The sequence below is a fragment of the Ambystoma mexicanum genome, chromosome 11, assembly GCF_040938575.1.
Source record: "Ambystoma mexicanum isolate Mex_15411 chromosome 11, UKY_AmexF1_1, whole genome shotgun sequence".
Taxonomy (NCBI): Eukaryota; Metazoa; Chordata; class Amphibia; order Caudata; family Ambystomatidae; genus Ambystoma; species Ambystoma mexicanum.
The window spans coordinates 74123715-74195803 of NC_090934.1; the positions used below are offsets into that span (position 1 = coordinate 74123715).

The 72089-nt window shown below is 49.8% G+C and overlaps 1 pseudogene; it reads right to left on the minus strand.

Moving 5' to 3' along the window:
• Nucleotides 1–32641: 32641 nt before the first annotated feature.
• On the minus strand, nt 32642–32729 carry LOC138505358 (U6 spliceosomal RNA; annotated as a pseudogene).
• Between the last annotated feature and the right edge of the window lie 39360 nt (nt 32730–72089).

The window sequence follows — 72089 nt, forward strand, 5'->3', positions numbered from 1 at the left end:
GTCCGTCTTCACTTGCAGAGGGATTCCGTATGCTGCGAAAATCCTTTCTTACATGGGGATGACGTGACGAGCCAATGTGGAGGCTACTAGTTATTCTTGGGAAATCAGGAATACTCGTCCATGATCGTGAGCACATTTTTTGCACCCTCAACAGGCCCAAAGAAGTCAGCCGCTACCACCTCCCAGAACACTCTTAGACGTTCTGACATCTTCAAGGGCTCAGGGTGCTGGTTAGGGGTGATCAAAAAGGATGTGGGACACTTGCATAAGAACTCCTCCACCATGGTGTGAAGAACAGGGAACCACACCTTTTGTCTCAGCATCCTCTTGGTAGAGACAACCCCTCGATGTCCCTCGTGTGCTATGTCGAAGACCTTCTTTCACAGTTGAGCACGTACAACCAGTTTGAGTCCTTTGAGCAGTAAGTTCTCTTCTGACAGGGCTAGTTCCTCTCTGGCCTGTAGCAAACCTTTCACATCTTTCCGCACTTCCTCCGTTTCCAGGCATGCTCTTTCCTTTGCACTAACAATGATAGGATTACCCCATTTGTGGTGCATCTATGGTGGGGGTTCAATAACAGTGCATGACAAGTATTTCCAAGAGCTGAAAATAAACAAGTGACTGTAAACTTAGTTAAATCTTAATTCTGCTGCTGATGGTATCCCTTAACTGGATATCCGAACATAAATTACCCTATTCTCAAATTCATTGAGAGTCCAAATGTTGACCTAAAAGGTGAAGGAATGAGCAAGCGTTTCTAATAAAGAGAATGTGTCTGTTGAACATAAGTATTTTATTATTCTCTACAGATATGCGTGTGAGTGCTATGAAGCACATGAGACATCATTTTACATTACAAAGAACACATGTTTACATATCAGAAAACAAATAAAAAAACATACACAATAATGGTTTTTTATAGGTCTGCCAAACACATGGAAATACACACAGACAAGTTTTTACGTATATAAAAAAAAATCAATTAAAAAATATAGAAACTGATTGTTTCAGGTCTGCCTACGCATAAGAAAAAGCATCAAAAAAATCTGAAAAGTTTTATTTGGCTAGGCATGTTCAAGACAATGTATTAAATAACTTCCAACTTAGAACATCCTAAAGCGTTTCGGCAAGCCACCTCTAGGGCTTGGAGTAGAATGCCTTCCTCAGGGCAAAAAAGGAACCCCTAGTGAAGCAGACAAAAGCATGGGAATTAAAACCAAAGAAATTAAAAGAAATCCGTACATGTACATACATTTGGACTGGGCTTGCCTTGTCACTTTGCGTAGTTAAAAACTTTTGACTGAACTTAATTTGGATGCGTCCGCAATAAGACTTACCCCTGTATAATGGTGACATGAAAAGGTCTTCAAAGCCAGCAATGCACTTCAAAGAGATGTGGCCAGCGTTCCTCACAGGGCGGGCGATACCAAAAAGGTCTGTTTGTGTCACCTGTGAGCAGAAGATATTATAATTGCTCAATTGTGTGAACTAATCTTGCTCAAAAAAGGCTATTTGAAAACTGTATTTGATTGTGAGAAATTGGATGGCAGAGAACCAATGCGTGGAAATAAGGTAAATACCTAATGACAAGAGAGCTTAATGAAGTCATCGGATGTTTCTGGATGAGCAAATGCCCCTGGGTTGGTTTTCCTGGCTTCGTGTCAGCCATCGACACCCGGGATAAGGTGCACCCTGATTTTGAGACAGACCAAGGAACAGAGAAAGCAAAGAAGAAATCAACCTATTTAGGAAATGCTAGCTGAGGGTAATAGAGTTGACATTAGTCGACTATACCCTCAATTTCTCCTCTTACCTGGTAATTGATAGGCGGTCAGAGAATTATTAACTGGTATTTGCCAATTGTAGTCCCATTCAGTTGGGTATTGTGTTAGTTGTCCTTAAAAAAAGGGGGGAAAGGTGCGGGTTGAGGGCAATGATTGCCAAAAGCACATTGAATATTAAAAATGTATTGTATATACACTTTGGGAAGAGGCATAGATTCTTGCTTTCTTCAAAGCTTAAGCTTAAAAACATTGAGGTACGTTAATATCAGACATGATGGTGAAAATAGAGGTTTTTTGTTTCACAAGGCGCGTGGGTTGTTGCCGTGATTGTCAAAAGGCAGCAAGGAATGGCTAGCACAGCTGTTGTACCCGTCGATGCGCTTAAAGAGCCGTATTCCGTAAGCGGTAATCAAAGAAGTGACTTTGGCTATTTTTCTTCTGCTGCCATGGATGGCTTGTCTCGGAGCTCCTTGCTTCAGATGCAGCGCTTTAAAAGAATGTCGTGGTGGGTATATGTCTTCCTGGTTCCCCGATGAGGAAGACAGTCTATTGGTTAAGAGAAGACGAGCCTCTAGCGCGTCCAGGCCTGGTGTTCTCATTCGATTGGTTGGAACGAACAGGGCCTGGTCACCTGACCTCGAGTTGTCGTGGCAACCCGTTTGTGAGTGGTAAGCTAGGCTGAGTGAGTGTCATGGAGTCTAGCTTGCATCTTGAGTAGACTCAGCGGGTTGATGCCCAAGAATTGACATACACTTGAAGCCATGAGCACGGAAAGGCGCGTAGCACCATAAAGAGTTTCATGACTCATTTTAATGAAACATGCGCAGTGTGAAACGAAAAACTGATCAAATTGCCCGTATATTGTGAGCTGTGAGCAGCATCAGACCCGCATGTGTAATTAGAAGCTAGTGTAGTCCTTATGAGGAGAATAAATCATTACTGTATATATTGGCGTGCATGATATTTGGTGCGTGAAATGATGCAAAGTATATTATCATGTACCATATGTTTATTGGTACAGCGCGTTAGTGGTTGACTCATCATATTTCGTCCGATTTTAATTTACTGTGATGCGCACATAGTGTAATGTTGATCTGGGACACTGTGCATATGTTCTGATTGCATACATTCTGATTGCATATGTTCTAAATGCATACAATAGGACATTGCCAGGCAAGCTGGCTTATTCTTACTGCATGAACACTATTCGGCACAGGAGCAGTTACATAGTCGCTCTACCTGCCTCAGAGTATGGTGTTTGTGTGCACTGTAAGTCTTAACCAATAGTAAAACATTTTTTTCTACAACGGGGGGCTGAATTCCTCATTCAGCCCTTTAATAGGTGTCTCCATTCTGTAGATCCATCTGGCTTCTTTTTGACAGAAACATCTAGATGTATTGGCAGAGGCTTTTACAACATCAAGAACCCACCAGGAGATTTCATCCGCAGAGTGTTGTGTTTCCATGTAATGGCTTACCAGTGGTGCGGTAATGGTTTTGCATCGGATTTTTGACCGATGCTCTGAGATTCTTATGTGTTCAGCTCTTGTGGTTTGCCCAACATAGCGTAATCCACAGGGGCATTCAACGCAGTACACTACTTGCTTAGTCTTGCAATTGGTTAGATTAAATAGAACCCATGTGTGTGTTCCAATTAAAAAGTCCTTCATTTTCTTGGTGAATTTGCACACTGTGTAAGAACCAAATGATCTTTGATAGATCTCAGATCCCAGAGTCCAGTTTTTGATGGTTGTTTGTGAAAGTTAGAATGGACCCGTTTTTCATGTAAATTTTGTGATCTTTTTAAAGCAAATCTGGGCAGGGGCTCATCTGGTAAACTTAGTTTAGCGATAGCCCAATGTTTGCAAATCACTTTTATTATTTGAAAAGTCATTCGGTCGTTTTCAGATGTGACAGCTTTGGGTGTAAGAAGGGCTTCTCGATCAGTAAAGCGGGCACGTTTCCTTGATTGACTAATGAGTTTTTTGGGGTATCCTCGGTCCCGAAGTCTGCTATCCAACTCATCAGCCTGTTTATAGAAATTGGCTAGGTCGTACAGTTCCTCTTTTTACAGAGATATTGGCCATAAGGAAGATTATCCTGCAAGTGTTAGGTCTATATGGATGGTCACTTGTGTAGTGCAGTAAAGTATTCCTTTCACTTTCTTTCCTGTATAGCCAACATCTCAGCCTACCCTCAGCTTGTTTTATCTTCAGGTCCAAAAAATAGATGCATTTGTTAGTGTTCCATTGTGAAGTGAATGTTGTTGTCAATTCGGTTGATCCATATGTGGAATTGCAACAGTTCTGCTTCATCTCCATCCCATATGAAAATGATATAATCGATATAGCGCTTCTACTTCGAGATATTTTTGAAGAATGGATTGGTAACCATAGAATATTGTTGATCTCAAATTTTGACATAAACAAGATTGCCAGACTTCGGTCAAAAGCTGCCCCCATAGCAGTGCCTTTTGTTTGAAGAAAGAAGTCCCCATTGAATTCAAAGTGCTTTTTACAGGAGGCTATGCCCATCAACTCTATAATGAAGTTGTGTGGCACACGTTGTTGGAGATTGAATGAGGTGTTCACGCATGCACTCCATAGCTTGTTCTTGAGGAATACTGGTATAAAGTGATGATATGTCCATTGTAACCAGTCCTTGCTTTGTGTTATCAAAGGTCAGATGTTCAGACTCCTGAATGGTGTTGATTGTATCCCTTAAGTATGCAGAAGTTCTTGTACTCATGGGTTTAAGAAAAGTATCTATGAACGTGCATAATGGCTCTAGTATGGAGCCACACCCAGAGACAATGGGCCTACCTGAGGGGTGCTCAGAATGTTTGTGAATCTTGGGTAAAGCATATAACGTGGGGGTACACCATTGGCTTGTGGTCAAAAGTTCAGACTCATTCGTGCTAATCCAGGTCCGGTCATACCCATACTATACGGCTTGTTCAATATCTAATTTAATTTCATTGGTTGGATACTTCTTCAATTTCTTATATCTGTCAGTGTCCTGTAGCAGTTGATTCACCATTGCAAGATATCACACGGCTTGTTCAATCTCTAATTTAATTTCATTGGGCATCACAACTATCCCACCTCCCTTATCTGCGGGCTTGATGACTAATTTCTTGTTCCCTGAAAGCTCATTCAGGGCTTTGTGTTCATCCTTTGACAAATTGTGTTTGGAGAGATGTCTTGCTTCTTTCTTCTTTACTTTAAAAGGTTAATGTCCTTCAGGATGCATTTTTCAAAGGTAAGGTTTTCTTTAGGACCTTGGTTCTCCTGTGGTGTAAATGAAGAGGCGACCCGTAGACCAGAAACAGGTTCTGGTGTACTACAGGGTGAATCCAGGAAGAATGTTTTAAGTCTTACAGTTCGCAAAATCTCTGAATGTCCATTTCAGTAGTGTACCAATTGGTTTGTGTTGTTGGGACAAATGATAGACCTTTGGAGAGGATCGAAATTTGAGATCTATTCAAATCAAAGCCTGCGATATTGAAGATGGGTATTAGTGGGTCTGAGTTATTAATCTCTTCTGGCGTCTCCTGCCCCATGGTCATCTCATGGGAGCATATGGGAGGAACCAGGGAGGTCCCCATTGTTGCCCACCTCTGCCAAAAAAGGCGGCGGCTGTTGGAAGTTGGTGAATCCTTGTTGTTGGTTCAGTCTAGTTTGATCATCAGAGTCACTACTACTTGAGTTTGAGAAGGATACCCATAGTTTTTTCTTCTGCCCACTTTGCCCTGAAGGTTGTGTATTCATGGCTGCTACATATTCATCCATTGTGTAAGGAAATACTTTATCTAACTTGAACTCACGGATATCCTTTGCAAGTTTTATTTTTGTTTTTATAGGAATAGTGATATTCCTGAACTCATCAAAAAGCTTATTAGTTGCTTCTAATTGTTCTCTGGCATTTGTGATTACGGTGTTTGTTAGGAATTTGGCTTTTGCCAAGATATTTTTGGATATCTGAACTGATCCTCTGGGCTGTTGTTATCGTTAAGACCAATAAGCCGCGGCTGCATTTAATGGCTATTTGACCGAACGTGGTGGTATATAGTTTATCTGTTAGGAAGCGACAGGGTTCATTTTGAATGATAAGTCCTTCTGAAATGGTGTTGGCTTTCAAATATTCAAGTAACAAATGACCATGCAATTCCGTCCTGAATTTGTTCTTTTTTAATTGCAGGATCAAAAATTGAGGGATCACTCATAGCTTCTGATATTTGTTCATCAGAATAACTAAAGGTTTGGTTGTCTGCCATTTTCAAAGAGGAGAGTAGCAAGGTTGCAGAATGGGCATGTGTATCACGCTGAGTCACATCTATCTGGAGCCACTTATATTTTATTAACGGCTGCAGTCAAAGAGAGGTAGTTATTAGAAAAAGGGGAATATATAGAATTAATCTATCCCTAATTTCTAAATACACCACACCTAAGCAAAAAGGTTGCAATTAAACACTAACAATGATAGGATTACCCCATTTGTGGTGCAGCTATGGTGGGGTTCAATAGCAATGCATAACAAGTATTTCCAAGAGCTACAAATAAACAAGTGACTGTAAACGTTTCCTCTTTCCTTTGCCCTCTTCCATCGTCCTGACAGCAATCCTTCAATGACTGTCTGACATGCTGGGTCAGTATCTATCGCCTGAGAGAATATGGTGGGGTCAATACCTTGGGAAATGGTCTGCTGAAATAGGTATCTTATATATCTGCCATCGAAGGCTCTGGCGTGTCTCTTGCTCTTGCATGTCTTGACAAGAAGTCGGCTGGATTCTAGTCATTCCCTGGTCAGTGCACAGTTTCAAATACATAGGGCCTCATTACACGGATGGCGGTAAGGGTTTACCGGTACCGGTATTTTACCAGTACCGCTAAATCCTTACCGCCTTACTACGAGGTCCCTTTGCGGGTTGGGGAATTTAACGCCTGCTTTTTGCAGGCGTTAAAAACGAACCCGCAAAGGGACCCAGGGAGCTAATTACGGTACTGCAATTTGCAGTACCGTAATTAGCGCCTTCCCCATTCCCATTTTGCCCTATGGGGCAAAAATGGGAATGGGGAAGGGCAATGGAGGAAGGGGGAATTACTGCCCCGCCAACCTTGGAAAGGGGCGGTAATTCCCCTTTCCGCCAAGGCAGTGCCGGTATTTTACCGGCATGAACCATGGCGCTAATAGCGCCATGGTTCTCTGCCATCCGTGTAATGAGGCCCATAGTCCTGTAACTCCAGGCCCCAGCTGGCAATCTTTGACTGCATATTCCCATACATGAACAGCTGAGCCAGGTGGTCGGTGATGATTTTGAAGGGCTTGGCGTATAGAAATAAAGGAAAATGTTTGCAAGCCCAGAGGACTGCCAGGCTCTCCTTCTCCACCTGCGAGCAGGCCTGCTCTGTCTTCGTCAAACTCCTGCTTGCATAGGAGACAATGGGCCTCATTACGACTTTGGAGGTAGCCATGCCCTTGTTGCCTCCAAAATCGTGCCCGGGCTCCCTGAATGGGGAAATACCGGGCCATTCCGAGTATGGAGGGCCCGGTATTTCCTCCTTCAGGGAACCCAGGCCCAGTCCTTCCCCATTCCCATTAGAGCCCCCCAGATGAGCTCACCTCCGTCTCCGATGGGAACTATTCCACGAGGTACCGGATATGTCGCATCGAGCAACGCTCTGAATGTGTGGAGTCCCCTTGATATCTCTGTCTCTCTCTTCGCTCTCTTCTTGGTCTCTCATCCTCTGATTCCATGTCCCGTCTCCCTTCCTCATTGTTCCTGCCATGTATCGGGGCTGCAATCGGCAATGTTTGTGTTGCTGTTCTGTTGCCTTTTACCCTTGAGCGGACTGTTGCTCCCTTCCCCATCTCTCCTGCAAGGCGACATACAGATTTAAAATGTCCCTCTTCTCCACATGCCAAACATCTTTGATCAATTGGCAGGCACATCCTTTCATGTGGGAACTTGTAATCACATTTATAGCAGAATTGTTCATTCCGAGCCCTTGCTTCCTCTGTAATCTGTGAACCACCTCTGGATGGCTTGTGGCACTTTTGGGGCTGTTGAAACTCTCCACTTGGGAGTCCACCATCAGCTAGAGTCCTAGACATTTGCAGCAACTTGTGCCAAAATTACAGTGATTCACACCATGCAATAATCTGGGACCTCAATGCCTCAGTGTTGGAATAATTTCCAAAGTCACAGTGTTTCATTTTAATGCTTCACCTCATGACAAAAGCATCCATGGTTTCACCCTTTGACTGTTTGGTACTGTGGAACACGTGTCTTTCGTAGTCCATATTTGTGTGTGGAGTGAAATATGTGGCCAACGCCTCTTTCAGTCCTTGAATGGTGTCAATGGAGTCAGTGGGCAGTTTGTCTATGATATCCCTTGTGGATGGAACCACCATCAACTTCAGCAAGCATGGCTGTCGAGCATCCTCTAGGGGCAAGAACAGAGGCCTATCAGCTGTCACTTTGGGAGGCACAAGCACCGCTGCTGGCGTATTGTGTTTCCTCCCGTGCTCTACTCACCACGCTGCACCGAGCCACAATCGGACAAGTCCCAATGCACAGGGACCTTGTGCGCTATGCTTGCTTCGAGCACGCCAGATTCACGCCATGCACCCCATCCACTTTGGGCCAGCAACACTGCGTCGGGCGGCGGCACCTGCTCATCACCAATGTCGGGTTTGTCCCACCTTTTGAGAACCTGTAAGGCCAACGACCATGATGCTGCGTGTGGGAAAAAGGCTCCTAACTTTCCTTTCGCTTATGTCATATCCCACCCTGCTCAACTGGGACCACCCCCTTCCCAAACTACAATGCCCGACATGACAGCTAGCTTGCCAAGGAAGTGGGTGTAGAGAAATATGCCCACAAAAGACTATTTTGAGAAACGTCTAGTGAACCAATTGCTTTCATGTCGATAGAAGATGGTAGGCGAGCTCGCCATGCACAGCAATGTGCAGGCCACACAATACACCACTTCCTCTTTCTGTTTGTCTTTCATAACTGCCATGGAAGTGATGTTTGACTACGTCCTCATCACTGGAAGGATCATCATTGGTTATTTACTGATTACATACAAAAAATAGTTTTTGGTGAACATTTTTACATTTATGTAGAAAAGATGGAAATTGGCATAGGAAATGCACATTCTTCAAAACACTGGCTGTGTTCCACCTTGAGTGGGGCTAAGGGGTGCTGCCCTCTCACCTGATTGGCTGCCAGCACAGCTCACTCATGAACTTTATTTGCACAAGGGGTTGTGCCGTCTGCCTCTGAGCAGAGCGCGTGCCCAGGCTCTGCATGTTGCTTTCTTTGGTGCTGAAATGTTTCAGCACTACTGGCGCTGTTATGTGGCTAGACTGGCCTACATTCAAATGAAGGCCATTCTAGCCACATAATAACACTTATCACATTTGCTTTACCCTTCATGCCAAGTAATAGATGCCATGCCTCATTAAGAAAGTATATGCAGACTGACACTACTAGTGTTCAACATTAGTAATGTCACTAGTAATCATGTTATGAAGGAAAGCGAAACTGTGAAGAAGTCATGGACGCAATGTAGAAATCAAGAGCTGAGGCAGGGCAGGTGGGGCAAATCCCACCACTCGCTATCTGTGCATGTTATATTGACGCATATTTCTAAAGAACAAAATAGCCCTGAAAAGTCGTCTTGGCGATGAATGGAAGAAAACGCCTCTAGCATTAACTGCGGGCAATGCAATTCCACGCTAGACAAATAAGTGAGCCTTCGAGGACATCCTACAAGTGTCGCGGTCCCCAGCGGCTCTTAGGGATAAAAGTAGGGAGTTCCATAGGCTTGTGGTATGTTAACAACCAACCACCCCATCTAACTTTACGAAACCTTGATGCTGCATCAAAGAAGACTTACTGATGCATAGATTCCAATTCTGGAGAGACTCCTGGGCAGGATAGTGTGATCAAGACACTCCCGTTCAGTTTACTTATTTATGAATTTGAAAAACTGGGCATCCAGAACTCCCAACCCGATATTTTCCAATCAGTGTCATTAGAAGCAGTAATTGTGGGTTGCCCAATGAAAAGATTCTCAGCTGTGATCCGAGGTGGGAGCCAGTCTGCAGCCTACAGCCTATTCTGGTCTTTGTGTCAGGAATTACTATATCTGACCCAAATACACCGTGGAGCGGTGAGCGGACCTGTGAGCCGAGGTGGGAGCCAGTCTGCAGCAGTCCGCTGCAGATGCGAAGTAAGAGAGTGATGGAGCCTGAAGTTCGACCTCCCCCATTATTCGCTGGAAAATCTATTGAGTTTCATCCTGGCGAAAAGATGGAAGATTTCTCGCGTCAGGGCGATGAGAGGAGCGAGGCACCTCTTAAAAAGAAAATGAAAGCACCGCTGAGTAAAGAAGGCAGTGAACACACGCCACCTGCAGGTCCCGGGGATGTTGTGGACTCCCGTTCAGAACAACCTTGGGCCCCCAAACCCAAGACCCAAGCCTAGACCCAAGACAAGACTCAACCGAGACCGGTAATAACAGGGTTACCTGCTTTATGGGCTTCGGCATCAGCATTGTCATTGTCGTTGGCCGGCGAGCGCCGTGAGGCTCCACGAGGGTCCCCGATCCGATCCCCTTCCGACTCTGCAGCACCGTCGGTGGGAGAGGAAGTGGAAGTGATCCGGCGAGATCGAGGGGCTGTCACTGGAGCTGAAGCGCAGTCTGGGACGGAGACGTGAGGCGAATGTTCGCAAGATCTTTACCACCGAGGATGACCCTGTACCTGTTTCTTCCTGCTGCGCCCCTGTTGGGGTTTCGCCTACCATCTTGGAGACGAGTGGTTCTGACGCCATGGCTGTCGGAGGACGGCCAGCGTCGGGATCTCTGCGAGGCCATAGCAGTGGGGACAGCGAGGGGAGTCGTAGCTGGGAAACTGCGGATATCCGTAATGAGAAGAGGACTGAGGACACCCCCGTTAACCCGTCGCTTCAGTTGGAACCCCCTCTGGTGGTGAAGGCCACAGAACCCCTGCGGATAGGGTCGCAGGCCCTCAAAGTTCTAGCAGTGGTATTCCAACAGGAGGAGGGGTCACAAATCAGAAAGTACAAAATAAAGCTGAAGAAATAAAAGAAAATGCACCACCCCCGCCTCTGTTAAATGCAAACAACATAGAGTGTGCACAGAAGACTTTGAAAATTAAGGCGATGATTCATGCTGTAAATAAAAGTCAGACCTCAGACCCGAAAAAAAAACTCTAACAGTAGCAAAACTACACGAGTGGACATCAATCGGATAAAGGACAATAAAGTGATGGTTGAGATTGGTCCAAGTGAATTGCTCTCAGAAAAAGAGACAGATGACGTCTTCATAGCAGATTAAATACTATCAGAAGGGAATATAGCCAGTGACCAAGAGGACTCCAATAAAGAAACAAAGAGAGAGCTACTAAAGTTGGCACCGAATCATCAGAGAAAGAAAAAAATCAAAACAAAGAAGGTCCATAAACCTGTGAAGGTAAATGCGAACCAAGTAAACAAAGCATCAGCAAAGGAGCCGAAACAAAAGAGCAGGGAAGAAGTAAATGTGATCAAAAGAAGAAGCCTCACGTCTAATAATTTACCTTCGCCGCTACTATCCTGCCCCTTAAAAGCTTTCTTCACCCAACAACACAAACGGAAGTTAACAGCAGAGTCTGAGGTTTGAGATGCAGAGATGCTCGAAGTAGCACATGAAATCCTGCCGGGATTGAAATTAAGGAAAATAAACGAAAATCAAACCCCATGGTTCAAAGCAGCAGAGAAAGATTCTGAGGACCTAGGAATCGGGGAAAAAATCCACAAAGGTGACAACATAATTCTGATACCTGATAAGGGAGATGAGCAGGCGACCCCTGGTCCCATCGTCAATGACACTGCCTGGACTCCCTTAGAATCAGGAGATTCAATCTCAGAGCTTAACAAGGTAGCACAGATAACCCCTGAAACCATAAATGAAGGTGGGACAGAGGCTAGGAGAGATCGGCTTCGACCATGCCAGCCTCCAAAAGAAACCCAAAGATCGTTTGAAGTAAGGGAGGATAAAGAACATCGACTGGCATGGACAATGAAGCACTTGGCCATGGGGCTTCAAATGACGCCTCTCGCAAATCTTGGGAAAGGAGAGGCCCCACACACAAAGCAAAGACTGCCGGCTGGTCGTCTGTCGATGGAAAAAGACCTAAATACCTCAATGGATTGTGCGGCTTTAGGAATCTCGGGATTCCAAAAAAGATCAGAGAAAATACAGACCTCTCCAAAAAATCGCTGCCTAATCGATGTAGCCGCAGCAATACATAATGATTCACCAAACAAAAACTCAGACAAGATCGCTATCATGTCAGCAATGTCCATCGTATTAGCACCCTTCTGTAAACTGTACGAAGCAATAAAGGAGGAGATCCACGACAATTCAGCAATTCTTTCAAACATGATGGCAAAAATGTCACATGTAGAAAGTTATATAATGGCAGTGGAGGATCAGAAAAGTACCCAGGAAAAAATTTGGGAAAGGAAAATCGAGGCCCTTGAAAGAAAAATTGAAAGCATGGAGCGACTAACTTGTAACTTCTCAACTCTTCACGCCGTGCAGTCACACAAGCCCCTTGAACTGCAAACAAAGAACTGCAACAGTGAGACCAAACCTTTTGAGGGCTCAGTAGAGAAAAGGGAAGAGAACCAACAACAAAATAAAATAAAAGACTTAACAGCGATCATGATTCAAAAACCATTGGCGGCCCCTAAAACATCAAGAGGGCAACCTGTCCTAAAACTCAAGAAACCAGGGTCGAAGGTAGAAGAGATCCAAATCCTCGACGACCAATCCTCACCAAAGATCTTTGTTCAAAATTCGCCAAGAACGGTGGAAGAATTCTTGACGGACTCGCCGCTAATGAATATCTCACAACATTGTGATGTAAATCCATCAGAAAGAAAAGAGAGTGACCCAAAGTCCCCCATCAACCCAAAATCAACCAAGGAAACAAAAACAAAATATAGAAGAGATTCAAAGTACTCCATCGACGAGGAGGATCATTGGGAAACCGTGAAACGAAGGGCGAATCCCTCAAAAAAAGGGGACACCGATTGGAACAGTAGTGGACCTCAGAAAGAAATTAATCAACCTTCATCAAGAACAAGCCCAAGCCGTAGAGGCATTCCTGGAGACCAGTCCTCCTTAAGAGGAAAGAGGAAAAGGGACTCGAAACGATACGAGCAGATCCGCCTCTTCAAGCTGGAGCAACGGGACTCCAAAAACGAACACTTAATTCTAAATCGGCCGACCATCCTGCAAATAATGAAAAGGTCAAAATCACTCAGGTCTGTAAGGACTGAGGACCTTGAGTTGGTTGAACCATACCACAAGGACAAAACAGCCAAAGCGTACTTACATGTTAAGGCAGCGGGAATCACCCACATCGACCAGTCGGCTTATAAAGAATTAGCTCTGATGGGTTTCTGTCTGACCGAAATAAACAAGCCACAAAGAAATGAGAGAGAGCCAGAAACAACAAGATCTAGAACCCATAAACCTCACTACCACTCAAAAACAGAAGATCTCTATCGCCATACCCGATGGAACAGGCCTAGGGATGAAGAAGTAGTTCGTGGAGAGACCCAGCAATTCCAAAGAAATGGATCTCGTGAACGGGCTTGGGTCAGAACTCATGCAGTTGAAAAACCAGGTTTAAGGCGCGGTTCAGAAAAAAAAAAAAAACATCATGACCACGAAAACACTGCGATAAGAAGAAAAGAAGACAAAGACAGCCAACTGGGAAGTAATTCCACTACAAAGGGTTTGAACCTGAAGACCTCCACGAAGACACCAGAGTTGAGACATCTGAGAGGTCCGTGGGACTGGTTTACATCGACCTGGGCCAAGAAAACCACCAAATAGCAGCGACCAGGGCCGGCCCTCGAGAACGTCGCAACTACATCTTGCAGAGAGGAACAGCCCGACATGGATCACTTTACCCTAGGATCCTGGAACACCAGAGGACACTCCCATTTAACAACGCTGGGAGACGTGAACTTGGGCGCATATGACATATTATGTCTCCAAGAGACTTGGCTGTTGGAGAAACCATCGCTCGATGGATTCTCCTTGGAAATTTCCCCAACAATCAGGGACCTCCTAGGAAGGCCATTGTCAGGCCTCTTAATCTCTATCAAAAAAGGCCTGGGCCTTGAAGCTCCCAGAAAGTGGAAGAAATCATATGAAATGTTGGTGATTCTTACAACATGGTCCCCACCTACCTTGAAGAGCAAAGGTGCTCGGTTGAACCTTTTGGCAATTATCAATTGCTATTGGAATCCACAACGGATGACCACTAAAGCTTTCTGTTCACCAATGAGTTCAACCATCGATCAGCTCTACGAAGAGTTTGAAGAAATTGAAATCATGGTATGCAGAGATTTTAATGCAAACTGTAACGAAGAGCATCAGGGACCGTGGACAGACTCAACCTTGGAACGCGGAAGAGCTTGGACTAAAGTAATCAGTTCAAGAAACTTACAAAACATAGCTACACTCTTTCCAAACCAATTGAACATCCCAACCTGGGAACGGGGCCCCTCCAAAGCGACCTTAGATTATATCTTCATCTCATCCAGCCTCACATCTAACATAGTGAGTTTTAATGTCCTAAAAACGGGGAACAGTGACCAAAATGTGACCATAATTTACTCACCTGCACCTGGCGAGGATGGAGACCAAAAAAAGGAGTCTACCAGGCTGACATTGAAACAAACACCCAACAAACTCGGCTACAGTTAACTGAAGCTAACCTCCTGAAAATTAAATCATCTTGGGAGGAAAAAAACGCTTACAACCACCCAAGCATGGCTAACGAGAGACCAAACTATCTCCCTCTCCTCCTGCCTTACCAGAAACCAGCAGGAGGCAGTCGGATGGCACAAGCTCTCCCCATTCACGCATACAATAAAGAGCTGGTAGAGCAAAGGAAAGTAGGACGACAACTAAAAAGAAGGGCAAAGAAAACAAACAAGGGAGAAGATTGGTCTGCCTGGAAACGGGAAATGAAAAGATACGTGGGTTAGCTGAAACAGCGAAGAGCTGCGCAATACCAACGGGATGCGGAAGAAATGATGAGAAGTTTGATAACCAAAAAATCAAGTGATTTCTGGTCATTGATAAAAAACAGCAATCCCACAGCAAATTCACTCCTGTCAAATGCAGTGTCAGAGGAAAAATGGATTGAGTAATTCTCGAAGGAGTTCGAAGAGCCAAAGGATTCCGTCGGTGAAATAGAACAAAATATCAACCTGTCATGGGTGACCATCTCGAACCCAGAAGACATTGAAATAAAAATCAGAAACTTGAAAACATCGAGAGCTCCAGGACCAGATGGCTTGAGTAACATCATTCTCAAGCAATTCCCGAAAGAGTGGTCAGACATAGTTGGAAAGATCTTTGTAGAATGCGAAAGAACACATCAAATCCCTGAGACATGGCAGAAAGCCGTTATTGTCCCGATCTATAAGAAGGGCAGTCGGAAAGACCCTCTCAATTACAGGCCAATAGCTCTACTTGACATCATAGGCATGATCTTTTCGTCTCTCATACTGGACCACTTCAGAACATGGGAAAATTCGGCCCCCTGCCACGATATCCTGCAAACTGGTTTTCAAAAAATCGGCACCACCGCAATCAACATTCTGATACTGTATCTCCTTAAAGCAAAAGTAAAGGAAGGGGCACCAAAGATCTACCTAGCTTTTGTGGACTTATCAAAAGCTTTTGATAAGATTGACAGGAACCTGCTTTGGAAGAAACTCAAACTCTGGAATTGCCCGCAACCAGTTCTCTATCCTCTCATAGCATTGCACTCACATTCAACCATAAGAGTGAAGCTAAATCAACAGGGAACTCTATCAGAAGAGATCCAGCTGAAAAGGGGAGTTAAACAGGGTTGCCCTTTCGCACCCGCTCTCTTTGTTGCATTTCTGGGAGACTTACAATGCGCAGAAAAATCCATCAGGACTTTTCCACCAAAGATTGGAAAAACTCGCCTCTTATATGAGGACGGCGTAATCCTGGTTGACCAAACCAAAGTGGGGCTTCAGCGAAAATTAGCAAATCTGACAAAATACATTGAGGAAAATCACCTGGAAATAAATAAAAATAAAACAAAAATCATGACTTTCGACAAAAATCTGAAAAAACTTTCGAAAGTGGAGTCGTGGTACTTAAACAACACCAAAATCGAAAAAGTCAAAAACATCAGATATCTGGGCTTTGAAATAGACAACTCAAAAACGGATTTGGCAATGCAAGTTGTACTTTGGGAAAAAGCAAAAAGATTAACTGCACAAATGAGAACTTTGGACAGGAAGTTCAGTAAATTTTCCCTAAAACCGGCAATAATCTTCTACAAGACGAAAGTTGTTCCGACGCTGGCTTATGGAATGGAGGCTTCACTCTTTACCCCACAGACGTTATGGAACAAACTAGAAGGTCTGGTCTGGAAAGCCGTTTTAGGCCTCCCAAAGTCGACCTCTATGGCGGCTATCTGAAGAGAACTCGGGCTAGTCTCTTTAGCCTCAACAGTCGACTACAGTGCTATGAGACTGTACAGAAAAATAATTTTGGCAGACTTGCTTCCCGTCTACTCTCTTATCAAGGATGAACTGGAACACGGCAACTGTAAAGCTCTTAAAAAGTGGGCCAAAATTACAAAAGAAAGGTTGTCTGAAATATTATGCACAGAAGTAGATTTAAAAGAAAACCCGGACAAAATCAAACGTAAAATTGAAGAAATAGACTGGATCAACACCTTACAGATAGCAGTAGAAAACAAACTTTTATGTCACCTCCCTCCTACGTTTAACAAAGTAAAAAGCCCACTGAATTACGTCACCAAATTTCCAGAAAAAAAAAAAAAAAGACTTGTGTTTGTGAAAGCAAGATTAAATGTACTTCTGACTCGAGAAATCTAAGCAATTCGTGGTGTGGTGGGAAACCAGAGCTGTCGGCTATGCAACAACATGGAGGCGGTGGAATACCTTAAACATCTGATCCTAAACTGTCCCATCACCAAACAAAATAGATCTACTTACCTTTTGCCTTTGATCTCGAACCCATGGTTGATGCAGCAAGAAGATGTATGGAATAGACTGGTTTCGGGAGAATCCACCCGGTTGACGGTGGCCATGACAAACCTTACCGTTTTGGCTTTCAAACAGATCAACGAGGCTTCTCTCAGCACTGCTACGTCCATGCAGTGAGCTTTTTGGTCCCAACAGTCCTGGGACTCGGAGGCATTTTTCGATCTACCGCTGACGATTGGTTGATCTGTGGGAATCCTTTTCGGAAAAACCTTCAAAGGGACTTTTCGTGGTCAACAAAAAGGAACTTGATGTACTTTTGATAAAATTCCAGGTTTTGCCTGAATATATGTCAAATAAATAACAAAATAAAAAAATATTGGTCATGTCTTAGTTGGGTGAGGACATCCTGGCTTGAAATGCCCCTATAGCCCCATACACCCACTTAACTCTCATGCCACAAGGGGGAGCTCTACCGCTGCAACGTTCGCGTTAGTTAAACATGCCAGTTTTTTTGTCCTTGTATTGGAAGCCGCAGTACCCATGTTTGAAAAATAAAATATATTTTTACTTCTCAGTCTTGAAACAAGAGAGTTGTTATATATTTATTTCCTATATTTACATGTTGTAATGTATCTGGAGTGTTATTGCTGCTCTTGCAAGTTCTGAATACTCACACGACAAGGTAGGTTTGTCTTTCCTTCCTCTTCCCCCCACTACTCTTATCAATTATCGTGTTTTTTAATGTGTTGACTCCCCTGATCCCGCCGCTCGCCCTGTGGGTGCTTTGAAACGGTATTTTACTTGCTGCATAAGCGACTGACAGGCAAACAATAAAATAAATAAATATCTGACGACCTGTAGAGAGACGTGTTCAAGCATAGAATTCCAGGAAAAAGCCTGGCGGATTCCCAGGAAAAAACTAACATGAACATACACTGCTATGTTATCAAGGGCCTTCCTGCAGGTGTGCACTTTGGCTGAAGCACAGGTGGTGCTGGATACGGATATTGCCCGGTTGGGCAGATGGAGTCTATGTGCACACTGTGGAAGGAAGGTAAACAAAATAGTGGAGCTCTTGATTGAAACAAGTGCAGCTAAAACGACAGAAACTCTCTCCAGTGCATTTCAATTACAATAAAATGGACATTTAAAATTGAACCGATTCCAACAATCATCACTGCGGCTAGTACATGCCACAAGTGTTTCCAGTTACCATGGCAACCAGATATTCTGCTTCTAAACAACCCTTCCCTTCATGTTGCCTCTCCGTAGCGTTGCTTTGGTCACAAGATGGCGCTAAAGTGCCACTATGTGCTCCAAAACCAAAATAATTCCAATATCTAACATCATTATTTTGACAGAAAAATATAAAATCAAAGGAAAACACCTATTCATGTATTTGATCCAATTAGTCGGCACTCCTGAAAATTGTAAACACAGGGTTGTAATTCAACAATGTTCTGCACATTCCTGGTGCCATGATAATTCTTGTAATGTGCATTAATGGAAAGCAAACACAAAATTCCAGGCACATTTCTGTAGAACATGACCATGAAATGTAGATGATTTTAGTTGAGCTGAAACAATTGTTTAGCCCAATAAAATAAAACCTGGCAATTATGAATGTGACCTTTTGCCATGTTCTACTGGAAGTAGGCCTCTGCCTGCTGGACGTGTAACTTACTATTCATACAGCAAATAATGGCAACTTGCAGTTGGGTTGCGGTAAAACGTACCGTCATTTTTAAAAGACGTTTATGAGATGGGTGCATCAGAGAGAGCAGGGGTGCATGCAGGTGAAAGTGAGAGCACAGGTGTGTGAGAGAGTAAGAGTAGGGCTGCATGAAACTGAGAGTGAGAGCAAAGACTGTGATTCATGGAATTCTTTGCACGATTCAAAGTGACTTTGCACTGCTGAGGGGTGCCTTTGCACTGCCGACACAAACCCTGATTCATGGAACTGTGCAAAGTCAGGGCACAGTCATTTGTGCAGTACAAAATGACTCTGGGACAGAGCTGGGAGAGAGCTAGGGGGCGAGCAAGAGTGGCACCTAGAACGTGAGTGAGAGCTATGGTGTGAGTGTGAGGGCAGCAGTCTAAGAGCAAGGGTGTGGGTGAGAGCTAGTGTGCACAAATGTGAGCTTGGGTTGCGAGATGGAGAGTCAGAGAAAGGGCGTCTGGAATAGGGAGCAAAAGAGATAGGGTCCAAAAGTGGTAGAGAGCGTATGAGGGTATGAAAGAGGGAGAGAGAGAAGGTGTGTGCAAAAGTGCTAAAGGGCAGAGGGTTTGTGCACGTGTATTTCTAGGGGTGAAACAAATTCCAGTGTGTGTGAAACCCTGTAAATGCAGCAGGATAGTGTGAGAGCGAGATAGTGTGTCTTTGGGAGCAAGTGGGAGTGTGTGAGAGAGAGACTGGGGGCTGAAGGAAGAAAGTAGAGCGAAAGGATGAGTGGGAGAGTGAGGTGTGTGTGTGTGTGTGTGTGTGGAAAAGAGGGTGTGTGGGTGGGAGGGAGAGTGTGTGTGGGTAGATGGGATGTAGAAGAGAGTGAGGGGGTGTGTGAGTGAGAAGGTGGGATAGAGAGTGGGTGTGTGAGAGAGAACAAGATGCGTGGGCAGGAGATGGTGTGTATTATAAAGGGGGTGTTGGAAAGAGAGGGAGAGAGTGGGAGAGAGTGGGTGATGGACAGAGAGGGTGTGATGAAAAGATAGAGTAATGAAGTGAGCAAGGGAGGGGTGACAAAGAGAGAGAGCGTGATCGCTGGCAAGAAGGAACATGCATGGTGTTTACAGATGTTTTCTGGGGATGAGGGGTGATGTACAGCGACGGCGTCATGGCCTTTAAACGTTTTCAGTTGAAATAGACCCCATGATTCTGGGGGGAGGGGGCATGCAGCTCTCCATAAGTACCTTTTATGATACAAAAACATATTCCTTTAATTAGAATATTAAACGTGTGTAGTGCACTAAAGGCATGCCACTAAATGCTCACACCAGAAATAATACAGCCCACTAGGAAAAAAGGCCCAAGAAACTCTTGCAAGGATCACAAGTGTTTATTTCTACAAAAATAGGGGTGTCAGCAAAGAACTCTGCTGCCATAGAACATTCTGCCCAAAAAGGGTGCAAGCAGAAGCTTCAAAGGGGGCACAGCATCATAGTTCACGGGACTCATTACGACCCCGGCGCTAAACCATGGTGCTATTAGCATCATGGTCCATGCCGGGGTCCGCCATGGTGAATGGGGTCCATTCCAAGGTTGTCAGGGCGGTAATTCCCTATTCACCATGGGCCCTTCCCTATTCCCATTTTTGCCCCATAGGGCTCAATGGGAATGGGGAAGGCGCTAAGTACGGTGCCGCAAATTGCGGCACCGTGCTTAGCACCAAGGTCCCTTTGCGGCACCCTACTTTAACGCCTGCTAAAAGCAGGCGTTAAGGTCGGGTCCCGCAAAGGGAACTCGTAATCAGGCGTTAAGGGTTTAACGACACCGACACCTTTTACAGCGCCGTTAAACCCTTAACGCCAGGGTCGTAATGAGGCCCTACATTTATTATCTTAAACAAGTAATCTTCTGTAACAGTGCCACGATGCCTCAGAGCCGATGCGCGCTTTATAAGCGCAAATACATTTAAAAAAAAAAAAAACTGTATACAGTGGAAACCCGCGTGGCTGGTTGGTGTGACCCTTTACATGGTCGGCCTACTCCTTAGGGAATACCTGGTCATTGGTCCCAACCCAGCCCATCTTCTACAGCATGGGATCTGCTGGGCTCATTGTCTCCAGGGAACCACGGCCAAAGAAGCAATTAGTTCAATTTGCGAACAGTGCTACTCCATCATTATACAGTGCACCTGGCATGAGCATAGGCTGGCACAGGGGAGTCTTGAGGTCACACTAACGCACACATCCTTCACTCATCCCGATCGCGTCTCTCAGCTTCCAAAGCTTCCACTCTCACTTTTGAACTTGGTCTGGGGTCAGCTGGAATCTTGGAATTCAGGGATCTTTGGACTAGGGCAGTTGTAGGGGGTATAACTTGTGGTGGGCTGGGTGGGGGTCGGAGGCCTGCTTTGGCCTTTCTGTGATACAACGTACACCAAGTCACCCAGTGCTGTCTCTTAGCCTTGCAGAGCACATTCTTTCTAGAACACACATACAGGCAACAAATAAGTTTCTTTGAAAGTTAGCAGCATGGGCCTCTCTCGTCAGCGCTTGGCCTATTCAGAATTCCCCTTCAGGCTTGGGGCCTGTATCCGACACACTATATACTGCATGGCCGTGCAGGCCCTATGCTTCGACTATGGCTACTTAATATCTGGAAAATGCGTCTGCTTATATACGTGCTCCATGTCTAAATTTCTAAATGGCACACAATATTTTGATCTTGTGGGTACCTTTAGAACGTCTCCCTCCCCCCTGGCCTATTATAATTCTTCCAATGGGGCTCGCCTCACCCTAAAGTGCCTAGTGGGGTGAGATGGGTTTGCTCCCCTCCCAACAGCACGTTACAGGCAACCTTTGCAGGCACCCTCATGCCTGTCACCTCCCTCTTTCAGTATCCAGCAATGTTTGTTATACTCTAGTTTCCCAACATTAGCACCCTACCGTCAAAGAATGATTAATAGCTTTTCAGCAGACATTTAGGGTTTCAGCTCCGCACTGGCTGCCTGTCCCATGATAATCTGCAGCAATTAACATCCTTGCTGCATTCTTTTCACTTAATTATTATTTAAGTACCCTCTGGATGCCTCAGACTGTTTTGCCATGCTGTAAGGCAAGGTAAGCCCCCAAACCTTATGTTGACCTTGGCTCCCACCATCCCTGACACCTATTCAACTGTCCCAGGTGGTGGAGAGAGTAAGACGATTATGGAGTGTGTGGATAATGTCCAGTGATGGATGGTAGCGAGATGTGTCATGATGTTTAATTGGGACGATCAAAGGGGATCTGTGATTAGGCTGGTGTTGTGTGATGGTTACATCTGTGATTGGGTTGTGATGTGCTGCAGAATTTCAAGCGGGTAAGAGTGCATAGAAGGGTGTAAGGGAGAATAAAAGGGTAAAGTGGTGCTGCACGAGGAACAGGAGTGGCAAGAGGTGCTTAGGGGGTTTGACAGACAGGCAGCGGTCAGACTGGCAAGCGTAGGTTTTTATGAGTTGCAGGGAAGTGTCACAGACGAGCCTCATGCTGGAAAGGGGCGGAAACACATGTGAAATACAAAAGGGAGCTAAAAAAGAGGAAGGGGGGATGGCAAGAGGGATGTAGGTACACGTGGTGACAGATTAGCAAGGAGTGGTGAGGCATAGGCAATAAGCATGGACGGCTCAAGAGGTTCTGGGGCCCATTTCAACAGAACGGTTAAGGGGATCCCATTACCTAGAGAGGAAAACCAAAGTCTGAACCACCCATGGGGTGCCTTCATCATAATGGGGGTTAATAGCCTTCAATTATCACAAGACAGCCAGACACCAGGGAGCGGAGCATTTTGTGATTAGTCCTTCTTTGTTAATTAGCAAGTGGCTAGTGCAGAGAAAAAAGGTACCACAGAGGCTATAGGCGAGAACCTGAAGGGCTGCCAACAAATGCAGCTTGTAATGCGTGCTGCAAAGTCCACATTTAAAGTCCCAAATGAAAGCTGTACATTGCAATGCCATAAAACGGAAGACTGCCAACATCAGAGCAGTTGCTGTGGGGCCCCTAGAGGCGTGAGACCCCGTTCAAGTGAAAAGGTTGAAAGGCCCTGACTCCATCCCTGGCAACTGTTGGGATGGAAATGAGTTTATCCCACCCCCCTCAGTGCTTTAGAGTGAGGTGAATCCCGTTGGTAGCCATGCAATGTACTAGGTGGAAAGGGCTGTGTTAAAGAAACCCATCACGGATACAATATCACGGGAATTATAGATGCATAGTCTTAGTGCACGCATATTAATATGCGCCATTTTTTACTTGTGGAAGACACAAGCAGACCTACATCGCTGCAGGATAAACGTAGGCCCGGCGGAGAAACGTGAACAGAGAACGCTGAGGACAGATGAGCCTGAGCTGCTAATTCTCACAGAAACTTCTATTTGTCCCTTAACTGTTGCAATTACTCATTATCGCAGAAAGGAATGTGCCCTGCAAGGTCATGAGACAGTAACAGGCTCCTCGCAGCACATTCATCACAGCCAAGTGTAAGGAACTCATGGTGGCAACAAGTCAGACAGACACAAGTGATCACTGTTCAATGGTATTTATTGAACAATGAATGTTGTATGCAGGTTGGAAAAATGCCTAATCTAAACCTATATCTAGGGTGGGAACGAGCGTCAACCATCAAATCAAAGATAAGGCAGTCCTAGTGGCGCTGTGTCAAATATAAAGGGCCTATACTAAGAAACCTATAGCCAAATCTTACAACTAATACAAAAAGGGGTGTGGGATAGCTCTCGAGAAAATAAATAAATGTTTTCAAATAATATGTAAGGAAGCGGTAGCCTGGGTCTCCCTTCCAACGTTTTTAGCACGGGGTAAGGTGGGATCTTGGAGCACACACTCGAGCTTCGACAGTTCTGTTCCAGTTTATCAGGAGCATCGATGACCAAGCGTTTCACTTGAAAGTTTCTTACCTTCAAGGGCCTGAAGTAATCAAACATCAAAACAAAAATTCCTTTAGCCAAAGGAAAGATCATTAGGATGATAATGGTACACCCCTGTGTCTCCCTCTTCTGGACGCTGACCCCTCATATATCGTATTCCACGATTAATTCTTTTCACTATGAACTTTGGATGATAGCTTCACCCCTGGATCTCCCTCCGTCGGGCTCAGACTCCTCTTGACTGCTAATACTTGGGTGATGGCTTCACCCTTGATCTCCTTCAGTCGGGCTCAGACCCTTCTCAAATCTCAGTCAGATCTCCCTCAGTCGTCTCGGACCCTTCTCTTTAGTGGGATTTCTCTTTCCTTAGTTTCTCATTGACTTTTCAAACAGTTCATAGTGGACATCCCTCAGACAGGTTCACGTTTGTCAACATACTGTTTCTCTGGACTTTAGACTTTGCCCACTCATCAACATCCCTCGGTCGGGTTCACTCTTGCTAACTTCACATTCACAATTACTTGCAGGGATTCACCTCCCTTTCTTTCACACAGTTATTAGATCAAAGTCTTTCGATTGTACTGGGGTTTTGCTTGACCCTCACTATGACCACCTTGACCAATCTCTCCGTCCCTCCTGTGATCTTCTGGCATCTGTAGTTTTGCACAGAACAGGGTCTCATGAGTTAGCACCCACGTGGTGCTGGTTTCCCTCTGCAGCTGATCTCCCCTTAACACTTTTTACAGTTCTTTTACAGTTCATTGAACTTGGTTCAATCTTGCCACTTTGTGTTTATCATTCAACACAGCCTGGTTCTTATCGGCTCTCTCCTCGACTAGGCTGTGATGAACCACTTGGCTTTCGGCTATACTGAAGTCAAGGCCGGTACCACGGTCGCAGGAGCTTCCTTTGCTCCTGCTTGTTGGCACAGGCTTGCCCCGTGTACAGTTGAACTCTGCGGCATGGCACTTGGGCTTGTTCGCAGTCTTATGTGCTCCACCACAAAGGGTCCGCAGCCTGGTATGAAAAGGGCAAGGTTGCTTCTCTCCTCGCGACCCTCTTGATTCCTGCTGCCTTTCCCCTTCCCTTGAACTGCTGTGCCAGGTTAGCCGTCTCATTGTGTGGTCTGTCTTGCTCACGGTGTGTTTTCTTGCTCCATCTTTTATCCTTGTGGGGAAAAGGAAGGGCCGTCAGGTGTGTGTCAATTGCCTGACTTTACCTGACTCTTGTGTCGGACATGTCAGGTAAACAGTTTTATTACAAGTCTGTCATGCAAAGGTGTTCATGTCGGAAAAGGGGGGGTTAAAGATTTTGAGTATCCTATGGTGTATAGAGAGGAAGAGGTGTTGAATGGCATTATAGTTCTCTTACTAGGGATTTGGGTAAATTCGGAAGGGTGAGATTTGTAATGTGTGTGGAACAAACTGGAATGACCGGGATTGTTATCGAAACATAAACAAGGGGGGTTGTGGGAATGGTAGTGTTTTATCTGAGCCTGTTGGGAGTGTGGGAAACTATAATCAGAGGGATGTGGAGAAGAACTGTTGGGAATATTTGGCTACATAACAGAAAGACAGGGATTCTGGGAGTTTGCCATGGCACTGAGTATTGGGTTCTTACAGGGTTTGGGAAAGACATTTGGTTTATTGTATTTGGCTACAGAAGGTTTATCGGGAGGAGGGGGTTTAAAATTGGAGTATCCTACAAAGGTCTTAAGGATCTCATCCTCCTATTCTTCTTCCCCGGTAGTATACTGTGTCTCACCTGGGGCATTTCCCTGAGCACAACCGAGGTGGTCCTCCATCGCTTGTCCTCCCCTAGGGTTGGGACCTGAGAGCGCCAGTCCTTCCCTGGCCACCTGAATAAGGGATTCTCAATGTCTTGCTTGGAGAACACACTCAGGTTTCCCACACAGGCCAACCCCAGACCTCTAACCCCCACCCAGCCTACCACGAGTAATGGCACCCAACACTGACCCAGTCCAAGAACCCCTGCATTCCACGATAGTAAGTGACACCAGCCCGCCAGCAATAAAACCAATGGCCATAAAAGATCTGAACATGCACAACCATTTCACCTCTTCCCATAAATAGACCCTTTGTAGTATGAGGTACAGGGAGGGATAAATTATAGATCACAATGAAGGTGGAAGCCTTGGGTGTGAGGGGTGCGATATAGACAGAGCACAGAATGTGTGGGTCAGCGTGGTTGTGTTCCTCCCCTCCCCCTGGTGCCAGTTCCCGAGCCTCCCAGGTGCATGCCTTAATGATGTAGTAGTAGCATTAGTGTATAATAAGTAGCCTTGGAACAGCAAAATGTGAAGAACCTGACCGTCAGTCCCTGGAGAGATGAGTCCAGCTGACACACGTGGGAACAGACAGACGGCGGAGACGGGAACCAATCATAGCCTGGCATCCACTATGGAGCAGGATCTTGTATATGGTCTCACCAATCAGCTGTGCGGGTTTAGACCCTATTAATGATGCCCTTAGTGACACTTTTGAGTCTTATAATGTACTGTTCATGAGAATTCAGACCGAACGTTCTCGAGCAGCAGAGTCCTCTGCTGACACCCTTGTCTTTGGTGCAATTAAACCTTGTTATCCTTGTAAACAATCTCTTGCCCTTCTTCCCTATAGGGTGTTTTATTTCTGGCATGAGCGTAAAGGGACTTGCCTTCACAACAAGGACCAACAAAGAAGATGGTGGAGTGCCAAGCGGAACAGGGACTGGCAATAGGCACACAGGGGAAGTGGGGCACAGGCGGAAGTCAGACTGGCATGCTCTGGAGAAGCGCATAGAACAAAAGCACACAGAGGAGTTGACCAAATGACCATAGTGTGATAGCTCTACAGTGTGCAATTCCACAGGATCCTTGCGTGGTGTCTCTGTGCAGTGTGCAATAGCACAGGATGCTAGTGTCATACCTCAACAGTGTGCAAATGTACACAATCCATGTGTACTACCTCTATGGTATGATAATCAAAGGACACCTAATATATCGCTTCAGTGTGCGATACCACAGGTTCCTAGTGTGGTGTCTGTGCAGTGTGCAGTACCACAGGATGCTAGTGTACTACCTCTCTAGTGTGCAACAGCACATATTCCATGTGTACTACCTCTATCAGGACACCTAATATATATCTGCAGTATGCAATACCACAGGATCCTTGTGTGGTATTTGTGTTGTGTACGATACCACAGGATAGTAATGTACTACCTCCACAGTGTGTGTACCACAAAATCCTAGGAATGCAGCTCTACAGTGTGAACACAGAATCCTAGTCAGTTGTCTTTACCCTGTGTAATACCACAGGATGCTAATGTACTACCTTGACAGTGTGTGGTACCACATGATTCTAGGGTGGCATCTCTACAGTGTTCAGTACCATAGGATCCTAGTGCGGTATCTCTATTGGGTGCAATACAACAAGATGCTAATGTACTACCCCCACAGTGTGTGGTACCACAGGATCCTATGTTGGTATCTCTGCAGTGTTCTACCACACAATCGTAGTGTGGTGTCTCTACTGGGTGCGATACAACAGGGTCATAATGTACTACCTCCACAGTGTGTGGTACCACAGGATCCTAGTGTGGTATCTGTCCCGTGTACAATACCAGAGGATGCTAATGTGTAATAATATACCACAGGACGGGGGCGTTAGCATGCACAATATCACAAGTTAGCAGAGTATCCGGGGCCTATCCAAAACCTTCCCCCCAGAAATAATGGAGAACTCAGCCCTGGGTCAAGTAGACTCTCTTTATTCTCCAATAGGCAGGAATCATACAGGAAACCACAACATCTCTGGAAATCTCAGCATTTCAGCATGTGTCACCCGGGTGGGTATTGAAAGTGAGCAGTCCCCAAAATTCAATCCAAAACTCCCCAATGAGAGTCAGTAAATGACATACCCCAGTAGGGAATGAGACTGAGACCAGGTGAGTTTAAGAAGCAAAGTTTATCTAGATAAAATAGGGCAAGCAGAGAACTCTGCTTACTCCGAGAGGGCTCTGCCAAACAATAGACTGTCATTGGATTAAAAAGGGTTACAGCATCATCAATGACGAAAATATATATGGTACAAATGTTACACTTTCATTGGAGGAGTCGCAGATCCAGTATAGCTTCATAGGCGCCGCCTCCAGACGATCGGATAATTGCTTGGAGGGAAGGAGGATATCATGTGTATCAGCTGGGCTGGTCAGTGCGAGGTGAAGGTCATGTGTCTCTGGATTAGGTGATTAATACTAGCGCTCTAATCTAAACACTACTTCAAAGTATACAATAAAAAAGACAATCATTTGTATTCTGACAGGTTGTGAGAAAACCATAAATCTCACAGGTTGCTTTTATATACATTGTCCTGAATCACTGATCAGGTGAAAGGTATGGGGGGGGCATCTCTGTCAGGGGGTGTGGGGGTGAATGCTCCGTGCGGGCCCAGTGGAGGGATGGGAGGATACATTTGTTGCGCTGGGACATCCGTGAGAAATGGGCCAGCAGAAGCATAGTCGCAGGGAGAGGAAAAGGTGTGCGGCGCTGCAGGGAGGGTGAGATAGCCCTGGGGCAGATAGAGTGTGGCCTAATTCAAAATAGCGGAGTTTAAAACACACAATAAAATGGAGTTCAAACAAGTTTTCATGGCCTCTTCTGCAGGGGTTAGGGGAGGAGGTTTGGTTTTACCTTGGACCAGATGTTCATATGTTAAATATATGAGTGTGACAATGTCCACTCTACTGCAGGATGACTCTATTTACGTCGGCTCCATGGGCCTCACATTTTGCACCATGACACATAATCCCTTTTTAAATTTGCCATCTTCACATGTGCTGATATTACATAAAGACAATGGATCTACATCTTGAAACAGAGACACGTGGGCCCAAATATCTTATCTACTATAGTCAATTAGCTAATACATCCGTCAAACATCTCTTTGGATCTTATACAAACAACTTCATCACACGTGAGTACAGAAGGAAAATATATGGTTACAGGCGGATTAGTATCAGGGGTGAATCTTGGTGGCATGCAGTTGTGGGGCAGGCATCTGTTACATCAAAGAGGAGGTGAGGGTAAAGGCTGCCTGAATAGTATATCCTTTGAGTTGGGTCATTGAGTGCGGCGCTGGTTTGTGGAGATGGATAGGTTTTTTCTAGGACCAGGCCTTGGCCCGGTCATTTGCAGGGCAGGAAGGCACGAGATACAATGTTTTATTTGTAGCCTTTCTCGCCCAGCTTTTCGCGGGAACAGGACAGTCGCATAGACACCGGAGAGGAGGAGGTGGGGGGATTAACAGGCAGAAGGTGCGTGGCCCCAGGGGAGAGGTGCAGGCCTGCAGGCCAGCATTTCTGTGAAACCTACTGGGGCTCTTTACAAAATGGAGTTGATGTTTGTACAAAATGGAGTTGGTAATAAAACTACTTATTGGAGTCGCACCTGTATGCGTCGTCCCGAGGCTGCCCAGCACCTTTGGCCAGGGGTGCATTGCAAGCCGGGGGGACGAACATGGTGTGCGTGTGGGGACGGGAATGGAGGGGAAGGGTGCCCAGGCGACCTTTCCTTCCACTTAGTATCATGGTGACGCACAAACATTAACACCATCTCCAAACCTACGGAGCATTCCCATTGGGTAGCTCAGGTGGTATTACCTATAGAAGTCCCATATATTAGTCATCCTATTGGTCCACCATGTCAGGTGGCTTCGCCTGAGACTCCCCCAAATACTATCTATTACTTTGTTGCAGGGTCACACAATGACTATTGGCCCATGCAAAATTCTACACCACCCCATGATCTGAGCATCTGGATTGGCTGGAGCGAGTCCTCCCAGGCCTGCGACCCCGTTCTGTTCACAGTGCTCGGTGTACTTTTTCAAGTTAACGAGAAAGACTATGAGCTTCATTACGAGTCCGGCGGTAAACCTGCCGTGCTACCAGCAGGTTTCCACCGCCTCGTAATATTTTAACCAGTCCCTGACTTTCCGGTGCCTCCGGCTCTTACAAGTCCGGTGGCCCGGGAAGTCAGGTGCCTGTAAAACGTAAGTCCCCATTCCCATAGAGTCTTGAAGGACTCTACGGGAGTGGGGACTCGGAAGCACTGGCACCATTGCTAAAAGTGCCAGGGCTTTCATGAACAGTCTGACTACCGTGGCCACAGTGCCCGGCAGGGTCTGACCTGTCAGGCACAGTGGCCAAAGCAAGCAGACATGTAGTTTGCCAGTCCAGAAACAAGGGTGCCGGTGAGCTTACCGGCACCCTTGTTTCTGATCCAGCAAACTTAGAATGAAGCCCTATTTGTCCCCATTGATGCCAATGGTCTGCTCACCTAGCCTGGGAGAGTGCCTGCAGGTTGCAGTTTTTGGTGGATAATGCATGTATCAATCTTGTCTGCTTTGCTGGAAACAGCTCCTATTCCCACCATGAGTAGATGGCCATTGGTCGGCTCTGCTGGGTCATCTATGAGAGGACCAGAAAGCTGAGCCTTTCTGTCTACAGTTATGAGGATTTTATTCTGTATTTCCTAGGTGGCTCACCTCCTCCCAACTCTGGAATCTCCCCCCCCATTCTTTGTCCTTGGCTCGCACTTCATGTATTTGAGGCCTGTGGTTTTATGTGTATTCCCTACAGTCATTATATGGTTTCCCTACATGTCCTAATATCTTCTTAGAGGTTAGTCGTGTTAGATCTCTATAGGTACCTTAAACCTTCCCGTAGCTCCTTAGGATTAGTTGCGGTAAAGCGATTGCAAGCTTGGTCCATGTATGCTTTGCCTTCTTGCGTTTATGCATTTGGCTAATGAAAAGGAACAGCTAATGACAGTATGTACATGTATCTGTTATCTATCTATAGATGGTGTAAAGCATGTTCTTTATGTATGTGTGTGTGTGTATCTGCGTATCTTCGTGTAAGTGTGTGAGTGTGCTTCGTGACTGACGCTGCTATGTCGTGTTGTCACTGGTGACATCATCATGGCTGGATCTTGTCATCAGTCAACCTGATCCATCGATGAGGCACCTGTCTCTTCAAAACCATCAACTGCATAAGGGTTAAAGGGTCGTCTGAGAGAATATCTATTTGCATTTGTGGAATACACCCGGCACGCCTGGTGATTGGCCAAACAGTGAGTTTGTTTCTCATCCTTCAGGCTAATATTCACATAGGGGACATGAGGGCCATTCCAGGAACCCCCTCTTCAAATGTATTACCTACACAATGTGTGGTACCACAGGATCCTACGATGGCCTTTCTATAGTGTTCAGTACCACAGCATCCTAGTGTGGTATCTGTGCCATGTGTAATACCACAGGATGCCAATGTACCACCTCTACAGTGTGTGGTACCATAGGATCGTAGTGTGGTGTCTCTACCGTGTGTGATACACAGGATTGTACTTGCTACATCTCTACAGTGCGTGATAGCACAGGAACCAACTGTGGTGTCTCTACCATGTGTGATACCACAGGATTGTACCTGTGACATCTCTACACTGTGTGATAGCACAGGATCCTACTACGGTGTACCTACAGATACACATTGTGTCATAGCACTGGGTCCTTGTGCCGTATCTCAACTGCAGGACTCTGCAAACAGCGGCTCTCCAGTTGTTTGTGACTACTTGTCCCATGATCCCTCAACATTAACATCTGCAGATGCAAAGATGCTAACCCCACATCTCCAGTGAGCATTGCCACATTTCCCAAGTGCATTCCCTGTGTTACAGTCAAATTAGTGCCCAACTCTCTGACACAGTATTTCCAAATATGGAGTTCACCAGTCGATGGTCCCAGACAGTTTGTTTGGCGATGCACCACTGCCAGTGTGCAGGAACACATGGTCACTGATGTGTAATAGTAGACCAGGAACTAATGCCTTATAAGATATGACACTGATGCCAAGTAAGAGAGCTCGAGGGTTGATGTTCTTCCTAAACTACCCAGGCACAACCTGCAAAGCAGGTTGATCTTTGCATTTTGTTTTATTGTGATATGGTTTGTAAAATTAACAAACATTTCACTAGTACATATAAAAACAAATAGATAATAATTAACATAGAAAAAAACACTTAAAACAAAAACATGGGGAAACCCCAAAAGACCCCAAAATAAATTCTAATTGAAAACTGAGTTCAATATTACCTAAAAACAGAGTTCATAAAATGCAGTTAAATCTGCATATTTAAAAAGGACAAAAATGTCAGTCAGAAAACTACAAATTATTAAAATTAAAGAAATACCATTTCTCTGCATATGTCAGGAGCATAAGATTTCATCCGTCCGTGTAAACTAAGCATATACATGAGGTTTGAAGCAGTGCTGAAAATGGAAAAATGTACTGGGGGACTGTCACCTCTTTGGAGGGGCAGGGCTGCGGGAAGGAGGGCGCAGTGCCAAGGGTGTGGCCCCCGGCTAGGTTGTGCCACAAAGTGGGCCTGATTTATGGAAAAGTACGGATTTCTACCGCATTTGCAGCGTGCCGAGAATGACACTGCACAAACCTGCACGCAAAATAAAAAATGCGTTCACCAGGTATTCATGGAAGAGTGCAAAGTAACTGTATGTTGCACCCGGAACGCCCCTGGCACACCTCCATGCAAAGTATAAACAGCCACACCAACTACATGTGCACGCTCGCCCTGGTGCGAATACACGCACCCTTCAAACAGTGCGTAGGGTCCCCTGCAAGCAGGCCTGCATCTCGAGGTACCCTGCACAGGGGCCCCCATAATTGTTGCCGGCACCCTGACAGAATGCGTATGACGCTTTGTAACTCGGGTATAATTCGGGTATATCTCGGGTGTAACTCGGAATATCTACGTGAGAACCCCTGTTAACCGTCCCCGCACCCCACTATGCTGCGTACGCGCACCCCTAAGTACGATCGGAACCCTGTCTGTGTGCATGCACCCCTAAATCCAACATTCAAACTCATCTCCACGCTGGGAATCCTATGCACAATTGTACTGACACCTGCCTTCGGATGGCGGAGAGATCGAGGGATTTGCATGGGCATTTCACAAGCGAGAGGTTGAGTGGCCAAATCCATGAAGACGCTTTGCTGTGTGAATTTGTAGGCATGCCATGGACTGCTTGCAACCCGTTCCTCATAACGGACACTTTTTCCCTTGTTCCTTCACATTTTCTGAGTTCCGCTACATACTCCGCCCTCTGCACAGGTCTTGGCCATGCGTATCATCCTTGCGCAGGGGCCAAGCTGATCTTCTCTGTATCGTTCCAATTTTAGTATATATACTACCAAGAACATGCCCTGCGTGGAGTCTTGTGCACGGCATTCAGCCGCTCGCAGAGACGTACCGAGCCTACGCGACATCCACGCAAGTCCAAGGATTATCCTGCGCATTTGAATCCATGAATCAACAAACGGTATTTTGCACGCAATTCGACACAAGTACCCTAGTTTCCGCGCAAATATTTCCATGAATCGGGGCCAAAATCTCTTCATAGAATCCAATCATGACAATTTACATAAAAGCAAAGAGCATTATGGGAACATCATAATATCCACAATTCTAAAGGTTATGCATGTCTTATAGTCAGTCATTCAGTAAAACACCCTTTAAAGTGAATAATGGACTCTTCTGTTTTGATGGGTCACAACATTCACCCCCTGGAAATGATCTAGTCCAGTTTAAGGTCTGCTAGCGCTTAGATACCCGTTGCGTGGTTAGGGCAAATGACACGCAGCGTCAACACTAAGCAACGAGATCCCTTCAGTGCACAGTGCCAAGAGTCTGCACGTCCTGACAGCGCCAGTGCTGTTTTTCTCCTTTCATCAGCCTTCTGTTTACTCGCCCTGACGTGCACAAATGATATCACCCCAGCCTTATTTATTAAAACACCCACTTCCTTGGGCACGCGATGCGTGTTTTATCTTTCTCAGACCGCCCACGCGCTCCCTTCCACCAGGGCACATGAAGCAAGCGTTTACGTTCCTGCTGTGAGAAGCACCCACTCACGCGCTGTGACTCAAAAAGCGACTCCATCCATCTCGATTTCCGGCTTGCTTCCACCAAACCTGTTCACAGAATTGAACTTTTCTAGACCTAGTAAGCCTCGCTCCTCTTCCTCCCTAAAACAGAACCTTCTCTGCATTCCAAAACATGGAAACTGTGCCCGGATGTGGAACACCGTTGCACCGGAAGCGGCACCGAAGCAGATATTGACCTAATGCAAAAACACGTCACGTTGCATTGGGGACGGCTGCGCCACAATGCAATGGCCAGCACAGAGTTGCACTGCAGCACAGCAAATGCAGTGTGTTGGTTTCCTGCATCTTGTCATTCGAAATGCTCATGCAAATGACAGGTCAACTGCCTGGCCTTTACAGTGCACCCTGTCGCCAAACTAGAGCACCTCTGCTTATCTAGAAATTGGGGAATTATGTGCCTGCCAGAGTCCCGGGAGCGCAGCACAGGGGCGACATGCTTGCTTTAAGCCCAAAACGACACTAAGCAACACAGGTTCGATCCCTGGGTCCGCGCTTATAAATAACCTATCATATCGTATCCAGAACTTAGTTTGCAGAAAAAAAAAAAAAGAAAACAGGAGGAGGAGGGTGTCGATGACACAGACAGTGAGTGACTCCCTGCTGAGAAGGAGGATGTTTTGTGAAATCAGGGATGCATGTTCAGCCCTGATTTTCTAATGCAGAAAAAAAGGGTGCGCCCCAAAGCATTTGGGATCCTCTGAACTGCGTTTGGAGGACACGAAATCAGTGCACAATGTGATCTGTTCTGGGGACTCGAGATGTGCTCGGCAAAAGACACCTTTTTTTTCGCTTAGAGGCTTTGCCTGGGGACAGAGAGGCATAGGGCCCGCAGAGAGCAGTGGGGAGATGTGAACCCGTGTGCATGCTGTGGCAACCAGGCACCCTTCTGTGCAGATGCTCGAGTGATTTGAGCATGTCTTTGGCGCAGGCTTTCAGGCCTCCCACCAGGCCTGGGTGTTATTGATAGGCAGAGTTAATTGAAACAAAACAAATGCTTAGGCCAATGGTTATGATAGTGTGGGAGGCACCCTTCAAAAACTGGGCTGCAGTTATCTTGGGGTTCAAAACAAAACATCGAATCATATTAGTGGCAGTTGGCCTACAACGTAAATGAGTAGGCTTGCACGCCTATTTACAAGAAAACGACCTGGCGATTAATGCGAAGAAGTCAACAATAATGATCCTGGAGAAGACCCACCAACAGAGTGAAAAGATGAGATGGAACATCCCAGGGGAGACCCTTGAAAAAGTGGATGGCTTTTGGGAGTCACAATAAGTGGCAAAAATCACAATGAGCTTGTATAACAAAACTGGACATAATGAAACATTGCATAGTATCACTAATCACAATGAGCTTGAATAACAAAACTGGACATAATGTAACATTGCATAGTATCACTAATCACAATGAGCTTGAATAACACAACTGGACATAATGTAACATTGCATAGTATCACTAATCACAATGAGCTTGTATAACAAAACTGGACATAATGTAACATTGCATAGTATCACTAATCACAATGAGCTTGAATAACAAAACTGGACATAATGTAACATTGCATAGTATCACTAATCACAATGAGCTTGTATAACAAAACTGGACATAATGTAACATTGCATAGTATCACTAATCACAATGAGCTTGTATAACAAAACTGAACATAATGTAACATTGCATAGTATCACTAATCACAATGAGCTTGAATAACAAAACTGGACATAATGTAACATTGCATAGTATCACTAATCACAATGAGCTTGAATAACAAAACTGGACATAATGTAACATTGCATAGTATCACTAATCACAATGAGCTAATATAACAAAACTGGACATAATGTAACATTGCATAGTATCACTAATCACAATGAGCTAATATAACAAAACTGGACATAATGTAACATTGCATAGTATCACTAATCACAATGAGCTTGAATAACAAAACTGGACATAATGTAACATTGCATAGTATCACTAATCACAATGAGCTTGTATAACAAAACTGGACATAATGTAACATTGCATAGTATCACTAATCACAATGAGCTTGAATAACATACTGGACATAATGTAGCATTGCATAGTATCACTAATCACAATGAGCTTGAATAACAAAACTGGACATAATGTAGCATTGCATAGTATCACTAATCACAATGAGCTTGTATAACAAAACTGGACATAATGTAGCATTGCATAGTATCACTAATCACAATGAGCTTGTATAACAAAACTGGACATAATGTAACATTGCATAGTATCACTAATCACAATGAGCTTGTATAACAAAACGGGACATAATGTAACATTGCATAGTATCACTAATCACCATGAGCTTGTATAACAAAACTGGACATAATGTAACATTGCATAGTATCACTAATCACAATGAGCTTGTATAACAAAACTGGACATAATGTAACATTGCATAGTATCACTAATCACAATGAGCTTGTATAACAAAACTGGACATAATGTAACATTGCATAGTATCACTAATCACAATGAGCTTGTATAACAAAACTGGCTTTAAGGTAAAAGAAAGAGCGGTGGAGGGGATGCATGAATAAGGAAACTGTATAATACAAGCAATTACATTTTGGTTACAAAATCAAAATTGGGAAATTAGAATAAAAAGAAAAAGACGTACGAAGCAGTTTTTTGTTTACAATTGCATAGAGGCAGGAAGCGTAAGTCCAGGTGAGTTGAATATGGTGCAGAAAAGACCCTCTTAGAAACAAAAGGAAGGAGTACATTTGAAAGCACAATTTCATGTTAACACGTGCTGAAAAGATGCTGAGTATACGTGCAAACAACATGTGGAGCTTTGTTGCTTGAGGAACTGCTTCAGCTACTACACCAGTCTAGAGTTCAACATCTCATCCGAGGTGCAAAGCGCCGTGGAGTGCAACTGAGTGGAGATGCAAGCAACCTGAAAAGCCTTTTTTGACAGCTGGCCTGCTTTAGCTTTAGCTACTACACCAGTTTGGAGTTCAAAATCTCATCCCGGGCACGCAGCGACGCAGAGTGCAGCTGAGTGGAGTTGCAAGCAACCTAAAAATCCTTGTTGCAAAGTGGACTGCTTTAGCTGCTACAACAGTTTGGAGTTCAACATCTCATCCTGCGTGCAGAGCGATGCAGAGAGCAACTGAATACAGTTGCAAGCAACCTGAGGAGCCTTGTTGTAGCTTGCTTGCTTAAGCTTTATCTGCTGCACTAGTTTAGAGTTCAAGATTTCAGTCAGGTGCAGGGTGCCGTGGACTGCAACCGAGTGGAGTTGCAAGCAACCTGAAATGCCTTGTTGTATCAGTTTGGAGTTCAATACCAGGTGTGCAACCAAGTACACTTGCAAACAGCCCTATGAGCCTTGATGCAGCTGGCCTGCTCTAGCTGCTAAACCAGATTTGAGTTCAAAATCCCAGCCAAAGCGCGGAACGACGTGGAGTGCAACTGAGTGCAGTTGCAAACGGTTGATAGTAGCTGGTAGCCCTGAGTGCGTAGCATCTTATCCCAAGATGACTTACTGTAAGTAGCGTGCAAGACTTTTTTTCTTTTATCCTACCTCATTTCGGATTTAAATAGATGACATCTACATAGAGAAATAAGATGTGCAGGTCCTCAAACATAGAAACACACTAAATGATAACATAGCAGTTAACCACAATAATTATGTTATTAATTGCCTGTACGACGCTGTGATACGTCAAAGTCCTGTGTCTACCACTATTGATAGTAACTACTCACTTCATCACTTCTAGGTCTTTGTTATAGCCGGCAACATGAAGGATGGTCATCTAAAATTTTAAATAGTAATCCCACAAGTTTTGCAGATTTGAGTTTTATGCCGGAATTCGTTATAGCGTGAAAATCACTCTTTATTTCTCCCGGGAAAAAAAAATGCATTCAAAAGACCTCTCTGAGACCGCTCAGAGCGGTCATTCTAAATCGAACAGTCACGCCTCTGCCGCAGACGACAGCGCGCAGGGCCAGACCGGCATGGCCAGACTAGAAGACGAAAGCCAAGACAGAATCGGGTAAGCGTGTGTGTTCATGCGTTTGTGTGTCTGTGTCTATGCTGAGGGAGAATGTAGCATGGTGGGTGTAGGGGATTAGTAATGCTTGAGGGTCTTTGAGCGGGGTCCAGGAGGAGTGTTTGTGCCATGGAAGGGAGGGGGTGGGTCAGTGAGTATTTGTGTGTCTGTTCGTGTGTTTACGCATGTGATGGGAGGAGGGTTTAGGGTGATGTATTTAGTCGGGAAGGTGGAAAGGAGGTAAGGGAGGTTTAGACGGTGAACCCTCTGACAAATCAACTTCCGGGGCACCAGTGTTCCAGGGATGGAAACCGGTTTCGAAACCATCAATCAGCCCCACACCTCTAGTACACCAGAAGGGATCCAAAGAGAGTGGAAGTATATTATTAACCTCCTTGTCTAATGTTGGTAACGTGGACGGAATGGCAGACTTAAAGGTTGTGGATCGTTGGTTAGTTGAAACACAGCAAAACTACAATTATCACCCAATGATAAAAGGGACTGTCCAATCAAGGTTGTATAAAAATATCTACTTTATTATTATCACAACAGACAGTTCTAGCACACTACAAAATACAACCCACCCTGTAAAGGAATGCAGAGGATAGACAGTTTCAAAGAAGGAACATTGATGCACGCTGGATACTGACAGGAGGGTAGTCAGTACAGTAATTAATCACAATAGTTCAAGGATACTTTGTTTTAACACAAAAGGAGCAAGGCATCATAAAATTACACCAGGGGCCTTCAGAGAAGGACAAGGGGGACTGAACCACAATGTACCTTGTGCTGTAGAAGTTCTTGGTGCGCAACAGGGTCGAGTTGGTTTCAGGGCACTTTGCAGCTTCATTAATAGAGTTCTGGACGTGAGACACCTGCAGGTATCAGGTATATTGTCAAGCGAGGCTGGATGGACATAGCATCTCGCGGTCAGGAGCCATTGTCCCAATGCTGGTTGGCAGTTGTGAAACACTGTTCGAATTGTCTCAGGCGGCTTTAGCGACTGCAGCATAACAACAGTCAGCGATGCAGTCGGTTGCAGCTCAAGGGCTTCGACTGGCTTGAAAATGTCCTTTAAGGCAAACATCGGTAGATGCTCATCGATGCACTCCTGCTAGCTTCTTAACTGGGTTTGTGCCGTGCTTTAAGGCAGACTGCCCAAGGCTGAGGAGACTTGCAGGCAGCTGCCTTCTCCTTGGTTTGGTTCAGAGACTCTCTGGCACTTCCCACCTAGGCAGCTTGCTGCAGAGCCTAGCAGGGCACGCTGTGTGCTGGCTGGGTAGCGGTTCTGAAGCTGCTGGAGTCAGTGTCTTCCTCTGTTCCCTGGGAGATGTTTGGGGGAGGGATTCTGTTTCCCTCTTGGAGGTCCAGGCCTTCCTTCACTGGTGGAAGATGTAAGGCAGGCTGGACCTTCAGCCAGGGTCCAATGCTGAGCTCTTCTTGCTACTCCTTGCAAAGTCTGCAGATGATCTGCCAAAAGAGGGGCTTAGACCTCTTTTAAAGTCAAATGGGCCACAGTAATTGGTGTTGGCTAAGCCTACCTTAATGAACCAACCCTGGCTAACCCACCAACAATCTCCTGTATGCATGAGGCCATAACCAGAGTGCTTTGCAGCAGAAAAGTAAGGGGGTAAAAATATGTAATACTAAGTCCCACCCATCTTTCTGTCTGTTGTGGATCAAAGGGTCTTTCTAGTTAATGGAGCTCTCTGTGGTTTCGGTTTAAAGTGGCAGGTCTCCCTTTCTGAATGGGCACCCTCTGCAGGGATGAATACTGTAATGCATGCAGTCCAGACATAAACACGTCACTGTCCATTAATACTAAGGGTGGGAGCTGGCTTCAGATTGACACATTGCAAATCAAAGGTTGGTGAGGTTTCCTGTCTCCATTGTTAACCTCTGCAGCCTGCCCCCCCACCCCCGGCCCGTTTGAGATCTACTCTATTAGTATGTTAATTGTTGCCACCAACTGCAGTGGCATGACATGGTGTAATCCCGGCTGTCATATCCCAACTAAATATGACACGGGGGGATTGTGCCTGTAGGCAGTGCCCACCAATAGTACACTGGTCTATGTGTAGGTTGTGCGGTGAGTATAGAAGAATGTGTGTGGATTAGCCCCACACATTTTCCCGAGGTTGATCGACCATCATTCAATTTCATATAAAATGTATTTAAAAAAAGTCTTGGTGAGCGCACACCTACAGTGTGGATGGTCGAATTCCTCACCCTACTTCCGTCCCCCGTTATAGGGTGAGAGGGCAGGGGATTGGGTGAAGTGGGTTGTTTGAGGCGGTGACCACCCCCAAAAGTGATATATGACAACTATTGAGGGCCGCACTAAATCAGATGTAAATAACCTGTGTTTTTGCTGTACGAGCATCACTATTCGACAAGATCACCCAGAATTGTAATCGGCAGAGAGCATCAATAATAGCTACACCACCTCCACACAGACCAAACTCAAATATCCTATAGCATGCTTGCATCTGCTCCACTATCAGTGTAGAGCACCATTATACAAATCTGTCACACGAAAACTGGACTACAGCCAGAGGAACACAAAACTCTTCACAAAATCGCTATGAACATCCTAAATTGTACATGTGAAGGTATCTGAGTCGGGGAAAACACCATGTCAATAGTTCAGCTACTAATCGAACAGCTGTAATCAATGAGAGAGTCTCATTAGGTGCAAGCAGTGCTTGACTGCAGGGGGAGCACGATCCATCTGTCAATCAAATCCCAGACTCTACTCAGGTAATGTAGACTATCCCACCCACATTAATGACATCACAGGGGTCGGGGATGGAGCACAATAATGACGTTGCTGAATGCATATCAACACATCAACGATCACCATTCACTCTTCAAAATGAGAAAAGAAAAAAAAAAAACAGCAAGGGGAACCAAAAGCACATTGTGAAGGGACAAAGAACCCAGTGTGGAAAAAACAATGAAATGTAAAAAATGTGAGCAAACAAAAAAACACTAGTGTGCTGACAGAAACTAATAAACCACTGTGAGATCATTAATAACAATACTACCATGGTAAAATCTAACAGAAAAAGACAGGCTATAATTAACATTGATAACTGGTAACAAATGCCCTTCCTGAGATCAGTCTACAGCAGCGGGTGAAGCGGGCGCACTGAGGGTTCAGACAGCGATGGACTAGCACTGCGAGAAGCCATCGATTCAAATGCCCAAAATATATAGCCGATAGTGTCTTTTCCATAATGGAGCAAACCCATAAGGACTCGCACATACCCAAAAATACTGTGAAACATGTGAGGCAGGAGGTTAAGCTCACTGAAGAACCTCATTGATGAACATGGGATATGGAAGGGTGTAGCAAACACTGATTTCTGTAACACAGTGTCTAATGCCTTTGAAGTATCTGCATTGTTTGCTGCATCTCACTTATCGCCCCCGAATAGAGCACACTTATTACCTAAACCATCATGAAGAGCAACATCCACAGAGGACATAAACTCGTTGAACTTGATGGTAAGTTCACTGCTGTTCCTCTAATGTTCAGGGCTATATTCTTTCGTTCTCTTCCTTCTTTTTGAACATTGAGATATTATTTGTGCATCTGTGTTCAAGACACTCTATACAAATAACTATCCTAATGATTCGTTGGAGAAAACCAGAAGATAAAATAATCATAAACATAAAATTCAGGTTTGTTGCACTAAAAAAGGGCAGAGAGGTCAAATGCAATGAACCCACCATGGTCATTGATGACGGGACCACTCACTCTAATTGTTCTTTGGCTACTGCTAATACTTTGGATTCAAACCACTGGTATGTTCACTAATTCTGTTCTAAGCTTGATATCCTCCTAAAATTCCCATTAGCACAGCCACTTTTTTGATTGACGTGATGGATTAAACATCTGTATGACACTTAAAGCAGTCTGAATCCATGAGAGGTGACTAATCAAAAATATTAAGCCTGAAAAACCTAGCCGGTATGAAAGACCCTTGGGGGCTTACGTTATTGGTGTAAGCAAGACACTATTGGCTAAGCAGATTAACATCATACATTTCCCACATATTCTTGCTGCCATTACCAACTTAAAAAATACACTACCATTATGTTATGTTCTGCAAAGTGTACCGTGCACTATCACCCAAAGGCATGTTGGCGCAAGGAAAATAAGGTATACAGGCCCTTGCCATGACCCTAGAACAGGAAGGTCTTCAGCGCCCTTCTAACGCTTAGGTGATTATCCATGTGTCTAAGACCTGTGGGGAGCCCGTTCCACAGTCTGCTCACTGCATAGGAGAAAGCACGCCCACCAACACGGGCCAGGCAAAATTTGGGGATGACCACTAAGTTGGCTTCACAGGAACGGATGGCCCTGCCCGGAATGTAAGGTACAATATTATTCTGCAAGAATTCCAGACCCTGCCTAGAGAGAGCACGATGCACCAGGCACAGAGCCTTGAAAGTCTCTGTGCCACGGGGAGCCAATATAAGGTGCAACGCACTGGTCTTATATGTCACCATAAGGGGAGGTGGTAGGCTCCCTGGCTGCCAAATTATGCAGCAATTGCAGCCAATGAATCAAGCTGAGGGGGCGCGCCAAATAAAGAGCATTACAATAATCAATCCGCCTGCTGACAATAGAGGCCACCACCAGAGGTCGAAGGGACTCCAGCAAGAAGGGCAAACCTTTGCGCAGCACTCTCAGCAGAAAGTCAGCAGTCTTACAGACCACGCTGATTTGAGGCAACATAGACAAATCAGAGGACAGCAGGATCCCCAAATTATTGGCCACCTTCATCGGAGTAGGAAATTCACCTAGCGTGAAAGGCCAAAAGGAATGAGACCAAACTGTAGACATAGAAGAAGAACCCACCACCAGAACTTTGGCCTTGTCCCTGTTCAGCTTCAGCCAATTTGCACTCAGACAGTTACCCACTGCCGACAGACACTCTCGTAGCTGAGGAGCCGCGGACCCTGAGTCACGATCCAAACGGACCAAGATCTGACTGTTACCGGCATAGGAATAACAATGAAAACCATGGGTGCTAATGATGCGAATTAGTGGCTGAATATAGATGTTGAAAAACATCGGGGACAAGACTGAACCCTGAGGAACACCACAAAACAACGTGCAAGCAGAAGATTACTGGTTATAAATGTGTATGACCTTCCCAGAGGAAAAGCACACAGAATGTATCATGAAACCTCTAGAGAGGATTTTTAAAAAATATTAGGAAAATGCATACAACCATCTTTGTTATCATTGGTAGAGATGTCAATATCCTTTAGGGAGCTGTTGATTATAATGGTGAGAAATTATACATTCCCTAATGTACAACTGGCTAAACCTCGAGGAAATAAACAAGGAAATGTTTGGCTCTGTTTTATGACGTTGTTGTGGTCATTATATTGAGTGTCAGAACAAATGGCGATACTGTACTTAGTATTGGCGATATTGAAGCTCGGGAGGATAGCTCAGCGGCAGCAAGCTCGCCTAAGAAGCAAGACGACACAGAGCAACACAGGTTTGGTCCCTGGGTCTGCCCTTAGAAACCTCTGGGTATTAAGCGCGTTATAAATTACATATCATATCATACCTGGGAAATCAACTTGGAGATCGATCGGGCATGACATCGTCTCATCGATGACTTTTTGATAACACAAACATTATTTTGATGCAATACACTCTATGAACATCCAATAAAATACATTAAATGACCATGCCATTATAACACGTTCTGCTTGTAAGATAGGAGAAGTAGCAGCGATAAGAATTTCCTGAACACTGGAAGCAATAGTGATATACATGATGTTGAGATCGCTGTCAAAAAGCGGATCTTAAGGTCATAAATTAGAAGTCTCCTTGAGAAAGGCGGATCAGCGTCTATTGCTAATATAACTCAAATCAAAAACGTTACAACTGTAAGGAAGTGAATGTACGTTTGTATGGTTTGTGTTGAAAAACCATAAACATATTTTATTACAAAAGAATGTTACAACTGAATACAGGCATTGAATGAAATGACACTGTCAATCCATTTATACTGTGGACTGACAGATTATGATTCGAACATTAGACCTTAATGATAACAAAATATGTTGGCACAGGGTAATAAAAAACTCAATAAGGGTGACACACGCCACATTAACCCAATAGGTGGAGACACCTGGCTCACTTTTCTAAAGCAGTGTTTTTACAATAAGTTGGCCACCTCTGGTATGTTCGTTTTGGTCATACCCAGACATACAATATTGATAACGATGACGCCAACCAAGAACTGCAAATGAAGAAACTAACAGACCGATACATGCAATAATTAGCACGGCGCAAGTGGCCAAAAACATGCGAATCACAGTGGAATAGCGAAAATCGCAGTGCAAGTGCGAAAATCGCACGAAAAGCAGCACACATCGATTCATGGAAGGCCGTGCGCGAGAAAACCATCAGATGTGCGATAAAAAAGTGCGCGGCGAAAATCGCACAGGCCACAGCGAAAATCGCACATAGCGCGGCGCACGCAACAAAAGTAGGCGGAACACGGGGCGTAACACTCGGAATGGGGATGGGGAATGGGGAACAACTTGCCAAAATGTGGGCGTCACGGGGGAAGTACAGGGTACAAGTGCGCGGAACGCCCACACGCTCACCTACAACACATATTCATGGAATAGAATAGGGCAAAAAAGCGCACGCTCAAACCAGCGCATAGGCACAAACACGACCGCCACAAGAAAGCAGGCGGTAGCGTCTCTGCGCCTGTAAGAAATGTGCGCCAAAAGGTGTGCCAACAAATAGCACCTATATACAGCCATGATGAATGTCCGATACTGTGGCCCTCCAAGACAAATGACGTGCAAAGGGGTACCCACAAACACGGACACCCGCTGACAGAAAAAAAACGTGTGCGTGAATACCGGGGTGCGCGGGACGTCTCACACGCGAATTGGCAGGGCATGTGAATTTCAGGGGTTTGCGGGAAGTTCCACACGCGATTTGTCAGGGTACGTGGATTTCAGGGGTGCGCGGGAAGTACCACACGCGATTTGTCAGGGTACGTGGATTGCAGGGGTGCGCGGGAAGTTCCACACGTGATTTGTCAGGGAATGTGGATTTCAGGGGTGCGCGGGAAGTTCCCCACACGATTTGGCCGGGTACGTGGATTTCAGGGGTGCGCGGGAAGTACCACACGCGATTTGTCAGGGTACGTGGATTGCAGGGGTGCGCGGGAAGTTCCACACGTGATCTGTCAGGGTACGTGGATTTCAGGGGTGCGCGGGAAGTTCCACACGCGATTTGTCAGGGTACGTGGATTTCAGAGGTGCGCGGGAAGTTCCACACGCGATTTGGCCGGGTACGTGGATTTCAGGGGTGCGCGGGAAGTTCCACGCGCGATTTGTCAGGGTACATGGATTTCAGGGGCGCGCGGGAAGTTCCACACGCGATTTGGCCGTGTACGTGGATTTCAGGGGTGCGCGGGAAGTTCCACACGCGATTTGGCAGGGTACGTGGATTTCAGGGGTGCGCAGGAAGTTCCACACGCAATTTGTCAGGGTACGTGGATTCCAGGGGTGCGTGGGAAGTTCCACACGCGATTTGGCTGGGCACGTGTATGACAGGGGTACGCGGGAAATTCCACACGCGATTTGGCTGTGTGCTCCCAGGTATTCCCTGTACACCCTCCACGGCCCCTGCAGGCAGCACACACCACAGGGGACTACCCTGCACACCTGCTCATGTCACCCAGCACCCCCACCCCCCAGCATCCAGGGGCACCCTCCACCAGGCCCCCACTCATGTCTCCCACCACCCCCACCCCCCAGCAGTGCAGGGGCATCCTCCACCTGGCCCCCACTCATGTCTCCCACCACCCCCACCCCCCAGCAGTGCAGGGGCACCCTCCATCAGGCCCCCACCCATGTCTCCCACCACCCCCACCCCCCAGCCACCAGGGGCAGCCTCCACCAGGTGCCCACTCATGTCTCCCACCACCCCCACCCCCCAGCAGTGCAGGGGCAGCCTCCACCAGGCCCCCACCCATGTCTCCCACCACCCCCACCCCCCAGCATCCAGGGGCACCCTCCACCAGGCCCCCACCCATGTCTCCCACCACCCCCACCCCCCAGCAGTGCAGGGGCAGCCTCCACCAGGCCCCCACTCATGTCTCCCACCACCCCCACCCCCCAGCATCCAGGGGCACCCTCCACCAGGCCCCCACTCATGTCTCCCACCACCCCCACCCCCCAGCAGTGCAGGGGCACCCTCCACCAGGCCCCCACTCATGTCTCCCACCACCCTCACCCCCCAGCAGTGCAGGGGCACCCTCCACCAGGCCCCCACTCATGTCTCCCACCACCCCCACCCCCCAGCATCCAGGGGCACCCTCCACCAGGCCCCCACCCATGTCTCCCACCACCCCCACCCCTCAGCAGTGCAGGGGCAGCCTCCACCAGGCCCCCACTCATGTCCCCTATCACCCCCACCCCCCAGCAGTGCAGGGGCACCCTCCACCAGGCCCCCACCCATGTCTCCCACCACCCCCACCCCCACAGCCACCAGGGGCAGCCTACACCAGGCCCCCACTCATGTCTCCCACCACCCCCACCCCCCAGCAGTGCAGGGGCAGCCTCCACCAGGCCCCCACCCATGTCTCCCACCACCCCCACCCCCCAGCATCCAGGGGCACCCTCCACCAGGCCCCCACCCATGTCTCCCACCACCCCCACACCCCAGCAGTGCAGGGGCAGCCTCCACCAGGCCCCCACTCATGTCTCCCACCACCCCCACCCCCCAGCATCCAGGGGCACCCTCCACCAGGCCCCCACTCATGTCTCCCACCACCCCCATCCCCCAGCAGTGCAGGGGCACCCTCCAGCAGGCCCCCACTCATGTCTCCCACCACCCCCACCCCCCAGCAGTGCAGGGGCACCCTCCACCAGGCCCCCACTCATGTCTCCCACCACCCCCACCCCCCAGCATCCAGGGGCACCCTCCACCAGGCCCCCACCCTTGTCTCCCACCACCCCCACGCCTCAGCAGTGCAGGGGCAGCCTCCACCAGGCCCCCACTCATGTCCCCTATCACCCCCACCCCCCAGCAGTGCAGGGGCACGCTCCACCAGGCCCCCACCCATGTCTCCCCCCACCCCCACCCCCCAGCCACCAGGGGCAGCCTCCACCAGGCCCCCACTCAAGTCTCCCACCACCCCCAACCCCCAGCAGTGCAGGGGCAGCCTCCACCAGGCCCCCACCCATGTCTCCCACCACCCCCACCCCCCAGCATCCAGGGGCACCCTCCACCAGGCCCCCACCCATGTCTCCCACCACCCCCACCCCCCAGCAGTGCAGGGGCAGCCTCCACCAGGCCCCCACTCATGTCTCCCACCACCCCCAGCATCCATGGGCACCCTCCACCAGGCCCCCACTCATGTCTCCCACCACCCCCACCCCCCAGCAGTGCAGGGGCACCCTCCACCAGGCCCCCACTCAAGTCTCCCACCACCCCCACCCCCCAGCAGTGCAGGGGCACCCTCCACCAGGCCCCCACTCATGTCTCCCACCACCCCCACCCCCCAGCAGTGCAGGGGCAACCTCCACCAGGCCCCCACTCATGTCCCCTATCACCCCCACCCCCCAGCAGTGCAGGGGCACCCTCCACCAGGCCCCCACTCATGTCCCCTATCACCCCCACCCTCCAGCAGTGCAGGGGCACCCTCCACCAGGCCCCCACCCATGTCCCCCTGCACCCAGGTCCTCACAATCACCAACCATGTGCATAATGGTCAGCCTCCACAGCCAAAAGGCCCTACCAAGTAACCCATTCACCCACATGGAAATGGAAATTACATGTTACACCCCCAACGTTCATAAAGCAAATGAACCCATGTCTGTCACACACAATGGTTGCAAATGAATTGGAAAACACCCAACATGACATGCATGAAACCAATGAGATGATACCACACAGTGAAGTATGAAAACAAAATTGTATTAAAAAAATATGAATGCAAATGAAATGAAACAAACTACAATGCCAATGAAAAAAAGAAAAGGTGCATGTCCGTCCAAAAAAATGAAACACACCAAATCCAAAAAAAATGTACTTCAAAGTCACATTAAAAATGAAATCAATCTGACAGAAAAATAAAAATCCAAACACCATTGCTCCATGGAGAAGAAATAAAAAATAAAAAAATTAAAAAATCCAATGAAGAACTATGTACAAAATATCCAAGGGTCCATGAGCCCAACTGAACAAAGGAAACCTACAAAAAACCCTAACAAAAATGCAACTATATACAAAAAGTGGAGCTGTGTCTGTCGACTCCAAATCATAAGAATAAACAAATGAAACCTAAAACTAAAGAACTATATACAAAGGCGGCGGGCAAGTCCAGCGGCTCATCCGTAGTGTTCCGGGCCAGGGCATCATCAAACTCCTCGTCTATGTCACGGAGGCGGTCCTGTTCCATGGCCCCGAGGGTCCGCAGGGACGACGCCATCTGCTCCTCCAACCCCCTGCGGATTGCCTCGAGGCACTCGGCCTGCCTCAGGGCCCTCCGCATGGAGTTCTCTGCCCTGACCATCGTGAGCCGCTCCTCTTCCGCCCGCCGCCGCTCCGCACCTATCTGCTGGCCCAACCGCAGCCACACGGAAGACACTTCCTGTCCTGGGTCCTCCTGCCCTCCGGCCGATGCCTGCCCCTCCGATGTTGATGGCCCCGAGCCATGATGCCTCCCACGTTGACTCTGCTGCTGCCTCCGACGCAACTGCCTCTGCCAGCACGACGGCATCCAGGCTGATGGAATCCACCGACGCCGTTGTGCACGTGCCCTGCCTGATGATGCCGGCACATCCTCCATCTGCTGGGGTACAGTTGCTGTGGTGTCCACCCCTGCTTCACGTCCGACTCCCGACTGTGGCAGGGATGGGATCCCCACCGAGCTGGCTGCATAGGTCAGGGCAGGTCCACAGGGGGCCCTGGTGGCATCTGGGCCGGAAGACGGCAAGGAGAACGACCGGCGTATAGCCTCCACAGAGGAGGAGAGGGCCGCCAGATTGGCTGACACATGCAGGAAACCCCCGAACATGGAAGATCCCAATTGGGCCACGTCGGCACGGTGCTCTTCGTGATGATGTGCGTGCTCCTCCCGGGAAGCACGCACGTCATCATGAATTGCACCCGCGCGCATCGCAACCCCAATCAGGACCTTCTCCATACGGACACGGGTCCCCTCGTCCGCAGGTGGAGGGGAGTCAGGTGACATGGACATCCCCTCTACCTGCGGACGGGCCTGGGACGGGGCATCCCTGCTGGTGCATGGTGGTGCACTCACAGGGTCAGGGACAGCGACATGCACAGGCCCCTCCACGGTGACCTGTGCTGCCTCCTGCCCCTGGGCCTGGACTGCACCACTTGCACCAGCAGGGATACCCCCACCAGGCCCCATGTGTGCCCCAGTGGCGGCCTCCTCCTCCTCTGTGGAAACCACCAACCTGGATGGCTCCTCACCATCTTCCACCGTAGCAGGCCCCTGTGGGGGCTCACCCACCCCTTCCGCTGCAGCCATGGGGGCATCCCCGCCGCCTTGCTCCACAGCGCCGTCTCCGCCCTCTTCTTCACTAGCCGCTGCGTAGAGGGAGACAAAGAACACAAGCATCAGGGTACTGTACAATGGTCCCCTAGACAGGAAGCAATAGCAGATGAGTACCACTGTCAAAGTACACTTCCATCATGTCCCTCCACAACACATGGGTCAGTCCAGGCAAAACACACACAGTAACAGGCATGGTGCATGCCATGGACATTTCCATACATGCCCAATGGACTCTTGAAACATACAATGATATGGAACTCACATGCATCATGGGTCATGCCTATCACATGCACACACTTCACCTCAGTCACATCCATCTGGCCCCATACACCCCAAACACAGCGGATACAAGGGTAACTAGGCTGCATCAGTGAATCTGTGCATTGTCACACACATGTGTCATGCATCCATGGCATGCACAAGTCACAGACACACAGGTCAGGCACACAGACATGGCTACCATATATGTACCTGGCATCAGCACCCATCCCTCACCCCCACCCATGTCCAGGAACAGAGACTGGCATGCTCTCATGTTCTAAATCTGCATAGGGCTCCCCATGTGGCATTTAAACACATGCAACAACCATGTGGTTCACACATCACTGGTCGCACATGCATTACCATGATGTCCCTGCACACATACATGCATACATGGCCTATGTCACACATACAGGCAAGTATCAGAGAACCAGCACACCTAAACATGCCCTGTCTCACACAGCAATGCTTGGAGACTTACCGCTCAACTCCAGACGGGTCTCCCTCTCAAGGATCTGGGCGTGGAGCGCTGGGCGTATGCATTCCAGGACCCTCATCTGGATGGAACTCATGCGGCCCCGGCCCCCCTCCACGAGGCGCCGGGCCTTCACGAGGGTCCTGGACCTCAAGTCCTCGCAGCGCTTCTTGATCTTCTGGACGTCGCGGGTTGCCACCCCCTCCGCGTTGATGGCAACCACACAGTCGGCCCAGATCCTCTCCCGTCCTTCCTTGCTGGCGCGGGACGATCCAAAGAGGGCATCATACTGCCCCAGGACATGCTCCACCAGGACACCAACTTCGGTGGCAGTGAAGCTGGTGCCCCTCTGTCCCTCTGGCCTGGGGTTGCCACTGGTGCCAGATGTGGAAGTGCCCGACATGGCAACCCCAGAGGCAGGTGTGGGTGGGCAACTGGGTCCTGGGGCTGGGCTGTGGAGCGATGTTATCCCAGTCGGGAGTCTTCAGTTCCAGCAGGGGTGGACACAGCAACTGGACCCCTGCAGATGGCTGATGTGCAGGCACCAAATGGCAGGGCACGGTGGCAGCAGGCAGGCAGGCAGGCAGCAGCAGATGGCACGTGGGAGGCTGCTTGGGGCACTGGGGGGCAGTAATTCGGCCTTCTGGGCAGGAGCGTGATCTTCCGTGTGTTTTCGCGTGGCCAGCTTGATACGGAGTGATTTGGCACGTGAAAATCCTGCACGTCAGCGTGAAATTCGAGGAAAGGCCCTTAGCGCGTAAGCACGTCAGCACGCATATGCGATTCTATTGGACCAAAGGCCCTCAGCGCGTAAGCGTGTCTGTGACGTGATCCACACGGGTGTTTCCCACACAGCACGTGATGATGGAGCACACGTGGAAAGACTGCACGTCAGAGTGTCATCGCATGTAATTGGACAAAAGTGCACGTACACGCGATTGGCCTATGTACGTGTATTTCAGGGGTGCGCGGGCATTTACACACGCAAGTACGTCAGCGCACCTGTATCCCGGGGTGCGCGGGAATTTCCACACGCTATTGGACTGGGTACTGGATTTCAGGGGTGCGCGGGTCACACGCTCGCCTACTACACGTGCAACACATACATTTGCGCGCTAACAAAATAACAAGCTCAGACGCCTGGATGAACATACCGTTCCTAGCAGCAGTGGCCGTGGGCTACCAAAGGAGGAGGAGGAGGATAGTCAGGGCCAGAATATTCACACCCAGAACCAGCCTTTTCGGGATGCCTGATGACCAGGTGTATGGGAGGTACAGGTTTCCACAACACATGATACTGGACCTGGTGAGTGAGTGGGAGGATGACCTCACATCACCCACCCTGTGCTCCCAAGCACTCAGCCCCCTGGAGAAGGTCCTCAATGTACTGCACTTCTTAGCCACTGGATCATTTCAGCGGACAAGTGCCATAGTGGGTGGGGTGTCACAGGCCACCCAGTCACGCTGCCTACACCAGGTCTTGAACATCATCACTGCACGCCCATCAGTCCGCAGGCACATATACCTGCCCAGAACACCTGCAGAAAGGCATGCTGCCACCCTGGATTTTTACGGTTTGGCACGATTCCCCAAAGTGCTAGGTGCCATCGACTGCACCCATGTGGCTCTACGTCCCCCCAGGGCATCAGAGCACATCTATAGGAACCGCAAGCACTGGCATTCCATCAACGTGCAGGTAGTATGTAATGCCAAGGGAATCATCACCTCAGTATATGCCAACTATCCCGGGTCCACCCACGACAGCTTCATTTACTGAATGTCCACCCTAAGCCGGGACCTAGAAGCTGGGCGGCATGGCGATACATGGCTGCTTGGTGAGTATGAATGCCACTGCACATGCATGCATGTCACATACTGAGCAAGGTCATAACCCCACCAATGATACCAATCACCACCTCCACAGGGGACAGTGCCTACCCTCTCAGCCCCCACATGATGACGCCAATTCGGAACCCCACCACGCCACCTGAGGTAAGATATAACACAGCCCACATTGCAACCCGGGGCATAGTGGAGCGCACATTCGGAGTGCTAAAGTCACGCTTCCGCTTCCTTGACCGTTCTGGCGGGCAGCTGTTATACGCTCCCCCAGTAGTGTGCAGGATCATAGTGGCAGCATGTGTCCTGCACAACGTAGCAACACGCCGGGGCCTGGCAGTGGACATGGTGGTGGCCCCACATCCCCAACCACATGCACAGCCACTGCGCATGGGAGGGGAAAGTGCACGGGGTGAGGCAGCCCGTACACAGCTAGTGGCTAATTACTTCACATAGAAATCACACCACTGTGGAGTGCACACTGCCCTGGCACATACCATCTGACAATCAATGATGACTCAACCTGACACTGATCCTGAATGTCTGGAGAATCAACCGTGAAAACCATATCAGCCTGAGATTGTTCACCTGGAAGTGTTACAATGTGTGCATCCCTACCCACACAGACACCACCAATGCAGTTTTGTGAAGAAATACATTCAAGCAGCTAAAATGAATACCCACTTGCAAAATGCAACAAGAGGACAGTGCCATGTCACCCAACCCATCCCCAGCACCGCCACACGACACACCGTGCCATGTCATGCTATGTGCAGGTAAACAAAGTAATCCCCACAACATGACACAAGTGTCACAATGTACAGTGTCCCTAATTAAAACTTGCAACACCTGAAATGCTCACAGTAATGCAGGACCAACAACAAACTTGAGCAGGTACTATCATTAACATGACATCACAAATGTAATAAATTAGTAGTCTCACCACCTGGAAATGCCTGCACTCCCACCACTTCCAACTGTACAGTGTTGGCGCCATGTAGAGTTGTAGGTGCACTGCTGCCAACATGGACCCCATCTCCAAACTAGAGGGCCTTGTGTAGACATGAGGAAGGGACCTGCAAATTGGGAGGTAGACACAGATGATGAGTTACACATCAATGCAACATGCAGTGTACAACACAACAGCAATATGCACTAGGAATGTATACACAGTATTGACTAGACTACCCACACATGTAGTGGGAGTCCAATGTCACCATGTACGTCAATGTCACTTGGGCACACCCTTTGCAAGCCCATGGAAACGGGAAGCAGGAGGGGTGTGTGTGACTCAAACCCAAGCATCTGAACCAAATACATGACAAGCCTGCATGTGCCCAGCCACAATGCAGCGTATGCCCACAGGAACCACGGAAGGCAACAAATTGTCCCAAAGAAATTGGGAAAAAGAAAAATAAAAGAAAAAAGAAAAAAAAAATTAAAAAACAAAATGGCCATTGATGGGCCCGGGGGGGGGGGGGGGTTGGGGAGGCCACCCAGGTGGTCCGAGGACAGGGTGCACACCAAAACCCACCTGTGTGGATCCTGGGAAAAAAAAACACCTCCATGGGCTCATGGCCCACACGGCTACACTATTGTGGGAGTATCACTGCTGTCGCTATTATCACCCTGTGCAGCTGCATCCGGAGGTGGTTGCACTATGGGAGGCAGCCCACGCAAGGCCCTAGTCTGTTCCTCCATGGCTGCAAGCATGCGGGTGTTGTAGGTCTCTTTCTGGAGGATGAGTGTGCGGAGATCCCCATGCAACAACTCACGGGATGCCCGGACCTCCGCCCTCGTTGCCTGCATCTCAGCTGAGAGCGTACGGGTGAGACGCTCCAGCTGCTGTTCTGTCCTTTGGTGTGTTGAAGCCTCAAGCTCAACAAGAGTCATCCTGAGGTGAAGGAGCTCCTGCCTCAGGGCTTCCCTGTGCGCCTGGGACTCTATGGAGATGGCCTCCTGCAGAGTCGCCAGTGCCGCCCGCCTGTCCCTGTTGGACGCCAACATGTCCTCCCTGTGTGACTGGCAGATGGAGTCGGTTGCCTGCTGTAGTCGCTCCATCAGCCTTTCAGGGGGGACAATGGAAGTGGCCACCCTATCCATGGCCTGAGCCATCATCTCGGATGATGCTGCCTGTTGGGTTGCCATACCATAAATGGATTGCTCCCATGTGGTATTGCCAGGTGGCGTACAGCCACCACGTCGGCGGGCACCACACCTGTCTGGGGCAAGGCGAACTGCGCCTTGCTGTGCCGGCACTGCCTGAAGCTGCAGGACTGCATTCCCCCTCTGATCTGCTGGCCCAGGAACAGGATCAGATGTCGCAGAGTATGACCCTGCATCCGTAACCACCAAAGGCGTAGCTGCCAACACTGACATCCCCATTGAGGGTTCTGACCCTGGTGCAGGTGGGTGGGACAGAACAGAATCCCTCCCTGGAACACTCACCTGCGACGGCACGTAGGTCTCATCATCCGAATCAACACCTGAGTACAGCTCGGGTGAGGTGCAGCCAGAGACACCCCTTGAGAGCACGGCCTGCAGCACTTGTGGGTTCTCACCCACCACCACACCACGTCCCTCACTGGTGGTTGGTCGGCCCTCGGACCCCTCCTGGGTCTGCACCATCTCCACAACCCCAGCAGTATCAGGTGCATCTTCCCCTGCAAAGACATAAAAACAAAGAAATGGAAACAGGCATTAGCACCATGGCACACAATGAGGGCTGAGAAGCAAGAGAACCAGTACTTGATTGACACATGTCCCACATGACTAAAACCCTCCCATGCATGCACCCTCACTGCGTATGAAGGGCAGGCAAATGGCACACACTGATGTCACCAAGATGGAAGATGAACACATTTTCTGCATGCTGCCTGGCAGTGGCATCACACATTGCCCTGTGATTGCCAGGTGTAACACACATGCCATTACACAAATGGCATGTACCATTGCTATTGAGTGAAGATGGAGAGGAGGGCAGCACTTATTCATTCATTCCAGTTCCCGCATGTTATAGCTTTTCTAATTCAAACAGGTCTGATTTTTCACCTGGAGCTGCCAGTCCAAAATGGTCCAATTGCACAGGGACATGTGTGAACAAATGATATCCAGGTAACAAAGTCACTCCACTTTACCATAGCCATGTCAGACATGTGACTAGAGGACTGAGAAATGCCTAGTAAAAGTGGTGGAATGCAAACAATCTGCCTGAATGAACAGAGAAAAATAAGCAACAATGTTGTGGCAAGGTGACACTTCAAGGGCAACTGGCGTGCTGTTGGGCTAGATGTCTACTGTTGGCAGAAGGGATACTGCTATGGCCAAATGCTGCTGCGCAGGATGTATTGCATGAAGCACATGGCTGACCCATACGACTCAGGCGCACACACCCTCACCTGGCACACAAACAGAAGCCCTCACACACACACCATGCACATGGATGTCACACACATGCATGTGCACTCACCGGACAATGCCTCGTAATCAGGCAGATCTCCCATGCCTTGGATCTGTTTCTCCGTGACGTAGGTCCCAGCAACTGACTCATGTGGGGTGAGTTCCATGTCTACTACTGGAGACCCACCTCCAGTCACTAGAGTTGCGGCATGACTTGAGGCCAGCTTATTCTTTGCCCTGCGCTTTAGGTCATTCCAGCGCTTATAGCAATCATTGGCTGTGCGCCTCACGAATCCAAGGGCACTTACAATGTCCGCAACGGTCTGCCAGTGTGCCTGGCGTTGTGCAGGTGTGGTCTTGGATCCTGCAACAATGACCATCTCGTTATCATGTTCGGACACATACTGGACAAGTGCATTCAGTTCGTCATCCGTGAAGCTGGGCTTCCTCGACGGGCCGGACTGTGTAGCCGTGTCTGGGGCATCAGCCTGTGCCGGACGAGCACTCTTCCTCTTCCGCTTGGAAGGTGGTGGTGATCCTGAGTGTCCTGCGCCGCTGTGGACACTAGGGGCAGGAGCCCTGGTGGACTCTGTATCAGGAGTGTGGGATTGCACACTCAGCATGGGAGTTGGTGCAGGCATTGGCTCAAGTGTAATGGTGTCAGGGGGAATGTCAGCAGGATGGACTAGGACCGACACTGTCCTGGCTGGGTGTGTGAGAGCTGGGGTGGATGGAGCCGCAGCTGCCCCTGCAGCCTCTCCGCCCTGCCTACTTGGGGCAGCAGATGACCTTGCTGCCCCAGATCCACGTGGCCTGATGACATCAACGTGCACCAGCGCACGTGTCATAGGCCTGCTGACCTGGAAGTCAGCCATGGAGTCAGCCAGGTCTGGTGCCACAATGGGCTGGTCCAACAAGGGCTGACATTGGATGGTGTCAGCCACATCAGCCTCAACGGGAGGGGCGGGGGGGGGGATTATGGGTGCCCTTGACTGGTCCTCCACACATGGGGGGACAGGCTCACCCTGCAAGTAACGACCACGTCCCCTACCGGATCCACCACGGCCACCACTTGTGGCTCTTCCACCTTTGCCACCCTTACGGAATCCTCGCCTCCCAGCCATGGCACTGATGTTAATGTGCGTATGGGAGTGGCTGTAAACTATTGTCCTGGGCAATTGGTGGTCAAAGGGGTTGGGTACCAGATGGTAATTGTACCCTAGTGCTCTAGCAAGGCTGAATGTAACCCCTGGGGAAAGATGACGGGTCACACAACGCACAGGAGGCCCAAAAAAGGGAGATGATGTGCATGCAACCCCTCCTAGACCACGTGTGCAGAAAGAAAAACCTGCACTACGCTGTGGCACCCAGTAACACAAGAATGAACGTATGCATGTCACACGCAGCCTAGAATGACCTCTGAAGGGGTAGGCTACACACGGGGCAAGCACAGATGTTAGATACGTGCGTGACTCACCGTCTGCCAGGTAAAAGAGCGTGAAAAAGGAGCGTGTTTGGTTGGCAACACCACCGCCAAAAGAAGATTTGTACGCTGTCTGAGGAGACAGGACAACAGTAGAAGGGAACACTGTTTGAGGGAACAGGCCCAGGTAAACCAGTAAAAGAGAAAAAAGAGAAAAAGCTGTCAGAGGTAACAGGGAGTACGAACTTGAAACGCCGTGAAGTAAATCGCGTGTGAAACGACAAGAAGTACAGAATTCACCCACTCGCTCTCCACGAAAAGCACGTACAAGGAAATGGTGTTCTACACGTACCTTTTATGCAGGCCCACACATCCAGCGTCACTTACGCGGCATGTACGCGCTAGGGCCATTTCCACCAATTACACGCTTTGTCACTGCCGCGTGTACGCGCTAAGCCCATTCCCACCAATTACACGCTTTGTCACTTCTGCGTGTAGGGCCATTTCCACCCATTACACGCTTTGTCACTTCTGTGTGTAGGGCCATTTTCACCAATTACACGCTTTGTCACTTCTGCGTGTAGGGCCATTTTCACCAATTACACGCTTTGTCACTGCCGCGTGTACGCGCTAAGCCCATTCCCTCCAATTACACGCTTTGTCACTTCTGCGTGTAGGGTCATTCCCACCAATTACACGCTTTGTCACTTCTGCGTGTAGGGCCATTTCCACCAATTACACGCTTTGTCACTTCTGCGTGTAGGGCCATTTCCACCAATTACACGCTTTGACACTCGGATGTGTCTTTCATTTTGTTCACACGCAACATTTTCCTACGTGTGCACAATTAAACGTGCACGTGACTTCATGGACGCGCATACGCTGGTGACGAGTTTACGCGCTAAGGGCCTTTCCTCGAATTACACGCAGACGTGTTGGATTTTCAAATGCCAAATCACTCCGTATCAAGCTGGCCACGCGTTCCCACACGGAAGACCACGCTCCTGCCCAGAAGGCCAGATTACTGCCCCCCAGAGCCCTGAGCACGCTCCCACCTGCCATCTGCTGCTGCCTGACTGCCTGCTGCCCACGTGCCCTGCCATTTGCTGCCTGCACATCAGCCAGGGGTGCTGTTGCTGTGACCACCCCTGCTGGAACCAAAGACTCCCGACTGCTTTTCCATCGCCCCACAGCCCAGCCCCAGGACCCAGTTGCCCACCCACTCCTGCCTCTGGGGTTGCCATGTCGGGCACTGCAACATCTGGCACCAGTGGCAACCCCCGGCCAAGGAGGCAGAGGGGCACCAGCTTCACTGCCACCGAAGTTGGTGTCCTGGTGGAGCATGTCCTGGGGCAGTATGATGCCCTCTTCGGAAGGTTGCGCGCCGACAAGGAAGGACGGACTCGGATCTGGATGGACATCGTGACTGCCATCAACACGGAGGAGGTGGCAGTCCGCGGCTACGAACGTGTCAGGAAGGGGCGCCGGGGCCACTTGTCGGAAGATCAGATGAGGGTCCTGGAACGCATATCCCCAGCGCTCCACATCCAGGTCCTTGAGAAGCAGACCCGTCTGGAGTTGAGCGGTAAGTGTACATGCATACTGATTGTAAGCTGTGCGTGTGGTGGTGTGCCAGGAGTGTGCAGGTTGAACATGTATTTGTATGTGGCCGAGTAGGGGGGGTGTACAGGGCCGTGAGGTTGACACATGCGAGGGGTCTCATGTGTGACACATGGATGGTGCTTGTGTGTGTGGGCTTGCATGGCACAGGATGTGGAGGAATGATTGTCAGGTGTGACATGGATGTCGATCAAAACACTGCGACAGTTGGCGCAGGTGTACACATGCATGCAAGTTTTGTGTTGCATGTGCATGTGTAGTGTACTCCCTATGTTGCATGTGACGTGTGGATGACCTTTGGCTGCTCATGTTGTTGTATGTGAATGGATGGTGCTGGCTGTTGCATTATGGCTGTGGTATGGCTCATGTGTGCAAGTTGAAATGACATGTGTGTTGGGGATTGTGATGCCATGTCTGAGGTTTACCAATGCCACTCATGTATAACTGTCATGTGTGTATGAGTCCATTGTACAGTGCCCTGATGCCTGTGTTTTCTTTCTCCCTGTCTGCAGCGTCAACTGATGAAGAGGGCGGAGAAGGTGCTGTGGAGCACAGCGGCAGGGGTCGCACCACCAGCTGGAGACGCAAGGCCCGGATCCCCTCCCAGGTTGTGATCTCGTCGGGGAGTGAGGAGTCCGGTGCCGCGTCCCAGGCCACAGCTGCCGAGGGGATGTCCAAGAGGCAGAGGTTGGAATTGGACTCCTCGGCAGCAGAAGGGGCAGCTGGGACCCCACAGGGCCCAACGGAGGAAGATGGCACGGAGTCATCCAGGTTGGTGGGGGGTTTGGTGAAGGAGGAGGCCGTGCAAGCGACAGTGGCGGGGTCTGGAGGTAGGGATTCCACTGGTGCTAGTGGTGCAGTGCAGGATCAGGGACAGGAGGCAGCACCGGCCGCCGCTGAGGTGCCTGTGTGCAATCCTGTCCCTGCTCCTGTCACTGCATCATCTTGCACCAGCGGGGATGCCTACCTCCAGACCCGTTCTCAGGGAGAGGATTGGCTTACGACACCTGGCCTTCCTCTCCCTGCGGATGTGGCTATCGTGCACCAGGTTGTGCCTGTCCAGGGTGGGGTGGCGTTGCATCAACGGGCCATGCGAGCTGACCTGCAGTCTTTTCATGATGAGTCTGCACGTCTTCTCGCATGGCTCGTTGACCGCGTTGACCCACTGGGACAGCTCACCAGGGCTGGATTCCTCCGTTTCCTGGACCTTGTTCCGACCCCCTTCTCCACAGAACCCCCTATGCCCCAGTCGTCCTCCATGCCATCTTCCCACCCATGTGTCACCTGGGTGCCCTGTGGAGCTGCCTCCGACCGTGCGGACAGGCTGGTGGACAACAGATCCCTGCCACAGTCGGGAGTCGGACGTCCGGCAGGGGTGGCCACATCAACGACTGCACCCCAGCTGGAGGAGGATGTGCAGGCACCATCGGACAGGGCACATGGACAGCAGCAGCTGCAGCAGCAGGAGGCTGTAGGTGGGAGCCACGATAGCTCGGGGCCTTCAACATCGGAGGGGCAGGCATTGGCCGGAGGGCAGGAGGACCCTGGACGGGAAGTGTCTTCCGTGTGGCAGCGGTTGGGCCACGCCATAGACGCGGAGCGGCGGCAGGCAGAAGAGGCGCGGCTCACGATGGTCAGGGCGGAGAACTCCATGCGGAGGGCCCTGAGGTGGGCCGAATGCCTCGAGGCAATCCGCAGGGAGTTGGAGGTGAACATGTCGGCGTCCCTGCGGACCCTCGGGCCATGGAACAGGACCGCCTCCGGGACATAGACGAGGAGTTCGATGATGCCCTGGCCCGGAACACCACTAAGTGAGCCGCTGGACTGACCTGCCGCCATTGTATATAGTTATTTAGTGATAGGTTTCCTTTGCAGTTTATTTTTGTTTGGAGTCGACGGACACTGCTCCACCTTTTGTATATAGTTCCATTTTAGATATGTTTTTTGGTAGGTTTCATTTCTTCTCTTGGGATGATGGACCCTGAATACTTTGTACATAGTTGGAGTTTGGATTTTCATATTTTTTTGAATATTAATATTTTTAGCCATGGAGCAATGGTTTTCTATTTCTTTTTTACCTTCATTTACTTTTCATGGACTTGAACTTTGGAAGATATTTTTTCGGATTGTCATTTTTTGATTTCATTTTGAAAAGGGACAGATTGCTTAATTTTTTTACTTTTTTTACTTGTGTATTTGTGTTGATTTTGATTGCCATTGCTGTTGTTTTTAATACATTATTTGGATTTTTTCATTCTTCAATGTGTGGTTTCATCTCATTGTTTTCATGCATGTCATGATATGGGTTTTCAGGTTCACTTGCAACCATTGCGTGTGTGTGAGACACATGTGTTGATTTACATTTTTTCCATTGGAGTAGTGTCATGGGCACATGTAATACTTGGTTGTGTCTTTGGGCTGTGGTGGCTGGCCATGAGGCACATGCTTGAGGATTGTCAGGGCCTGTGGGCACGGGGACATGAGTGGGGGCCTGGTGGAGGCTGCCCCTGCACTGCTGGGGGGTGGGGGTGGTGGTAGACATGGGTGGGGGCCTGGTGGAGGGTGCCCCTGGTGGGTGGGGGGTGGGGGTGGTGGGAGACATGAGTGGGGGCCTGGTGGAGGGTGCCCCTGCACTGCCGGGGGGTGGGGGTGCAGGGGGACATGAGTGGGGGCCTGGCGGAGGCTGCCCATGGATGATGGGGGGTGGGGGGTGGTGGGAGACATGGGTGGGGGCCTGGTGGAGGGTGCCCCTGGTTGCTGGGGGGTGGGGGTGTTGGGAGAAATGAGTGGGGGCCTGGTGGAGGCTGCCCCTGCCCTGATGGGGTGTGGGGGTGGTGGGAGACATGGGTGGGGGCCTGGTGGAGGGTGCCCCTGCACTGCTGGGGGGTGGGGGTGGTGGGAGACATGAGTGGGGGCCTGGTGGAGGGTGCCCCTGCACTGCTGGGGGGTGGGGGTGGTGGTAGACATGGGTGGGGGCCTGGTGGAGGGTGCCCCTGGTGGCTGGGGTCTGGGGGTGGTGGGAGACATGAGTGGGGGCCTGGTGGAGGGTGCCCCTGGTGGCTGGGGGGTTGGGGTGGTGGGAGACATGAGTGGGGGCCTGGTGGAGGGTGCCCCTGGTGGCTGGGGGGTGGGGGTGGTGGGAGACATGAGTGGGGGCCTGGTGGAGGGTGCCCCTGGTGGCTGGGGGGTGGGGGTGGTAGGAGACATGAGTGGGGGCCTGGTAGAGGGTGCCCCTGCACTGCTGGGGGGTGGGGGTGGTGGTAGACATGGGTGGGGGCCTGGTGGAGGGTGCCCCTGGTGGGTGGGGGGTGGGGGTGGTGGGAGACATGAGTGGGGGCCTGGTAGAGGGTGCCCCTGCACTGCTGGGGGTGGGGGTGCAGAGGGACATGAGTGGGGGCCTGGTGGAGGCTGCCCATGGATGCTGGGGGGTGGGGGTGGTGGGAGACATGGGTGGGGGCCTGGTGGAGGGTGCCCCTGGTGGCTGGGGGGTGGGGGTGGTGGGAGACATGAGTGGGGGCCTGGTGGAGGCTGCCCCTGCACTGCTGGGGGGTGGGGGTGGTGGGAGACATGGGTGGGGGCCTGGTGGAGGGTGTCCCTGGTGGCTGGGGGGTGGGGGTGGTGGGAGACATGGGTGGGGGCCTGGTGGAGGGTGCTGTCATGATCTCTGCTTCCAAAAGGTCAGGACTTACCCAACTCCCTTGGAAGCAGAACCATAACCCAGGTTCTGAGTGCCAACCAGTCCCAATTGGGACCTTTTGGACCCTGTCCTGGCGCCAGTGGCACCAGGCTCATAAATATGCCCAGTCCCAGCGCTGGAAGCGCCGGGCTCATAATGCTTGGGTGGACTTACCTGCAGCAGACCATGCTGCTTACTTACCTGCCAGTTGAGCCCCTGATCCTCTTCTGTTTGGGACTACTTTTCCTGTTGGGTGGGGCAGGAGCCACTCCCTAGGCTTAGAACACTGGAACTCTTCTGGAAAGCAGGAACTCTTTTTCTTCTAGGCGAGGCTGTGGAAGGAGACACCTAAGTACTACAGGAGGCTATTTAAACCACACCCGATGGATGAATGTTGCTTTGCGTTATTCTGCATCCTCTGCAGCAGAACGCTCATCGTGTCTTCTGCATCTGATCCTGGGCCTAAGGGAAAAGGCTTACCATCCTGAATCCAGTCTTCAGCAACACCTATAAAGACAAGAAAGAACAGGTTAGCATTACGGTCTTCAGTGACAGCTCTTCACTTACCTGGTCCATCGGCTGTCACCAACGCCTCGCGCTGCATTCCGGCATCTGAAAGACAAAGGCTTACCTACTCTTCGTGCGCTCCGGAGGTCTTCACACTGCATTCCGGCATCTGAAAGACAAAAGCTTACCAACTCTTCGCACGCTCCGGAGGCCTTCGGCGCTGCATCCCGCATCTGAAAGACAAAACAAGGTGCGTTTAAAGACATTGGGGAACTTTAATACTCACGTGCCATTACTCCTTTCCACATCTAACCCAGTGGGTATTCCGGCACCCTGCAGCCGCTCCGAACTTGTACCTGCAAAATAAAAAGACAGTTAGAGTGCATCGTGAAGCAGGCAACAAGCGCTTACTTACGTGCTTCCAGGCGCTTCTATTCATCACACGGGCTCCATTTTCAACTCACTTCAGCCCGTCATCCGCCATCGCCGGAACCCTGCAAAACAAGAGACATCATTACTAAAGACTTTAAAGACATTAGAATTACTCGAAACTTACCGTTCGTGCAGTAAACGACGGACAGCAGTCCTCTGAAGTCAAGAGGCCTGCTCCCCTTATCCAGTGAAGAAACTGGTTACAGCACCCTGCCCCGAGGCAGATGGAGAGCACGGCGTTCACTTACCTAAGGTGAGAGCGTTAACCTTTGGGGTTCTACAGGAGGAGAGAAAGGGAAGAAGAGAGAGACATTCAATAACCCAGTTCCTTAATCCCATATTTTCTATCTGCAGACATCTTACCCTTCGAGTCAGACATACAGTGCACAGAGGTCCAGCCCAAAGAGCCAGCCGTGTGTTACACATCACCTTTGAAGATACGGTATACGCCCAGTCAAGACCAGCGCCTCTACGGGAATCAGGTGAGCGTTACAGGTGCCCCTGGTGGGTGGGGGTGGTGGTAGACATGGGTGGGGGCCTGGTGGAGGCTGCCCCTGCACTGCTGGGGGGTGGGGGTGCAGGGGGACATGAGTGGGGGCCTGGTGGAGGCTGCCCATGGATGCTGGGGGGTGGGTGGTGGTGGTAGACATGGGTGGGGGCCTGGTGGAGGGTGCCCCTGGTGGCTGGAGGGTGGGGGTGGTGGGATACATGGGTGGGGGCCTGGTGGAGGGTGCCCCTGGTGGGTGGGGGGTGGGGGTGGTGGTAGACATGGGTGGGGGCCTGGTGGAGGCTGCCCCTGCACTGCTGGGGGGTGGAGGTGCAGGGGGACATGAGTGGGCGCCTGGTGAAGGCTGCCCATGGATGCTGGGGGTGGGGGTGGTGGTAGACATGGGTGGGGGCCTGGTGGTGGGTGCCCCTGGTGGCTGGGGGGTGGGGGTGGTGGGAGACATGAGTGGGGGCCTGGTGGAGGCTGCCCCTGCACTGCTGGGGGGTGGGGGTGGTGGTAGACATGGGTGGAGGCCTGGTGGAGGGTGCCCCTGGTGGGTGGGGGGTGGGGGGGGTGGGAGACATGAGTGGGGGCCTGGTGCAAGGTGCCCCTGTACTGCTGGGGGGTGGGGGTGGTGGGAGACATGAGTGGGGGCCTGGTGGAGGGTGCCCCTGGTGGCTGGGGGGTGGGGGTGGTGGGAGACATGGGTGGGGGCCTGGTGGAGGCTGCCCCTGGTGGCTGGGGGGTGGGGGTGGTGGGAGACATGTGTGGGGGCCTGATGGAGGGTGCCCCAGGTGGCTGGGGTGTGGGGGTGGTGGGAGACATGAGTGGGGGCCTGGTGGAGGGTGCCCCTGGTGGCTAGGGGGTGGCGGTGGTGGGAGACATGAGTGGGGGCCCGGTGGAGGCTGCCCCTGCACTGCTGGGGGGTGGGGGTGCAGAAGGACATGAGTGGGGGCCTGGTGGAGGCTGCCATTGGATGCTGGGGGGTGGGGGATGGTGGTAGACATGGGTGGGGGCCTGGTGGAGGGTGCCCCTGGTGGCTGGGGGGTGGGGGTGGTGGGAGACATGAGTGGGGGCCTGGTGGAGGCTGCCCCTGCACTGCTGGGGGGTGGGGGGGTGGTAGACATGGGTGGGGGCCTGGTGGAGGGTGCCCCTGGTGGGTGGGGGGTGGGGGTGGTGGGAGACATGAGTGGGGGCCTGGTGGAGGGTGCCCCTGCACTGCTGGGGGGTGGGGGTGGTGGGAGACATGAGTGGGGGCCTGGTGGAGGGTGCCCCTGGTGGCTGGGGGGTGGGGGTGGTGGGAGACATGGGTGGGGGCCTGGTGGAGGCTGCCCCTGGTGGCTGGGGGGTGGGGGTGGTGGGAGACATGGGTGGGGGCCTGGTGGAGGGTGCCCCTGGTGGGTGGGGGGTGGGGGTGGTGGGAGACATGGGTGGGGGCCTGGTGGAGGGTGCCCCTGGTGGCTGGGGTGTGGGGGTGGTGGGAGACATGAGTGGGGGCCTGGTGGAGGGTGCCCCTGGTGGCTGGGGGTTGGGGGTGGTGGGAGACATGAGTGGGGGCCTGGTGGAGGCTGCCCCAGCACTGCTGGGGGGTGGGGGTGCAGGGGGACATGAGTGGGGGCCTGGTGGAGGGTGCCCATGGATGCTGGGGGGTGGGGGGTGGGGGGTGGTGGTAGACATGGGTGGGGGCCTGGTGGAGGGTGCCCCTGGTGGGTGGGGGGTGGGGGTGGTGGGAGACATGAGTGGGGGCCTGGTGGAGGGTGCCCCTGGTGGCTGGGGGGTGGGGGTGGTGGTAGACATGGGTGGGGGCCTGCTGGAGGCTGCCCCTGGTGGCTGGGGGATGGGGGTGGTGGTAGACATGGGTGGGGGCCTGGTGGGGGCTGCCCCTGGTGGCTGGGGGGTGGGGGTGGTGGGAGACATGAGTGGGGGCCTGGTGGAGGCTGCCCCTGCACTGCTGGGGGGTGGTGGTGGTGGTAGATATGGGTGGAGGCCTGGTGGAGGGTGCCCCTGGTGGGTGGGGGTTGGGGGTGGTGGGAGACATGAGTGGGGGCCTGGTGCAAGGTGCCCCTGCACTGCTGGGGGGTGGGGGTGGTGGGAGACATGAGTGGGGGCCTGGTGGAGGGTGCCCCTGGTGGCTGGGGGGTGGGGGTGGTGGGAGACATGGGTGGGGGCCTGGTGGAGGCTGCCCCTGGTGGCTGGGGGGTGGGGGTGGTGGGAGACATGGGTGGGGGCCTGGTGGAGGGTGCCCCTGGTTTGTGGGGGGTGGGGGTGGTGGGAGACATGTGTGGGGCCTGGTGGAGGGTGCCCCTGGTGGCTGGGGTGTGGGGGTGGTGGGAGACATGAGTGGGGGCCTGGTGGAGGGTGCCCCTGGTTGCTGGGGGGTGGCGGTGGTGGGAGACATGAGTGGGGGCCTGGTGGAGGCTGCCCCTGCACTGCTGGGGGGTGGGGGTGCAGGGGGACATGAGTGGGGGCCTGGTGGAGGCTGCCCATGGATGCTGGGGGGTGGGGGATGGTGGTAGACATGGGTGGGGGCCTGGTGGAGGGTGCCCCTGGTGGCTGGGGGGTGGGGGTGGTGGGAGACATGAGTGGGGGCCTGGTGGAGGCTGCCCCTGCACTGCTGGGGGTTGGGGGTGGTGGTAGACATGGGTGGGGGCCTGGTGGAGGGTGCCCCTGGTGGGTGGGGGGTGGGGGTGGTGGGAGACATGAGTGGGGGCCTGGTGGAGGGTGCCCCTGCACTGCTGGGGGGTGGGTGGTGGGAGACATGAGTGGGGGCCTGGTGGAGGGTGCCCCTGGTGGCTGGGGGGTGGGGGTGGTGGGAGACATGGGTGGGGGCCTGGTGGAGGGTGCCCCTGGTGGCTGGGGGGTGGGGGTGGTTTCGGGAGACATGGGTGGGGGCCTGGTGGAGGGTGCCCCTGGTGGGTGGGGGGTGGGGGTGGTGGGAGACATGGGTTTGGGCCTGGTGGAGGGTGCCCCTGGTGGCTGGGGTGTGGGGGTGGTGGGAGACATGAGTGGGGGCCTGGTGGAGGGTGCCCCTGGTGGCTGGGGGGTGGGGGTGGTGGGAGACATGAGTGGGGGCCTGGTGGAGGCTGCCCCTGCACTGCTGGGGGGTGGGGGTGCAGGGGGACATGAGTGGGGGCCTGGTGGAGGGTGCCCATGGATGCTGGGGGGTGGGGGGTGGTGGTAGACATGGGTGGGGGCCTGGTGGAGGGTGCCCCTGGTGGGTGGGGGGTGGGGGTGGTGGGAGACATGAGTGGGGGCCTGGTGGAGGGTGCCCCTGGTAGCTGGGGGGTGGGGGTGGTGGTAGACATGGGTGGGGGCCTGGTGGAGGCTGCCCCTGGTGGCTGGGGGATGGGGGTGGTGGTAGACATGGGTGGGGGCCTGGTGGGGGCTGCCCCTGCACTGCTGGGGGGTGGGGGTGCAGGGGGACATGAGCAGGTGTGCAGGGTAGTCCCCTGTTTTGTGGGCTGCCTGCAGGGGCCGTGGAGGGTGTACAGGGAACACCTGTGAGGACCCACCCAGCCTAATCGCGTGTGTAACTTCCCACGCACCCCTGTAATACACGTACCTGGCCAAATCGCGTGTGGTACTTCCCGCGCACCCCTGAAATCCACGTACCCGGCCAAATCGCGTGTGGAACTTCCCGCGCACCCCTGAAATCCACGTACCCTGACAAATCGCTTGTGGAACTTCCCGCGCACCCCTGAAATCCACGTACACGGCCAAATCGCATGTGGAAATTCCCGCACACCCCTGAAATCCACGTACACGTCCAAATCGCGTGTGTAACTTCCCGCGCACCCCTGAAATCCACGTACACGGCCAAATCGCGTGTGATAATTCCCGCACACCCCTGTTATACCCGTACCCAGACAAATCGCGTGTGATAATTCCTGCGTACCCGTGTAAAACTTCACGCGTACCCCTGTAATACACGTACCCTGGCCAATCGCGTGTTAAACTTCCCGCATACCCCTGTAATACACGTACCCTGGTTAATCGCGTGTAGAACTTCCCTGTACCCCTGATATGAACGTTACCCGCTTTGCGTTCCTTGTTTGGCAGCCCTGTAAACTGGTCCAGGGTTAGCGCAGCCCTTTGCGATGATTTAGCGATTTTGATGGCTTTTCCTTGCGCGAGGGCGTTCTTGGGGGCGTTACTGGCGCTGCTGCAGGGTCGCTGCGATACTCTGCGCCACGGCTGGTTTGGGAGCCTAAAATCCATGAATACGCTGTGCGCGGAAATCGGTTTTAGCGCACGTGCCTGGCGCAGACAATCGCACGCGGACACTCTGCGCCAGCCGCTTGCGACACTTTTCTGCGAAATTCTTTGAATTACCCTGTAAATATCTCAAGGACCTGTGGCCATAATGGGCTGTCTTAATACAACAACAAAAGCCAACATCAACGTGTTGTAGATGGGGGCAAACATGACCCTCATGCTCCCCAAACGACTCTCAGCATGAAGCAGAGAAACAACAGATATGCCTCAGTGCTAGGTCCATCACGGCAATCCTCGATGTATAACAGAGGTGAGAAAAGTTACTCCCTCAGACAGCTGTTCAGACATTACCCAATCAATGATTTGGGTGATATGGAAATGGCATCAATCGAGCAAGTTGACTGACTGCAAAGCCAGAAATTAATTATGTCATTCATGACATCACAACATAGCCATACTTATACATGAAGTACATATCCATCCATTCATGAAGTTACACAAACATGCACTGGTTTATTGCATGTAGGCACAAAACACATGCTTATGATCCACATAGGTAGAGTACGGACACACATACATATTTCTCTATATAGGAACAGTATGGTAGGTATAGGTCCCTGAAATGGATGGCAAAGGGTACATGGAAAGATTGTCATGCTCACCACAGCCAGAAGCATGCAGAAAAAAAGGCATCCAGGCAAGGACAAGTGGAGACGGAAAGTTCAAGTTACCAAGGCAATGAACCACCTGCAGAAAAGCAGGCTAAAATCCTCATAATTACAAGAAGGACTGCTACATTTCATGGTCTGAACACACAGCTGAACAGGACAATGCCCATTCAACCCAATGTAGACAAAGATGACTATTCCCATCAAACTAGAGAGGAAAGGTTACACGTGTAGCCCATGAACTGCTAACTGAATGCACTCTCCCAGTCTTAGGTGATCAGAGATGGCAACATTAAGGAACACTTCACACCTCCACATTAATTCCCATTGCTTGAAAATGTACAGTCTGGGAAACGTCTAGGATCCCAGGGATGGGAGGACATATTCTGCCCAATCCAGATACACCTTTCACGTGGGTGTACAATTTGTTGTAAGGGCCAATGGTGTCTCTGTGACCCTGCATCATTGTAAATTGATACTAGTAGGTATGGTCTTAGTAGGGGTCACTAGATATGGCTATCCAATTGCAGAACTAACCCATCTGTAGGTATCCTACCCAAACTGACCAATGTACATGTGTGATAGGTTTCTGGGATGGAACCTGAACTTGTGAAATCACACCAGGAAAATACTGTGTGACACACACTTAGAAGACGAGAGCTCCGGAGGGTGCTTGTTTTTCTTCTTTGATCCCTGTAATTTTGTTTGCTAATAAAAGACAGTAACTTTTCCCCATGGCTGAATCTTCTTTTGTTGTGGCAGGGAGTCTGTGATGGGCCCAAATGTTCTCTGTTGTTAATTGGGGTGACAGCTAGAATATAGCTTCTTTAGTGTTTCAGGTTGTCCCATTGTCACTCAGTCCAAGGTCAAGACTCGTGGGGTCCTCCTTGATAAAGAGCTCACTATGGAGGCCCAAGTAAACAGTCTGGTCTCCAGTACTGCGTACCATCTAAACTATTTACCACGCGTTTCTAGCACACACGCAAAGGGAATCGAGCTGTGTGAGGAACACCCACAACACGCCCCCATGCAAATCAAAGATCAAGCCATATCCCAACCTAAGCGCAAACCTCCATGTCCAGCCATGATCCACCATCCAGCACCCTGGTGAAAACACGAGAGCCCCTCGTAAGTCGAGGCTGCACCCCCACGAAACGTGCAGCCATCCACGTAATTTGAGGCAACACACAAAAATGTGTGAGCTCCCTCATAAAGTCGAGGCTGCACCCCTACGAAACGCACAGCCTTATATGTAAGTCGAGGCAGCACACCTGTAAAAACACGTGAGATCCCTCATAAATCGAGGCAGCACCCCTGCTAAACACACAGGCTTCCAAGTAAGTCAATGTGGAACCCCCTGCAAAAACATCAGAGCTCCCACATAAATCAAGGCTGCACCCCTGCGAAAACGTGTGGCAGTCAACCTAAGTCGAGGCAACACCCCTATAAAAACGCAAGAGCTCCCTCACAAATCGAGGCTGCACCCCTGCGAAAACGCACGGCCTTCCACATAAGTCGAGGCAGCACCTCTGTAAAAACGTGAGAGCTCCCTCGTAAGTCGAGGCTTCACCGCTGCGAAAGTGTGGTGCCTTCCTCATAAGTTGAGGCAGCACCCCAGCGAAAATGCACGGCCTTCCACGTAAATCAATGCGGAACCCCGAGAAAAAATGAAGAGCTTCCTCGTAAGTCTAGGCTGCACCCTGTATGAAAACGCACAGGCTCCATTGTAAATTACGGTGGCATCCTTGCAAAACTGATGCAGAGAACCCCCGAAGGAGCAGGAGCTCCCCACAGCACTGCTGGAGCAGTGCTTAGCCACTGACTCGTCGTCCACAACTAGAGGTAAGCCCAAGGGCTGCACCTCCGACACAGCAGAATCCAGCTGTGCCACCCACCTTCATTGCGGATGAATTCAAATATTGCCACAATCAGCTATTACAATTGCGCCGGTGCGCTTAATCGCCATTTCTTGCAACACTCCACTTGCCACCCGGGAGATTGCACTGCCGCCATTAGACACCACGAGACAAACCACTCGCCAAGATGGCCGCCATGCCCAACAACTAGATTTGGGAACGACTTCCTTGTTTACCAGTGCCTCCAGGCACCGGATTGGCCACTCACAGCTTCATTTGGTCCAATCCTGCGCCGGCAGGAGCACGCCGGCCCCTTGCCACGAAGGCACCGACACAAAGGCACTTAGTTCCTGTCTTGAGCCTGTCATGAGCCTAGAGAGCCCAGAGCCCAGTCCGCGGACCCTTCAGAATAACTGGAGCCCCCACCGCTTGTCACCTATACCGCTAAGCTACACAATCGCCTACCTGCTGATCCTGTACACCAAACACCTGCTTAACTCTCCATCCGCTCCTGAAGTAACTCCACATCTTCCGTCACAATCTCACCCCTACTACCTGCGACGGCGCTGCATTCAACACCTACGCGGCTCCACCCTGGCATACTTTCAGTCACAGCATGAGTCTTGAACAGCCCACGTCTTGACTTTATCCCCTGCCCATCTGTTGTGGGGCTCCCTTTACCTTCTTAGCGGCATACACAAGGTACTTTTCACCTTGCCAGTTGCATGCGCCCCCTGACCTCTACACCCATTCGGTACGAGCAAACTCTTAATGTTCCCTCTTGGCTACTGTTCCCAACTGTTGGTCTGTACAACTAGCTGCGTGTCGCTATCTATATGTCGCTAGCTAGCATCGTATGCATGTGTTAAGCACATTACTCGTTGCTTACTTGTGGCATGCCACTCATTGACTGCATTTGTTTTCTGTTACACTAGCCTGCATGTCATGCATTTGTCAAGCCCATTCTACGCTACTTACCTATGTGATGCCATTCACTGCCTTTACTTAGCTTTGCTATGCCAGCTAAACTTAGTATGCACTCGAATTCAGTGATCTAGTCACAAAGTGCCCAGCGCCCTATTTTGCAACTTTGCTCAACGCTGCACCTTACATAGTAACTCTATTCTGCCACTCTACTCACCATTGTTTTTGCCGCACTGTTTGAGAATTGAATCCGGCATAACGTCCATGTAAGTTTTGCCACTATAGCCACCACGGTTTTTGCCTCACAGCTTGAAAATCGAATCTAGGCATGATGCCCATAACTGCCCCTCAGCAGTAGCTCAGGTGCCTATGGCCGCAAATGTTTGGATGCATTCAGCAAAATGCACATGTCTAACTCCATGTCTGATTGTTGAATATTGTACTATGGTCTCTCCTAAAAGAGAAAAGATCTTAAACTTGACCCTTGCTTATGTGAGCCTGCCAGCTGAAATTGTTATCTGTATCTAGCCTGTCGGTACTGTGACATCTGAAACTGCTTATAGCCAGATAGCTGCACCTAGTTTTGCTACATTCTGTCAGATGTTACTGCATTTAGCCCGCTAATAGCATAATTATAGCCCATCCGCACTCTGACCTACGAAATTGCACCTAGCCCACCAACTGGACCTAACCTAACTATATCTTGCTATCTGAAATTGCACCCAGCCTGATAGTCGCATTTGGCATGCCTGTACTTAGCCATTTTGACTTGTATTCCGTCAACTGAAATTGCACCTAGCCTGTTAGTCACACCTAGCCTGCCTCTACTCAGCCACTTAGCATGTGCACCCTGGGTCTAGGTAAACGTACCACAGCCGCCCTTTACAGGCCACCTTGGCTACCACTGTACATTACCTCCTCCATCATACTAGTAGTATTAACACTTAGCTTGGCCACTAAAGCTAACCCGCTGAGCCTCTGCGCCACGTCCTCTCCCACCCAGCTCACCTACCCCATCATGATCGACACACAACAACCTAATACAGGACTTAAAATGAACCAATATCAAGATAGTGCTACCATACAAAGGCCATGTAATACTGCAGAGAGAAACCTAAGATTACGTGCTCGCCTGTCCAAACTGCATGAGCCACCAGCTAAGAAAATTGAACTACTAAATCTCCAAAGAAAACAGTTACCCTCGAAGG